This window comes from Mastigoproctus giganteus, chromosome 4 (genome assembly GCF_048544385.1).
Source record: "Mastigoproctus giganteus isolate SK-2022 chromosome 4, ASM4854438v1, whole genome shotgun sequence".
Lineage (NCBI taxonomy): Eukaryota > Metazoa > Arthropoda > Arachnida > Uropygi > Thelyphonidae > Mastigoproctus > Mastigoproctus giganteus.
The window spans coordinates 200,031,041-200,103,129 of NC_143578.1; the positions used below are offsets into that span (position 1 = coordinate 200,031,041).

Sequence of the window (72,089 nt, forward strand, 5' to 3'; positions counted from 1 at the left end):
AAGGTGATCACCCAGACTGAGTACACTCATAGACACGACCAGGTAGCCAGGATAATACATCAGAAGCTAGCGAGGAAATACCAGTTGACCAAAGAAAGTGTACCACACTACAAGTACGAACCCCAGGCAGTACTAGAGACCCGAACCCACAAGCTGTACTGGGACCGCGCCATAATAACGGATAAGACCATCCTGCACAACAGACCGGACATAATCCTTGTGGACAAGATCGAAAAGGCTGCCTACCTGATTGACATAACACTAGCAATGCTAAGAAAACCCAAGAGAAAAAAATTAGGAAGTACACGAACCTGAGACATGAGATTAAGGAGATGTGGCATATGCAAGAAGTATCAACCATCCCAATCATCGTGTCAACAACCGGTATGGTACCAAAGACTCTACATAGCAGCCTAGTAGCAATAGGTCTCCTAGAGAACACCTAAAAGGAACTCCATAAAGTCGCAGTCCTGAACACCTGTGGGATAGTCAGAGATTTCCTCGACCGACAGTAACATCAGACATTACAACCACCGTGTGTACTTGGTAGCAGCACCCGTCACGGAGTGGAATCCCCCAATCAGGGAGAAATAATATGAGCAGCAACAACAATAATAATAATAATAATAATAGTAACGACCTTCCCGATCATCGTGTCCACCACAGGTATGATGCAAAAGACCCTACATAACAGCCTAGCAGCAATAGGTCTCCCAGCGAACACCTACAAGGAACTCCAGAATGTCGCAATCCTGAACACCTGTAGGATTGTGAGAGTTCCTCGACCAACAGTAACATCAGACATAACAACAACCACCCTGTGTACTTGGTAGCAATACCTGTCACGAGGTGGAACCCCCAATCAGGGAGAAATAATATAATAATAATAATATTTTGGTATATGCTTTTGGCTTTAAGGTAGACTCGGCACTTGGGGTTCTTGATTGAATGCGTGTGTTCCATTTTCATTGCCTTATAGTTAGCGCAGGTGGCTTCCTTGTCTTTGTGTGGACAGTCTTTAAAGGCGTGTCCCTTTGTTCAGTGTCCACATGTGGGAACCGTCTGGGTGCAGACACATGTAGTGTGTGTCCGAACTTGCAGCATCTAAAGCATTTTGGAACCACCACTCGCTCCCGAAAGCGGTAACTGCCCACTCAATATACACCCTTGTATATATCCTATATATCCTTTAAGACCTTCCATGCTTCCGGTATAAGCTCCACACTCCAGTTGTTGTTTATTCCTCCTCTCGCCTTATATGAAACTTATGGGTTATTACTTCGTGTGTTTCCTTGTCCGGTATTTCACTTTGCAGATTCCTGAGGTAGAGCTCTTCGGCCAGCTGGGCGGCTGTGACTTCTGGGTTGACGTCATAGATTATTATTGACGGTCCCTTCCTTTTGGGCGGCTGGGCCGTTAATCCGAGGTCGTCTATCTTAGGGTTTTTAATGATACTTTGTATTTCTTGTCTAGTTTCGGTTTTAATTACCAGTCCTACGTCTCTCATCTTCCTTATTCCTTTTATTCTTGTATTTTAAGGTCCTCCCTCATATTACTAATTATTTTTGTTTTTAATTCCTCACTAGAAGGGATCTTGCCTCTCTCCTTTGGTCGGAGTATCACCAGGTTTCGTGTTGGTAACAGTGTTTCCCTCTTCTGGTGCGTCTCTGTGGTCGGTTGGGTTTCCGTTGCTATTGGAACGCTCTGGCGTTTGTTTTGTCCCGCATTCTTTATATGGTTGTAGCCGTGCGTTAGCTTTCTGGCTTTCTACATACGTGTCATGGAGGATCGTCTCCATTGTGGGAAATATGATCACTATTTGCGACCTCAGTCCTGTGGATATCCGATTGGGACTGTCCTTAAAGATATGTTCTAGGGCCGTTTTCAATATGAGGGTTTTCTCATAGACTGTACCCTCGGGCAGAGTGTGGTCCAGGGGCGGCTCCTGCTGTTTATCCCATTTATATCCCTTTGGGGTGCAGCTGTTCCAGTTGTTCTCTTGCTTCCGCTTGCGAGCGAGGTTCCCTTTCTGATTTAGGGACCGTTTGTTTGCGGTTTTTTCTCTTGTTTTGGGTGGTCCCTAAGCGGGCGTCCTCAGTCTCGTCAGGTGGTCTATGATGACCGGATCATCGTTTTGAACTTGCGTATGGAAACCCTTGAATTTATTAGGTCTCCCTTCCATTTTTGCGAATTCCGAATAATCGGGAGGAATCGGATTATCTGGAACGATTTAGTATGTTCAACTAGATCTGTTCAAAAGATGACAGTTGATATCCACCACAAGTCCGTTGGTGCACAATCCCGTTGGTGCACAATATCCGTTGGTGCACAATCCCGTTCTCCTAGGGGAATTTTTTCCCCTAGGAGAACGGGATTGCTTCTCCAAGAGGTTTCTGGAGGCGACTAATTCAATGGTGGCTTCCAAAAGTCTTGTCCGTATGACAAGACTTTTGGAAGTATTGTTCTGGGATGCTCCAGAAAATGGTTCTGACATCACCGTATTAGTTTATATTGGTGGGGGACGTCACTGTTATACATATTTCTCTCATATAATACGCTCGATTTGGACACAATTTGATGGGGCACAGTAGCTGTTTGGTGTACACTCGTTGGGGGTACCTCCCAGTTAAGGTGTCAGGTAGAAAGCTGGCCGCCGCGTTATATCGGCATCCTCTCTATAGCCCTATTATCAGCCACATGGTGACCATGCGGTTTGGCAACAAAGGATACAGATAATAACGCTTCAACCAGACTAAATTCCCAAGTAAAAGGCAAAAATGTTCTCACCAGCGAGTTCCTCTATTGTTTATATTCCTGTATGGCACTTTCCTTGGTTTAAAAAGCACTTAGAATACATATTTACGACTAAAATTCACGGAGCTAAATAACATCCCACGCGACCGTACAGTAAGGGGGCCATGTTGGCGATCTTCACGTCAAGTTGTGAGCAGACACATTATCGCTGGCATTGAATAATTAAAGGGAAGGTAGACCAACAGCAGCAGAAGAAAAGGGCACGTTGAGACACACGAATGGAATCATAAACCAAGAAACAAACCTCGCCACGTTGTTCTTCGTCCTTAAGAACCTTGTTATGCAGAAAATTGAAGCTGTAGCACAAGTTAAAATCATTAATATATACTGAAATTAACGGAGCGTTAATTAGCACGTGCACACTCCTCTGCGGGATACAGGCTTCCTTGCGTAGAGTCCACTTGAATTGAGTCTTCTTTACTCAGTCCGGTTGCAAATGTTTTCACCTGTGGCCGCTGCAATCTCAAGAGACAGTTGATTGATGATAGGGCATCGCAGGGTTCTGTCTTGCTGTTAGAGCCAGATAGTTGTGTGTTCTGGTTGACGTAGCCCTCGGGCTACCTTGACCGGCTCTTATAACGGTTCCTGTTTCCTGAAACTGCTTCCATTAAAAAAAATAAAATAAAATAACCGATTATATTAGGGACACCGGGAAAGTAACTTTTGAATTACGAAAAAACCCCAGTTTTTCTGGGGGAAAAACATCTTATCTATGCTTGAGACCGACTAATTCAGCCACGGAGTGGTAAAAGCCCATAAAGGTTCCTCATTGTGATTCGAACCGGGGCCTTTTCCACTACGTAGGAGGAGGACAGTGACGATACCACTGTGCTACACGGGCAGACAAACTGCATCCATAAAGTGTAAAGTATTTGATGTCTAACGGGACCAGGGGTTTTTCCTCATTGTGTACCCACAGAACTCTGTGAAAGCCAGAGATTTTTTTTAAAAAAATTGTGTGTGTGGTTGTGTCGTGTTACGTTGTTCCTCTGACCTTTTAGCCTTTGGGTCTCTAGTGAGACCCCCCCCCGTTGCCCACACTTCGCCCCGAGGAGGCAGATCAGGCATAGAGGGATAGCAGTAAAAGTAGGTACTGTGGCAGGCCCTGCCACCTAATTTCCTAAGATTTCAGTGGCAAGGGCATATATATATATATATAAAACAAAAACCGTAGTCAATCAATCATTAATAACAAAGTCACAGTCAGTTAACAGCCAGATGGGCAATTTCAGGAGCACATGAACTTTCATTATAAAATTGAGTTGTAGGTCGAACACTTGTAAAGTCGCAAACATTCGAAGGCGCAATAATTGCAGAAAGAATTGCCAGCGTTATATTGAAGGCTGCCTTATCAAAATCCTGAAGGGCGTGATGACTGGTGGCATTTGATACAAAATTGGATTCCAGTCCTGATGAAAACATGTTTATGTAAGGGGCGGGTCCTAGAACGTCAGTTCATCTCAGCCTCGTATCTCTGTGAAGAACAGTATCACTACAAATAATAATAATTTATGTATCCCTATTTTATGTTACACTTTTTTGGGAGATAACAGCAAAAAGGGAGGGAGAAGACATAAGCCAATGGCTTTTTAGGGGATGTTCCCTTAAAAAAAATTATGAATATACAAATATACAATTGAAAAATGGTACAGTTCTGAAATTGTACAGGTAATGTTCAACAGAAAATACATAAATAAATTGGAGTTTTTTTTGTACATTTCTTTACAGAAGACTTCAAAAAGCATCACTACTTATAACATCATTGTGAACATTTTTACAATTAAATGAGGAGAGAAAAGAAATAATGATGAGAAACATGCACAGAAATTTACAAACTATTTGCCAACTGCTTCCTTTAACATTTGGACATTATTTCCATGTTGGTGTTTTTAAAATCCAGGAGTTGAGTGGAAGGTGATTTGAATCAGACATCCCTGGTGATGTGTTCAATTAGTAGCTTCTTGAATTGATTTAGTGAAGTGACATTTTTGATTTTTGCAGGAAGTTTGTTCCAGGTTTTAGCACCTCTGTATTTTATACTTTTCTGACCTATGGCTTTTCTGAAAAGCGGAATCTTCAGGTTGGCTTCATTTCTTAGATTGTATGATATTTCTTCTTCTTCTGTGGTTAAGAAAAAGTATCTGAAGAGAGGGGGAAAGTCTGCTGTCTTCATAGCATTGTAAACAAGGATCACCTCAGCTTTCTGCAATAGCTGGTAGATGCTTAGGAGTCTCACTTCTTTGTATCTCGAACTAACCGATGCGTTCCAGGGAAGGCCCAAAATTGAACGAACGCATCGATGAGAATGGAGTTGATTCTCGCGAGGTTTTCTTGGCTGGTGGTACCCCATGAGATGATTCCATAGGTGAGGTGCGACTGAATTAAAGAAAGGAGTACTTATCTGAGAAGAGAAGGAGACACGCAGGCAGAGGCCCTGGCGAGTATTCCCGCTAGTGACGAAGTTTTCTTTCGTAGAGTTATCATTTGTTTTGCCCAACTTAGCTTATCATCCAGCCAGATTCCGAGAAACTTGGTTTCATTCACCCTTTCAAGTTGTTTTTCTTTGTATGTTACGTCTAAATCAATATTTAGTGTTTTGTTTTTGTTTCTAAACACCATATATTTCGATTTTTCTGGATTCAGTATAAGCTGATTCTTTTGAAGCCAATTATGCATCACAGAAAGCAAGGCAGAGATTTTGAGTTGGAGCACATTAGGGTCTTTATCTGTGATTAGGATGGAAATATCATCGGCATACGCTACTAGGTGAGAAGATGGAAGAAGAGAGAAATTCATCGATGTAAAGAACAAATAGGATAGGTCCAAGAAGTGAGCCTTGAGGTACTCCCCTGGAGAAATAACAGATGTCAGAGTATGATTGATTTGTTCTTACGACACACGGCCGATCGGTAAGGTAGTTTTCAAGGAGAAGGTTAATTTTCCCTCTCAAGCCAAGGTTATTGAGTTTGTTAAGTAGAATAGTATGGTTTATGCAATCAAAAACTTTAGATAAGTCAAGAAACAGTGCTATAGCATAATGACCCTTTTCAAAACTATCAATGATCCTTGAGAAGAAGTCAACAATTGCAAGATCAGTGGATCTTTTAGAGATGTTGTTGATGAATGAGCTGATTTTCTTCAAGAAAACCCATGAGTCTGCTATGAAGAATTTTTTCGAGTAATTTTGCAAAACTGAAAGTAGAGCTATTGGTCGAAAGTTGTTGATGGAGTTACAACGGTTTCCCTTTCGAACAGGAATGATTTGCTTTTTTGAATTGAGAAGAGAATTTACCAGATTGAAAGGAGAGATTGAATGTATACTTCAGTGGCATACGAATTGGGCTAAGGACCTTTTTCAGCAGAGACGGAGATATTTCATGAAAGCCAGGGGCTCTCTTTTCTTTCAATTGATTCCCTGCTTCTAAAATCTCTTGATCGGAGAGAGGAACGAGAAAAAAAAAGAGTTTCTGACTGAGTACTTGGCAGATTCTCTCATTTCATTGTCTCTGAAGTCAAGTTAGTCTTGAAAGAGGTTATTCACACTTAAATCAAAGTGGATACAGAAGGCAGTAGCTTTTATCTCGTCATCTGAAATGAGTACCTCGTTTTCAACTACATCTAAAGAACTATAGTATTTTCTTTTCTCTGACCGAATGCAGTCAGTGACTTTGTTTCTGTACGTTGTGTATTTAATTTTATCTGCCTCAATTCCTGTTGCTCTAGCAATTTTTGCCAAGTTGTCTCTTTTCTTTAACATGTTACAAATCTTGTTTGAGATGAACGGGCATATTTTCTCTCTTGTCCTGGTGGCCTTTTTATTCCCTGGGCTCCTGATATATGACACGTATTTTTCATAGCTATTTAGGATATGCTTAAAAAAGCAGTTCGTTGCAATTTCAGGATCACTTGTAGCAAGCACTCCATCCCACGTTGACTGCTGCAGGTCGTGAAAAAGCTGATTGAGAGAGTCTGGAGTGACAGATTTGAAAGTGTGCATGATCTCTGCTTCATTTATTTCATTTTCGATTACCATTAAGATGGGACGATGATCGGAAATAGTTGTATCAAGTATTGCATACGTGAGAGAGAGCATTCCCCAATTGCGAAGTCAAGAAGGGAATTGTGGGACCCTCCCATTCTAGTCGGGATATCTCCATCAGTAAGAACAGAGAAATCATTTGAAGTAATGACATCTAGGAGGTCTTGCACCTGAGAGGATGAGCTTTGAAGAATGTTAATATTAAAGTCACCAATCAGCAGAAGGCTTAGGAATTTGCTTGTGAAATGAGATATTGTCAAGAGTTAAAAGGAAACTATTAACTGAACCTGAGGGAGCTCAGTATAGACACCCGATCACCAAAGAGGAAATGCGGATAAAAGTGAGTTCACAAGCTTGATCAGGCAGATTTGAGATAGGAAAGGTAGAGCATCGCAGATGACTATGAACATAAATAGCAACTCCACCACCTTTTGAATCACCTCTGCAACTTTGAAAAAGAAAGTAGTCTGGAATTTGGATTGAAACCTCAGGAGAGAACCAGGTTTCAGTAAAAACCATCAGGTCTGAATGCAGATTCCATGATGTCAGTTGAGCGAGGATTTCATTGTGTTTTACAAGACTGCGTGCGTTCATATAGAATACAGTAATTGCATCTTTTGATGCTGCAGTAAGGCATAAGTTGTTGGCGTAATTGTTGGCAAGTGACAGGGTAGAAAGATGTTTTCACAAGAGTTAGTGTCATTGAAATTCTGGTAGGCTGAAGAGACAGATGAATCATTTGTAGACGTTATTTCATGTTGAGATTTCTGGATATCTGAAAAACGCACGGATTGTCAATCATGCTTACTTGTTTCGATAGCTAAGTCACTAGCTGGTAACCTAGGGCCAGGGAGGGTCATCCGTAGAAAGGGCGAATGATAGTTCCCGATGGACCATATATGTGTGTATTCTGTTGTAATGTTTTGCCAGAAGCATCAGTCACCTGGACAGATGATTTTGGGTACTCGTTCATACCACGGGAAGGTCGGACAGTTCCAGTAGATGGGACACCTATGGTCTCAGAGTATGAGACAACAAAATAATAATAATAAATAAAATTTTAAAAAAAATTCCTTCTCTGGGGCCCTCTCCAGAGGTAAAATAATAATAATAAAAACCGAAAGGAAGAGAAAAAAACTGAAAGGGGAAAAAGAGATAGTGGAAGAAATTATAGCCTTGGCGTGTAGCACACTTCGTATAATCAAAAGAAAAAACAACAACCTTGTTTATACTCCGGCACTACCACCAAGTGGAGTTTACAATAAATCAATCAATACAAATGTTAATCGTATTTAGCAGTCACGGGCTTGAACCTCGGACTACTCAAAGAGCATGTGTTACTGCACTCGACTACGGCCTCAGTCTTCCACACTGGGTTGAAATTCTGTGTTTCAATCCGCCAATGACTCTCGGAACTTTTAGACTTATTTCACTTTTTGGCTGAGTTAGTCGGTCTCAGGCGTAGTAGCAGGGTTTTTCTCCCGGTGAAACTGGGATTTTTCTTCCAGCAAACAGGCAGATCGATTAGAGAACGCGCAGCTTACAGACGCAATACAAAAAACGTAAATTTCCAGGTGACCCTAATACACTGGTGTGCAAAATTTAAGGACCAGTCAGGTTTTAACCTGTAGCTTCTCATAGGAATGGCGTGGATATGGGAACAGCATATCAAGCAACCTCGTGAGGTACAGAAATGATGACGGAAACACCGACACAACATCGGAAACAAAACAGTACAGAGGGGCTTTATTCAAAAATGGGAACACAGCACTGGCTGCCATGATACAGATGCATCACTGCCAAAGATGGAACGAAGGGAAGAGGTGGTCCTCAGTAGGAGATATGGCCACCACTGTCAATGAAGGCTTTGCATCGCCTGTCCATACTTAGAACAATGTTGTTGATAAGTTCTTGCGGTAACATTGTCCATTCCTCTATCAGCGCCATCTTCAGCTGGTGAAAATATTCTGGTGTGTGTGAACGTGCCGCTAGAACGTGCCGAACGTCTCCCCAAAGCGTCCCATATGTGTTCGATGGGATTTAGCTCGGTGGAACGGGCAGGCCCAACCATAAGAACAATGTCTTCACTTTTCAAAAGCATATCATAGCTGCAGTGCGATGGGGTGTGGCGTTATCATCCATAAACACGAACTCGGGGCCAATGGCACCTCGGAACACACACACATGGGGAAGGATGATTACCTCGATACAGTAGCGTGCACCGGTTACAGTACCGCCTTCCAGTATCTAGAGTTGTGTACATCCATCCGAGATAACGCCTCCCCAGATGAGAACACCTCGACCACCATATCGATCCCTTTCAGTGATGCTATGTGCCAAACTCTCGCCAGATTAGCTGACGTCCAGAATCGCTGCTGAAACTGAATCTACTCTCATCACTAAAGAGTACCTTGAGTAAAGATTTTTATGGTTGTAACCTTTAGAAATAGTGTTGATCCTTAAGTTTTGCACACCAGTAGTTTATTGCAGGATTCACCTTATGTTTGCAATATTCTATGCGAATGTATTGACTCCTGCTTTTAATTCATTCCTTTCATTCGTTCTCCTGAATTTCCTGATTGTTTCGATGCAATTAGCGGAAACTTCCGCTAGTGGTGTTTTCTTTCCTGATGGTCCAATTGGCATTTTTCAGCTGCGAAATATCTGCTTTAACATTGCGTAATCTTTTGGATCCAGTAAGATATTAAGATTCTATGCCAGTAAGGGGGTGTATGTATAAAGCCACTGGACTGCTAATAAGACCTAGCTCACAATAATTGGCGTAATGGTTTTTTACATACCAAAAGGCACCTGAGAAATGAACTGCCCAAAATACTGATTAGTTTCTTACCAATCAGTAACCAAAACGTTGTCACCTTTCTCTAATAAGAGAGGCTCTGTCCTTGTTTCACAATAAATGCTGCTAAACAAGGACAGAGCCCCTATTATTATAGAAGGGTTACAACAATGTTATCCTTTGATAACTGACCCAGTCCAAGCATGAGAGTTTAAACCGATATAGTTTGGACTTTATGCAATTTCTTTTTATATATTGGAGATACCAAATGAACATATTTTGCAGCCAATCATTTTTATGCCCAGTTCACAGTGCCACCATAACATCTCTGCTCAAATAGTAAGGTTCTGCATAATTTGCGTTTGTTTTCGAAAGGTCAGATTTATAACCTTCACCAAACCATGTCAAAAACCTAAGTTCGAACAACGCCTGTAAGACAAACAGTTTATTTAGCCTTGCATTATAATCGGTGGGGTCGAGTTGCTAGAAGGTCACTATTCAAGGAGTGAAGCGATATTTCCTTTGTAAAGCGTGTCTAACAAGGAGAGTGCGCCTTCCTGTCGCCTCCGATGAATTTTAGGATATAATACTATTTAAATCAAGAAAAATGAGCAAGCCTGTATTTGAAAAACTCCCAAAAAATAGAGAGAGAAAGTTTGCATTTCTCCTTATTAATGCTTAAGTTTTACTGTTATCAGCTCTATGGCTTACGGAGTAAGGTAAAAGCATCCAAATCCATCGTACGCGGTTTCAGAGTATTTTTATATTTTGGTTTTTAATTTTTTTTTTCCTTCGTTCATAATACACTGCTCAACAAATGTAACAGAACACGCAGAAAACGTGGTGTAACGTGCAGTTTGCGATGAAGCGGGACAAAATTGGGTGTGGTGGTGTACCATACAATAGCGATAAAATGTAGAGACAGCAAGAAACATTTGTAGGGCTTGTATAAGAATTACCAAAAGGTCACATTACAGAAGTCGATATAAGATGCTTTAAAGTATGATCCCCTCCAACGGCTAAGCAGGCCTGTGACCGAGGAGTTGGCTGGCGACGTATGCTGCTGTTGATCATTATTCCGCCCCACACGAGAACACCGCCTCCATCGTAAGTGAGAGAGAGAGAATCTTTTATTACCCTTCACGGCCATAAAGCCAGGGGCTTACAGTTTCCCAAACTTGGGAAAATTGAACAATTATTTACAAAAAGGTAATTTTACAAAGAAAACATATTATAATACAAAGGAGAGAACTCCTTACGAGAGTTAAATCTGCTTGAGCTGGCTTAACATCGAGATAAGAGCACCAGCTCAATCAGACAGGAACAGGTGCAAGGTATACATCAGTCATTGCTGATAAGTGTCCCTTTCTCTAATTTTTGAGGGATGGTACCGCATTCCTCACTGTTTACAGATGGAATAACGTCTAGAATCTGTTTATAGGCTAAAACGGACTAGAACAGAACTTTACCCATTTGTCAGGGCTTCGAGTCACATGTTCATGGAACTAGTTCCAAGAAGTTCTGCAGTGGTTTGGGGTTAATGGGATTCAAGTTTGTGTATAATTTGTAGTTTTTGGCTATCTCCAGGGCATGAGCCAAAGCCGACAAGTGACAATGTGGGTGTGTAGTGTATACGTTGTTCTGCTGAATGCTGGCACTTGGCATCTTCGCAGCCAGGGGTGCAGCGGACCCCTGGTCCCCAGCCCAAGCCACATGGAGGCCCACCAGGGACTCCAAACTAAAAGTGATTGTACTGGGGCTTCCACGGATTATCTGGAAATTCCAAGGTAAATTATGAAAAGAAATGGGATAGTGAGAGAGGTAACGAAAGGAGTGGAGGATGGGAAAGTATTAGAAAAGATGGGAGATGAAAGAGAAAGGCATCTCCAGGAAAAAGGAACAACTAGTAATAATGAGAATAGAATGGAATAAAAGAGAGCTAGTAGACTATAAACTAAAAACCACACAATACTCAATTTATAGATATATTACATAGGTGCAATATGGCCTAAGTTGCCGATGCCTTGAAAACCCAACAGCCGGTTGGTGCTTAATTTTTTTCGCAAAAACATTTTACCTCACTTTTTAAACAGCCCTTGTAGGAATCTGTTCTTTCATAACAAGAAATGGCAACAAATATTTGAGAGTGAAACTGTAGTTCAAATGAATAACATGCACACTACACTTTTCATCCAGACTAGATTTTTTTTTTTTTTCCCTTTAATTAAAACCCCCAAACACTAGCGGTATTAGAACCTATAATACTTAGTACCGTGCATGGGTTGAAAGTTAAGATGACTGTTGGATATTATACTTTAATTCCTGGAGATTGTAATTTTTGGTAAATACCTATGAAAAGGGGTTGCTCCAGAAAATGGAAATTGAAGGAATAAATGAGGAAGCACAAAAGTTGGTTCTGTGAGCTGAATTTGAAAGCAAATTCAGAAGAACAGTGCCCATTGAAATATCTATAGAAAAGGCGTGCAGCAGAAACGTCTGAGACAGAGTGGAGAGACTGTTAGAGATGTGTTATTAATCAACCTAACTGCTCTCCTTTGAAGGAATCTAGAAGACTAAGAGGTTTCATTGTGGGTGTAAGACACTACCCTGTCGAGGCCAGAGATTTAAAAGTGTATGGATATTGGATATGTGTAGTTTTAAGTTCTGTTATTCATTCATCTGGCCATTTAGCCGTTGGGTCTCATCGTTGCCCGTTGCCTAGTGGAGACTGACCAGGTACCCAGTAGCTGTATATTTTATTCTGGCAGGCCCTGCCACTTAGTTTCCTAAGATTTCAGTGGCTAGGGCCTATTTAAAAAAAAAAAAACACCACTATCGTGTAGTGAACGTTAGAATTAAAAAGGCCAGAAGTTTGTTGAATATGAGATTAAATTTAGTTTGTGGGCCATACGCTAGCGTATAGGTGGAGTGAGGCAAGGCTGAAGACTGAGGAGTGAAAGGTAGAAATATGGGGACGATAGGGAAGGAGACTCCTCGTAGTCAGTGAGGCATACCTCTACCTCACCAGGCGAAGTGAAGGGGTGGCATGGGAGGGAGGAAATAAAGCCCGTTTCCTCCCCCTGCCAGGGAGCGCCTTGCTGACAGAATACCATTTGGTATTCTGTTAGCAAGGCTCTACCCTCAAGACTTCCCCTCCCCTCTTGCTGACAGAATGCCAATTGTCATACTGTCAGCAAGAGGGGGGAGGGTCTCGTTTGGTTGATAGGTCAATTCCGGTAGTAGGGTCTCTCATGGGACAGTGTCCCGTCCAGCTTGTTCTCTATCCTCGGTTGGTGCACCTGTCAATTTCATTTAGGTCACAGGTTTGTTGGTGGAAATGAGCAGGGTTACTTGGTCCCAGTGATGAGTCAAGTCACTGTAGGAAGTAAACAATGACTATTCCTAGGCAAGATAGGTAGTCTTGCATTTTTCATCCTGGGTGTGGTATCCGAGTAGATGTTTTGGATTATTATTTGGGTGGTCGTTTTTCACTCCTGGTGCACTGCATTTAACGCTCTACTCGAGAAAAGTTCTTGAGCGAGATTGGATAGGGCTCTTAATGGGCAGCAGGGCTGCACGGTTCGAGGTCCTCCACATTGAAGTCCTTTCGGGACGGAGTCCCCTTCTAGGTTGTTCTAATTTATTGCTCGAGTTCAGGTTTTCTACTGTGGAGTTATAGCTAAGTCAACTTTCAGCGTTCTGAAATTAATCTGTCTAGTTTGAGAGTCACGTTCCAGAGCGTACTTTGCAATACACCTTCAAAAGTAAACTTTGCGGTGGTAGGTAGATCTATTTATAGTGTCCAGAGATAAAATGAGGTCAAAAAGAGGAGACAGCAGGCCCGTGTCCAGTCGGTCCATATTCAGTGGTCGAATTAGATGTCTAGTTCAGTAGTGAAGTGTCCGGCGAGTCGTTTACATGAGCTATCACAGCAGAGCAGACATTGCTAGAGGCTATGGTTGCAAGAATGTTCGACGCCTTTGAAACAGTTCCTGGACATAATGTTCCAGGGCCCTGTAGCCTTCATTATCCAGTATATGATGTTCCCGGTCTTTGGGCGAGAATTGCAGGGTTGTGATAAACTGACAGCGTAAGTTGTAAAACAGGGGACAGAAATATATAAATTTCAAGCTCGTCGCAGTGGCAAAAAACTGCTTCCGTAGTGCCGAGACGGTACTGCGTGACACAAACCAATTGTCACCTTTGGCTGCGACTGCCCGCCTTCAATTTGCCCAACGATGACATGCCGTTCCGAGTACTGGAGACGTGGCTGTACCAGTGGGCAAGTCAAAAATTGGAAATGAAGTGGTGTTAGCAACTCGTTTTTATAAGCATGAATAATTTTCATAATGTGCGACTCTGTAAACTGGTTGATTGATTTCTATGGATACTCGGAATTTGCATACCAGGATGTTTGTTATATCAAATAATCATCTTCGGTGACACTATTCACCATAAAATATTCCTGAAAAACATTTGTTCTATTAATTTGTTTCGAGAAGTGTAGTTTAACATTGATTACTCGTAAGAAGATTTCAACAGTTACTCAGCAGACTATTTCAAAACTTATTCCTGTAGCCCCTAAGTATCAACTTAGAAGCTACAGGAATGCAAATACAGCACTTAATCTTTAATGCAAACGGGCTGCTAGAACTCGTGGGGTTCTGTGAATGATATATAAATCACTTTGCGAGTAGGGACAAAGATAATAGTCCGATTGGGCTACATCTTGGAAACGTCGTTTTGGGAAATAAATGTTTTGGAAAGGGTGCAGAGAACAGCAACAAGATTAGTTGGAAGCACAAAAAGACGTTCTTATCAAGGACGACTTTGATACTATAAATTACAGTCTCTGAAAACTAGTCATCTTCATGAGGATCTATTGAAATATAAGGCTCTAAACATGTTTAGTAAACTAAACAATGATGACATTTGTACTCCTCAGATGAAAAGTTGAGAAATTAATTGGAAAAAGGGTTATGTTGGATAGCTGCGCGAAAATTTGCATTCGGCCAGCGAGTAATCCACTTTTGGAATAAAATTTAGTATCGTGGAAGTGGGTAGTTTGAATAGACTTAAAGAATGTTCGGAAAAATTATCGTAAGGAATTTTTTTTTTTTTTTTTGCTGGTACTACAGATGTTCCCCTTGCATCATTTTCCCAGTGCTAATACTAATATTAAAGTGACTAAAATTTAATACACTCAGGCAAAAAAAGCAACTTCATGCTGGGCACTTCGATTATAATTATTTTCGGAATTAGCTGCAGTTTTAGAACTTAACTTTCTTTCAATCAATTGTGCAATGTGAAAATTACTTTGACAGCGATTTCCTAGCAAGACTATTTTTAATTGCATACACAACAATATCGTCGGATCTGTTTTATCGATTTTTAGTTCTTTTAATGTAGAGGGAGGGAGCTTGGCTACAGCTCCCTCCAACTTGAAAATTTAATACTGGGTGGGAAGAAGAATATTCTTTTTTCTTATTACGAGCAGCAGAAAGTTAGTTTCCTTTTGAGGTCCGGATTTAGACATGGTTTCCTAAGCCAAAACATGTGAAGAGGCGGCTCCAAATATCTAATTATAAATTTAACTTTAGAAAATGAAATACTGTAGTTCACTCCGAATCGAAAGTCCTACGCAATTGATCGTGTCCGAATCCACCTCTGCCCGTTCCTTTTACTGTAAAAGGATTTTTTTTTTTTTTTTTTTATGAACTAACTTATTTTATTTATTCAGACCATATCATAGTGAAATATATTTTTCAATTATTACACAAGTCACCGAACTACAAAATAACTTTATTCACAATCCATATATAAAATGTACAAGGCAAAAACATCTCGCTGTTTATGAACTTGCACTAACAACAGCACCACTGGATCAACTGCCAAATTAATAGAACACCGAAAAGATGCCTTAATTTTTTTTATTTTTTGCAGAATTCCCATGGCTAGTTCATATAGTTTTGTAACACGAGACATTATACCTATGGAAAAGAAAAGTTGCACTCGTAATTGGGAGTTTATCATTAGTGCTGAAACTGCAGTTATTAGTTACTGCTACGATTGACATTATATACAGCTCGCTGTATTATCTTAAATCTTTAGTACAGAATTTCATTTCCAGCAAGGTAATGTTCACTTCCAGCAGTGAAATAACAATGATGTGAGGGCGCACGCAGTTATTAGTTCCAACAATTAAGTTACATTGACTGGTTAACAACTTGCAACAATAACTCGGCTTTACGAAGAAAGCCTATCTGAATTTCTTTTGGTGACAGTGCCCGAGAGATGCATCTGAACGTGATCAACACTATCACCAATATTACTCTCCTACAAACAGTTTCGCGCACACACGCTTCTGTTGCAATAGTTAACAAATAACGTTTGATGATATGGCGATATCTTCATACATTTTCAGTCTCTCTTACCTACAGTCGGCCTGGATACCGATCCATTGGAGTAGTCATTGTACACGCCCTTCATCCTGTGATAGCGTGCTGAGTGTTTGTTAGCATTGTAAGCCTTTCTATAGAAGTTATAGAACATGGCTAGGAACAGAATTGCATGAAAGATGAGGATGTAGACAAACACCGGCTGAAATCCACAGTCATAGAACAGAGGAATACTGGCATGTATGATTGCTATAACGAATTGAATCTGTAAAAAAACAAAAGAACTTAAACATCCAAGCTATGGAGGAAAATAATTAATTACATAGAAAATTAATAAGTCTTCGATAATGTATAAAAAATAAGCTTCTTTCGACTAAAACTGCTAATCACGAAAAACAGTTGCAGTACGTGCATTTTTAAACTATATTTTATGAAAGACGTTCATAATGAAATAGTAACGTTATTTAAAACAGAAAAACAAACATTCTGTAGAATGTAAACAAATACAAAAGTAGCAAAAAAATTCAATCAAATTATTTTCTTATCTGCAGTTTCTGCTTATCTTTGCAAAACCCAACAATAAATCGCCCATCATCTTCGATGGCCTGTTCCCTTATAGTTATATCTGGTAGGACTTACCATGTTCATCATCAACAGCACAAAAGTTAGAGTGAAATTAAATCCAGATGCGAATGTAATATTTTAATGGACATCCGGAAATCAAGCCTAAGTTTTCTGAAACAGTTCTTTGATCACCAGTTGTTTATAATTTTATTAACTAAAATCTTATTAATTAATGATTTAAAAAAAAAAAAAAAGACTGTCCTGCAGCTAACTCTTTCTTTAAACCCACCTTTGGTTTCAACTAGGGCTTGCAAACCGGTTTTATAAACCGGTTAAACCCGGTTTTCATATTGAGTTGTTAAAACCGAAACCGAGCTTCTAAAACCGGATTTGAATATTTTTTTTAGTTAGCCCTCGCGAATATAGTTTTTTTGTTACGCACATTTTCTTTTGTTTGTTCGTTTGTCTGGATCGTTCAACTGCTTTATGTTTTAAACATGTTTTTTTATTTTATTTTAAGGTACGAATCTCATGGGCAAGTGGCCCAAATCTAGGAGGGGTACCTTTTTATCTTCCCACCTGTATCATGGCACGATGCAGGTGTACACATTTACGACTGAGTGAGTCGGAGCGATAGCGTAAAAGAAAATGCTCAACATTTCTCCTTTCCATCTATCTTGTTCGCCAGGCAAATTATGGAACGCGCCTTATTGATGGTTACCCACTAGAAACAGATTCGCTGAATATTGCATCAAATTCCGATCGTAGAAAGTTTTTTTGCTTCTTTATTCCAATTAAATTTGCGATCAAATGTTCTCCAAAAAGCAGCTTCACTAAGAAAGTGAAGTTATAAAACTAAGAAAGAACTCATTCAGCATTTCAAAAATGCATTGGTTTTGGGTGCACGGTATTCATTGACTCTAGACGAATATACAAAATAAAAAAAAGGTATATGAATATAAATATGCATTCAAAAGACAATCATTGGTCGTTAGGTCTTATTGAGATTAATGGTTCACTTGATAGCAGAAGAACTGAGCAAATTGTGAATGGACACTTGAAGGAATTTGTTTAGAACTTGGATGAGGATATTGTTGCCTGCACCACCGATGGAGCAGCAATGATGATTAAGTTTGGCAAGTAAATTGCGCCTAATCATCAACAATGTATAGCCCATTGTATACATCTGTCAGTTATAGATGTACTTTATGAAAAAGCAATCAATTATGGTGCCACAGTCTCTGAGGCTTCCAAAGACAATGAAGAAAAAGAAAATAATGAAGAAAGTAGTGATGAAGTTGAAGAAAGACAGCAAGGCATGCTTTATCAAACCGACTTTACCGATGAGCTCATTTATTTCTTCAATCCAATGGCCAATATTGCACAAACTATTAACAAAGTCAGAAAAATTTGCAAGCTTTTTCGAAAATCGCCTACAAAAATGACATATTACAAAATTTTGTTAAAGCAAAATTTAATAGGAAAGAATATAAACTTATATTAGATTGCAAGACTAGATAGGATAGCACATTCTGTATGATTGAGAGATTTTTGAAATTGAAAAATTGCATTCCAAATGCTCTATGTGCAGTACTGTCAACTGAAGCCGTGTTTGACGATGACTGGAAAACACTTGAATTGCTACGTGAAAGTTTGCGACCAGTTGAAATGATTCTGAAGGCTATAACCTCAGAAGATAGACTTACTTAAAGCAGAGTCTTCAATAGAATTTTTGCTTGCTAAGCTTGATACAGCAGAAAACCCATTTGCTTTAAAGTTTCACCAAAGCCTTTTGCAGCGTTACAGTGCAAGACGAAATTGCCCAACTGTGGCTTTGCTGAGCTATCTACACAACCCCAAAAAGTTTAGGAAAGAAGATTCAGGTTCAAGAACTTTTGATTTTCCAAGTAAGCAAGTTTGGAAAAAGCACCCTGAAGAGATTTATCAGAGATTATTTGCAAAACATTCCGAAGGAGTCTTAGCGTTGAATGAAGAAACTGAAAATAAACGAACTGTTCTTTTAGAAGAAAACAAAGACTCGTCTAGTTCCGATGTTGGAGATACACTCATGCGAGAGTATGATAGTAATAGAGAGATTAACTGAAGAGCCTTCAAAATATCCGAGTGAATTGGAAATCAGCAAAGAATTTAAAATTTTGGAGGCAACTAGCAATAGAAGTGAAAAGCTGGAGAAAGTTTATAGAGCACTGCTGACCATTGAACCAACAAGTGTCCAATCTGAGAGAGTGTTTTCGATCACTGGTCTCTTTAACACAAAAATAAGGTCAAGTCTATCAGGAAAAATGCTTAATTTACTGTGTTTTTTTTTTAAGGATCATTTTCAGAAGAAAGCTGAGCAATAATAGTAAAGTATTTATTTTTAAATATTTTACTATTTGTAAAGTATTTTACAAATACTTTAAGCTGTTTTTTTCACATTATTTTTATTTATTAATTATTATTATAGGACTTTTTTTTGTTAACTATACGAGAAGATAGTTTTTATTCAAAGGATTTGACTACAATTTGTAATTTTGTATAATCTCAAGCCGGTTACTTTTTTGGAGCATTTTAATTTTTATGTTTTTTACTATAAGAGGTGATAGATTTTGTTTAAAAGATTTGATTACGATTTGTACAATCTACCCAAGATAAAATAAATACCTGTGTTATAAGCTTTCACTTATTTTCCCTAAGTCTGAGAAAATCGGTTTTAAGAGTAAACTTCGGTTAAACTCGGTTTTGAAATTTCTCGGTTTTATGCAAGCCCTAGTTTCAACGGAGGAAGAGTAGCAACTGAGGATTCACTAACTGCATATTATTTGATATTACTTTCACAGAAATGAAATCTTCTCATGCTAGCCGGCTCGACCATCTCATAAATAGATGAAACAAATAATATTTTTAAATCAACCCTTGACAAAATAAAAGCATCATGACAGTAACAGGCAACTGCCAGCGATATTCCCAACATTTTATTGCATTCAATTTTTTGGGGCATAGAAGTTATTTGGTTGTAAACTAAAGTACAAGTATTGAAAGACTTGCTTTTCCATTATATAGTAAAACTTCCTTTAAGCTTCAGATTAATCAACTGTCGGTGGTTATTCAGCTTCGTTTTAAATCCTACTTCAATCAGAAGGGTATGCGTAAATACATACATAAAGGAATCGTACCATAAAATGTGAACAATTTCTTTTCAAATACGTACATTCTTGCACCATCAGCTAGTAAATTCCATTATCGATGCCTTTGTTTCATACGTTTTGCGCCTGTTGCTTTGGTAGATTCAGTTAGGTTGCTTTGTTCAAAGAAGTGTGGTTTGCTAATCTGTAGAATGATGAGCTACCGCCACATTATTGTAGAAGATGAAGCATTTCCATTAAAAACTTACTTGCTTCTGCCTTATAGCCGATATCATTCAGGAGGAGATGAGGCTAAGAAAATTTAATTATCAATTGTCTAGAAGTAGAGTAGTAGAAATGCGTTTATCATTGTAACTGCTCGATCGCGAGCATTTCTTAGGCCTTTAGGGATACAGCCCCAAACAAAGTGGTGCTTACTGCGTGCTGCCTTCACAATATGTTACGTAAGAAAAGCGAAATACCTGCCGAAATAGAACCTTTACCACCTAATGCCGCCCTACAGAATTTAGATTTTCTTCGAAGAAATGCTACACGTGAAGCTTCAAAGTTCGAGACGCATTTAAAGAATATTTCTTATCTTTCGCTGGTTCGATACTGTGGCAGCAAGCAACAGTTCGTCGTGGAAGAATAATACAAAATTAAAAACAAAAACCACGTACCCAGTTTTTTTTTTTTTTACATTTAAACATTAAATTCACAATTTCCTATTATAGTACAAGAATATATGCATATGTATGTCATTCACATTAACTTGAAGGCGTTTATTTATTAATTATAATCCTAAAGATGTATATAGCCAATATAAAATATAAACTCAAATTTATGTCATTTTGAAATCTCTTATTTCTTGCCGCGTATGTTGATCTCGGTAATTTGGCGACATTATATAGCACCTCGTGCAATCTCACTTTTTCTATTAGCATTTCTTCCATTTCCTCTGCTCACGCTATCACACCACACGAAATTTCTCTTCGAACAGAAAATGTGAGCTCCTGAAAACGTGAGTCAACCTAAAATATCTAGTTCTGTGGAGTACAGAGAATGACAGTGTCTCCTACCAATAAAAACTAAATGGGAAATATGGCTCTCACAAACTTGACGTTTGACATGTTTTCATATTTACGTGAATTCACGTGACGTGATAATAATGTTTCTAACTTAAGGCACAAGTGCTGCCCAAAAATAATAGGAACTCCTCCCAGAAGTGAACAAACAACCAAGATAAATAACACGAAAAAAAAAAAAAAATAATAAATAAATAAAATAAATAAATTGGGAAATAGCTGTAATAGCTTGATCACGGGACATCACATCTGCTACTGTGAAAATAGCCATTCTAAAAGCTCACATTGCTGTCATGGCCTGCATATTAGCAGCAAAGTGACCATGTATTTTTCGATGCACGCGATGAAATATGTTGAACAAAACACGTGCTTAAGTATGGTTGCACCCTGTAACCAAGAAACAACTTAAACAATTTAACCCGACTGAAAGGCAGTTCAAATTTCACTGTCGATCGGAACTAATGAATGGGCTTAAACATTATCCAAAATAAGCTATTAACTCGCAGTAAATATAGTTGATGTGTTGTGAGTATATCCCGCTTTATCTATAGTATTTCAAGGCCTCCTTGCTTCCCTGTGCAGACATTTAAGTTAAACCCCAAGTATTCCTTGTCTTCTTCAGCAATAATTTTATACGCTTTTCATTTATACCTTTAGAAAGCTACCATTTTTGTTCTTTAGATGGAGAAATCAAGTCAGGGATAGTTCTGGACCTCTAACACCTTTTGCCGATTATACTCTTATTACACAAATTACCCACATCGTTGCAGTGATTGTTCTAAAATCTGGATATTTTTGTGCCGAGCGCATTGCCCATTTATAGACATCCATACGTCGATCATCCTCTCAAAACACTTGAATTTCAGTTTGTGGTGCCACATTTCTAGATGTGGCGAGTTTTGGATTGTAACATTCCAATTTCCATAGATATGAGGCGAGAGATTTGTTCGAGCTGAGTACAAGCCTTCAAAACAAATATTGAAATTCATTTTGCCAACAGCCTGACAGCAAAGGTGTCCATCGTGCCCATCTTGACTTGATGAATGTTGGAGAATGCTATTAGTTTATTTGTGAGGTCTGTAGACGAGTAATTCATGAAAAATTCAAAAAACAAATATTCAAAAATTGCTTATTTAAAAAAGAAAAAAAGTATTGCACTTTAAACCATTTGCAGCATTAAATGTTAATGCACACTGCGAAAATAAGTAGATTTAGTGAAATAGTGTATAGCCATCTCCTTTTCCTATTGCTACACGTTACCTACCATTTGGAACTGGGTGAGATATTTCTTCCACCATAAGTATTTGTGCATGGCTGGTCCCAGAGCTGCCAGGCAATAGTAGGAATACATGATGGTGTGTATAAAACAGTTGATGAAAGGAAAGAATGCGTTGTGACCACCTAGCAAGGGAACAAAGTGAAGTAAATAAAAGACTGTTCCAATATTTAATATAGTTAGGAAATACGCAGCATTCTTTTAATAATAGTAGATACTGTTCCTACTATTATTAATATAATATTCCTAATTATATAATTAGCTTAATTTACTATGAAAGAGTAGCCACTGTAACAAGACTTATAAACATTGAAAATCTCCCCGGCAAATTCAGATCATTGTATAAGTTATTTTTTTTTTTAAATTTAAAATACAGAGACACGAAAATACTTACCTGGTCCAAACTTAAGCCCAACCCAAACACCCCAAGCCACAAGGGAGTGGTGCACTACATGAAGAGTACTTATATGATCGAACTTCTTTCTCAAAACGAAGAAGATCTGAATGGAGAGAAAGTTTTCGTGAGATATCTCAAATGGAAACATGGCATAAATTTACTTAAATTATATTAATGTTTTAAAATTAGCAGCCATACAAGTGACACGTGTGTGTATGTGTGTCCAATGGTCCCCCACAAAAGTCCATACAAGTGATAGTAATATTTGATTTATTCTTTGCAAAAATCACTAGTGCAGATTGTGAATTAAATACTAATTAAGCCATAATACAATATTCACGTGATGAAAGTCGTATTATGGCATTGCACGCCAGCTGGAAGAAAACCCCATGCATATTAAGTGCTGATGACTTATCCCTCTTTTTTCTACACTCTTATTCCACTTGTGCTTTTGCTTGAAAATTTGCTCATATCCATTCAGTTCCTAAATAGGTCGCCATCTTTATGAATTTCTAAAGATGGTCCAATTGCAGGTTACCTCCCTTTTTCTAAAGCAATAAAATATCCGTCAATTGCCAGCTTTTATGCGATCTTCCTTCTTTGTGATTATTGATCATCAATGTGGATTCCGTCACTGTTGATTCATCGATGATGTTGGCTTATGTTATTAACTGTGGAAAAATTCGATGGAAAAGTTTGGCAAAACTTCTGACATTTTCTAAGGCTTTTGATCGTGTTTGGCATACAGATATTTTAAACAAGCTCCCATCTCATAAATGGCAGTGTTTTTTGCAATTTCGTATTCAGTTTTCCCTCTGACTGCTCACTGCATGTAGTGGTAGATAGCTTTCTCTCTTCCAACGTCTCTGTTACTGCTGGTGTTCCCAAGGGTCTTTTCCATTTTGTGTATTAAGGACCTTTTGCTGACTCAAAATCTTATCCATAATTCTACTGATGAGAGCTCACTGCATTCCACCTTCCAGTTTGAAAAACTTTGCTCTGCGCAAACAAAATCAACTACTCAAATAACTACCACTTATTATATTACAAGTATTGCTTCCGCTGCATTAAAATAGAAAAAGCGTTGTTTTTTTTTCCATCGCTCTGTGTTACTTTCTTTCTAAACAACTACTCATTCTGTATTAATCCGAAATCAGCCGTACAATGAAATATTGTTCCACGTTTGGAGTGGTGCCCCATAACCTCTCACGCTTCTAGGCTCCATTCAAAAGAGTAGTCTAACTAGCCATCTCTTGCAAAGTCGCTCCAGTCTGACTTGTTTCTGCTGCATGCCTTTTCCATAGATACTTCTATGGGCATTTATAATCGCCAATCTCTCAAACCAGTCCGAAGACATGCCGCAACCATTCAGCATCCATTCACGGTCCAACTCCAAAAATCACAAAATAAACTTTCCCGCTTTTTTATTTATCCGTTCTACCTTCCTTCGCACGTAATTTCCGAAAATTACAATCTATTGATATTGGATTCTAATGTAAACAAATATCTTCTGTCTTCTCAACCTTCGACCAATTCACAGTACTAAAAACTATAGGTTGTTTTCGTTAAAAAAAAAAACAAAAAAAAAAACAGGGAACTCCAGATACTATAATTTTAAGGTTATCGATTTTACTTCAGATTTCTGAAAAGCTGAAGAACAGGAGTTATTTTAAATTCTACTTCATCTTATATTTTTTAAGCATTCGCATATATACGTATAGCACCTATCGTCTGCACCATGTTCATCCGTCTGCTCGCTCACTCGACTCCTAGCGAACGATTTTCATTAAAATTTTATATTCCGCTATTGCAGAAAAGCTTGTCCAGCCATCCCAAATTTCATTAAAATCGGACAAATAGAAATCCGTAAATTATTTCTTTTTATCATACATGTCATATAGGCTATCCACATACCATACATTGTGGTTTAATCACTTGATATTGCTTGTTGCCCTTGCTGAGTGGAAGAAAGAGTATGGCAGGTGCGAAGAAAAATAAAAAAAACATTCTCAGTTCGCACATATCACAAAAGTGGCAGCTTTTTGATAAGCTATTTTCCCCCACCTCTCTAATCAGTTTACTAAATAATCATTTACAATTTATTATATTAATCACAGCAGGAGTGCGAAATAATTGTAATCTTTCAAGTTTTATTAAAATCTTGGAGGAAATGTATAGGAGATTACATAAATGTTTTAATATATTTCCTCCAGAAATTCTGGAAGAAATAATTGACACATTTGAGTAAATATTAGTTTTGAGGTATATGCAGTGATTAGCATAGGCATTTGATGCAAGAAAGCAAGCTTATGCAGCATCAGCCAAAAATAAAAAATAAATAAAAATAAATAAAAAAAATAACCACTTCCACTTCACCCCTCTGTTCGTTCGAAATACCTGTCCAGCTGAGCCTTAAACTTATTTAGGCTATCAACTTCCACGATAAGGGATGGAAGTCTGTGGAAGGTGATATCAAAGCAAATAATTCCATATATTAGTTATTAGCAACAAGATAATTAATTTATATTAACTGGTAAAGTGTATTTAGTGTCAAACTTATTAACTGGTAACAAGATAATTTACTTTTCACTTCTGCTAATCACATTAAAAGAAAAAAATTCAGTTAATTTATTAAATAAAAATCAAATGCGCGCCTGAAATGTAAAGCACTGCGTACGTTCCTTAACTTGTTTATATTCCTTAGGAAAATTTAAATCGACTTACCGTATCGGAGAACTCTGCAATTTTCAGTAGCAAATACCACCATCCTAACCTGACCAACTAAAAAGAAAGGTAAAATATTCTTTTATATATTACTATTATAGTATTTTAGGTATTATTTAGTAATTGACTTTTTAAATCTACGACTGTCTAGAAACTAACATCCGGTAATACAGTGCATTGTTTCTAAATATTTGTATATTAATTCAATTCATCCTTTGATAAATCATATTGTACCCGGAACTGGGAATTACATTATAACGAATTTAAAAATGCAAGCACTCAATTCATGGTTATGTCTGTGATCTGCTGACCCACTATCCCTATTGTGGGTCCAGTTTAAAGGAGACTGTCGCATTATGGCTTGGAAACTTTTCGATATAATGTAGGTCAATGCTCCACATGAACTGATTTCAGCAGTGGTTGAAAATTTTTCAGAAATGCTTTGCCTTCTTACTATTTATATAGTGCATTAGCATCGAGGGTCATATTGCACTGTCTTGTGAACAAATCAGTTCAAGGAAGCTCCTCACCTCTATATTTCAAATAATTGTACAATATTTGAATTGTACACAAAAAAGAAATAATTGTACACAAAAAAGAAACATTCAACTAAAAGCTTTTGTAGATATTGAAAATTGTTCATATATTAGATATTGAACTTTGTTTTCGTTCGTAAAAAATATACATTTGTTAAAAAAAAAATCTGAGAATATATGATAGATAGAAATCACTGATTTTTGTTGTTAATTTTGCGTACAAATTAAACAATATTCTTCCAGTTCTAAGGCAAAGTTGACAGTTTAAATAAGTTCAAGAAAGAACTAGATAAACTATTAGAGAATGCATAGGTGAAAATGGGAAGAGTCTTTTTTTGCTGATTTTTTTTTTTTATTCCAAAAGGCGAAACTACCGCATTTTTGTCTCCTGGGCGCTTATTCAGCTGGATATTATAGATTGTGTGCGCGCGTGTGTGTGTCAGCATTTTAAGCGAAAGTGCGCTGCGTGTATTATGTCAATACAGTTCTGTTCGTAGATCTACCTGCATGTTGTGCAGGCAAGTTCGAATTCATTCACTTTATTACAACACTCCTGATATTACTGTAGACTCAGTTTAGACTGTTTCTTCTGTAGTTTACTATGCAATAACCCCGAGTCTAACGACATATAAGATCTTAATGCAAAGATGCCGTGAGATAGCTCAATATTATTATATTATAGCTGTAATTTTGCCCTGACAAAACAGGAGGGATTTCCACGATTATAGTCTTGTTGAAAATTTCTCCTAGCGTTGCCTGTCTGTTGAAAGGAATTAGCTGCTCGGTTTCGGCACTACCACAGTGAAAGGAGTTTAGAAAGAACTGGCTATTGAAAAAGAATACTATCGTTAACGGAATCTCCCAAAGTTCTTATTCGGAATGTGTGCAAAGTTCGTCTGCACACAAACTTAAAATGTTTAACCGTAGAAGCAGATTGCAGGACTTGTACTACCAACCAGAAATTTATAACGCCGCACTTAATTAAGCAAAAAGTTGAATAACTTAGGTGATTTAAACTTATTTAAAGATCCAGCAGAACGCCTTGGTTCTAGGTTACAACCGTGGAAGTTGAAGCAGGAACTAAAATCACAGTATATCGAAAACTTCGAAGTGTTTTTAAAATATTTCGTTATGAAAGATGGTATGTATTTCTGTAAAGATATTAGTGGTCTTTTGAATGAAGTGGTCATTGAACACAGTCATAATGGACGTTATATATTTATCAATGCCTCAAAATTAAGGTGGTGTTGTTTTTTTCTCTTGCTGCACAGTAGTGCATTTCCATCAGTTCTACTTCATGCTGTTTGCTTGAAAGAAGTGAAAAAAAAAAAAACCGTACGAAAGTATGTGATTTGGATTACTCTGATTAAGATAGTTGGATATCAGTGGTCTATAGGGAGGTTTCACAAAATGCTGTAGCTTATATTTCTGGGACAGTCGCGCCATAGAAAAACGTTGTGTTGTGCAGCAATGGAAAACGAGAGGAATTTTTACCAGGAAGAAGTTATAAAATATGCCCACTAGTTGAACCAAAACACACACACACACACCACTTCTTCTATATTTTAACATAAGGTTTGGATTAATGAAGAATCTTGTTTAAGACTCTGGATAAGTTAAATCGAGAAACACTATTACCTAAGGAAGGTGTTTCTCACTTTAATAGATGTAAAACTGAAAGAAGGAATTTTCATTGAGCCTCAAAATAAAGGAATTCCTCAAAGATGTATTTGAAACAAAGTTACGGATACTGAACTAGCAGCTTGGCGATCGTTTAAAGCAGTTATGCAGATTTCTTCGAAGAAGGAACGATGATAATTATGAATCTCTGGTGTCAACTTTACTGCAGTGTTAAAGATATGGGAGATGCAAGTGATAAGTAAGGGGAACACTTTCATCAGGACATATCTACGATGGAAAGCGTTACCAAGGTCGCCGGTTTATACTGCTAGTTTAAGAAGGAAAGCAGAATGTACCGTAAAAAAACTAAAAACTAAGCGGCAACATTTCTAAGGAAATAGAATGGATACAAGGTGTGGCTATTAAAGAACGAGATTGCTTGCTGAGCCACTGCACACCACCTGTGAAACAAAAAAGGTACGGCAGTTGACCTTGAACCTTTTACGTAGTTGTCTGCCAAGTCATGTTCCAACACCTCATTCGCTCTGCAGCGAGACAGATTTTCAGCACCTTGTGTTTTTACAGGTTGTCGGACAAATGGCAGGCAAAAGAATCGAACAAAGAATCAACCTCAAATTTAACAAAAACTAAAGAAAACATCAACTGAAAATTATGATTTGTTACATCAAATTTATAAGGAAGATACTGTGTCAAGTAGCTCGCTTATTTGAATGGCATTAAAGACTTTTCGAAAGAAGAGAGAATGTGGAAGACGATGAACGACCAAGCCCTTCACAGTATCCATGAAAGATCATGAAAATGTGGACCAGGTAAGGACATCGATTAGAAGTGATCGTCGTTTAAGCATTAGAATGGTTGCGTCAGAACTCATTACATATGTACAAAGAAACAGTCAGACAAAATTAACTGAAAATTTAGGCACGAGAAAATGTGTGCCGAGATGGTGCCAGAAATTTTGAATGAAGATCAGTCATAAGACTGAGTTTGTGACGGTGTTTTTAAAAACAATGGAAGATAAAACAATCCCCCTGACGGAGAAAGACAAGAATATCAAAAATAAAAACCATGCTTCTTGGTCCCCCCCCCCCAACATTAATAAAGGAATTAATATGGCCGAATATATCTCACAAAATCACTGTAAACAAACATATTACATTGAAGTTCTGATAAAGCTTCGGCATAAATTGGAATTGTGGAAGGATGGTTAGATGTACCAGCACACAACGCTCTCTATGTTCATCAGTTTCTGGGCAAAAATGAAATCCCAGTCTGTGAACACGCACCATACTCGCCAGACCTATCCCCTTATGACTTTTTCTTCCTTAAACTTAGAAGGCTATTTAAGGGAACCCATTTTCAGTCCATTGAAACCATTCAGAAAAAGTGTTAAAAAGGTTTTACAAGACTTCCAGAAATGTTTCTCTGCTTGGGAGAAATGTGGAACAGTGCAAGCCAAGACAATTATTTTAAATGGGATAAGCTTGTAAGGTATGAAATATTTCGTTATATTTATTTTATCGCAAGTCTCATTATTTTATAACCACACCTAGTATAGTACGTTGTGTGATTCAAGTATTTAAAATGCACGACTCATTTTTATTTAACCAAGCAATTTCAGTATATCTTTCAATGGAAAGGTGATAAAAGGTATGATTTGGTATTTTTGGAATCTGCCGATCAATTTTTTTTTTAAAATCTGCAACGTTTGCTTCGGAGATACCATTTTATTTTTATTATTTTTTTTTTTGTTGGCCAGTGTGTAATTTAGAATCTGTACATCAACTGAAATAATTAAAGGGAAGTAGTTTAAAGGGCATTATATCCAGATATTATAATAACACTGTAAAAGGAAAGCAAATGTGAAAGAATAACATATATAAAAAGCAAAGTATAATGCAATGTGACGTAGTTGGATTCTTAGCTTCTAACTGTTAGATTGCATTATGCAGTTTTCCCCCCGAATACAGCCACTAGGGAGATAGAGACCCCAGTGGCTATATCTGGAAATTGAACTGATAAAGTCAATTTACAGAAAGAAATTGGATGTGTATATCTTAACAATTTAAAAGAGAAGTACGATATTTTGTTGCTCCTAGTGTCTTATTTCGTTACTTACCAGCATATTTTCAGGATCTGTACCATAATTCACAGGCTCACATAACCAGCTGAATTTTCCGACTAAGTATGTCTTACTTCCTCCCTGAAAGTAAAAAAATACTAAAGTTTAGTTTGATCTTATATAACATATGCATACAGACATTTAATCAAAGTAACTCGAATGAAATTATTGCTAAAAATCGGGAAAAAAAATTATAGCAGATCGCGAAACAGATATGTTTGTCCGAACTACACCGTTGAAAGCCGAGGAGTGTAATTTTTTTTTCAAGTTGGAGGCAGATTAAAAATTCTGCATATACTCTGCCACAGCTATATTAGGCAGGAACTAAGGAATAGAGACTACAAGAATATTAGATATTTTGAAGCATTGCGTGGATTTGGACACGCGACGTTCGAACTCTATTTGAACATTGACCACTGCCACGAAGAGTGCTAATATTGAAAATACATTCCTATGAACAGAGCGCTTGTTCTTTTTCAACATAAAAGCAAACTCATTATCGTGGTTCTGCAAAGTGTCAGCAGTGGGCGTGACAATCTGCAAGTTCAATCAACTTACCATATACATACGGAAAGGTTTTATAATAAATTGGATCATCCTTCTAATAATGCAGCAAAGGTTCGTGTATGCGCAAGCTACTACAATTTGGCATCTGAACCAGGTCCTCCTTTCAGACGCTAAATTCGCATACTGCAGTTTGAGTACCCCGCCGGCATCTTGAAATCAGGACTATTGTATTCTGTCGTCCTGGCTATAGAATAAACGTTTTTTGGCCCCTTTAAGTTTAAAAAACACGAGGACATTACCCTCTTCGAACATCCATTTACGACCTTTGCCTGCGGACTCCCTGCCAACGAACCGTCTAAATCGAGGGCACCAGCTGTTACGGTGAAAAGGCAATCATTGGAATAGTTATCTGTGTCTACTTCATGAAGATAGGCCAAAATTCTGTTTGGAAATAATATTTACTGTATTCCGAGTCCTACTTTGAGTTTACTCATTTTCATAGTGTTCCGACAAACCAGGACATGCATGTTTAATATTTATACAGGAAGTGTGGCTGCATTTTTTATTTTCATTGTTGACTAGCGTGTACGAATTTAGCCCAAACTGTTTACAGATGATTTCTGTAACGCTCAGTCTTTGTAGTGTTTAACAAATCTCACCCACAAACTATTTACAAATAATTGTTCTTAACCGGTATGGAAGATTTTAAATAAATCCGAGTATGCTTATAACGAAGTAACCAGTAACGGTATAAACTGCGTATTAGAGTATGCTCCGAGATGCCTTATTTATGGTTTGCATTTCACAATTTGACTTAGCTAGGGCTTATGGTGTTTGGCTATAGTGATTCTTAGCATTATTAGTCAACCTCACGCTTTTCAATAGGTTACCAGTGATTAGTTGTGCTAGACTTAATACTTGTGTATACAGAGGTTTCTTGGTTAAGAAAATTTGCAGAGGCAAATAAGGTTATGAGGCGGGAGTATAATACACGTAATTTAGAGAGACTGGTTGGTTAGATAAAAGCCATTGTTTCCGGGAGAAACAGTAATTTGAAATAGCAGTTTCATTGGTACAATATAAGAACTAGTGTCAGATATTCTTATTGCTCTTTAATGCGATAAATCCATAGTTTTTAAAATGTTAAGGTGTTATCTGAACAGAAAAACTGTTTTATTTCAGTTATATTTGAAATATTGGCTTTGAAGTCGAAATGACGCAAACTTTTACCAAAATATAATTTGGCATACTTACATAGAAAAAAAAGAAGGCACTAAGAATAACCATGGCAATATTGTAGGCAACAATTATCCTGCTTATGTCAAAGGGTTTTCTTTCTTTCATCCAAGCTGGACCGAGGACTTTGACAAAATACAGATAGGAGAAGATGACAGACAACATCGGGAAAGGACTACCCATCAGTGGCCATTCTGCAGATCTGGGATCTGTTAAAGAACAAAAGTATGCGCTTAATGTACAGAAGCTCTTCCACACCCATTTCCTCTCTTCCGACACCCTATGGTAAACAGTTTAAACGGAATAAACTCAGAATTAACTTCAATTATTATATAATGTTTTATTTATACTCTGCGACAGCCCCATAGGGCCAGACAAGAATATTACCAATCTTCTGAGTTAAAGAAGATTTGGCCGCCCCTTGCAGTCTGCGAATCCCAAGTCTCTTACAGATCTTATTTACAAATAATGAAGCCGCGTTTTATGAGTTACAGATGGAATGGTAATTAAAACTTAAGGTTTAGGGACCATTGCTACTTCAGGACAATGCCGCATGTTAGGATATATCTTTATGACATGTTGCCTAATTTCTACTCGCATTCGTGAGTAGAAATTATGCAACGAAACGTAACGAAGAACAAATACTGTGAATTCCATCCGAAATACTAATTTGGTATTCCGCCTTACTAATTTAAAGCCAAAAGCAAAGTTTATTCGGCGTCCGCTGCAACTTATTTTATTTTGTGTTTGCGCTCCCATTCGTCTCGTTTAACTGCTCTGTTATTCGTTCTTCAATTCTTAGCTTATCAAAGCTGACTCGCCTTCTGACTTTAGCATCCGTCCATCCCTCAAATCGTTGTTTCAGTTACTTCCAAAGTGCTAGAGCTTACAAAGTGTTCGGTTCAAATTGTCGTTCAAAGCATTCATTGAGGATTTTTTTCGTGCTTACATTTGAGGTTTTGTGCAAAATTATTGCTACCTGTACTGGACCTTTGGTGATCACCTAGTTATAAGCATTTAGTTGATAAGGGAAAGTGAACAGGTAAAGTTTTTTTTTTTTCGCAGGCATATTATATTTCAAACTAATTGCCATCAGCTTTATTCCCGCGTTTTGATTTAATTCCACTTTGATCTATCACTCCGTAAAATGTGCCACAGTGTTTTTTCTAATCATAATAATTAGTGATGCTATTGATTCCTCACAATTTTTGGTTAATCTTTTTGAAGTACCGCGATCGAATGCATATCGGCCTATGATATTCCATTTGTCGGTACAGTTACTCATAACTCAAACTGTAGATCCATTTACCACACCAAAAACTGTGCAATGTGCTAGTCCTCTTATTATTAAGAAGACCGTGACATTTTTGCATTTTGGACAGATGCAAAAAAAAAAAAAAGTCAGCTTCCTTGCATCATTGTGCCATTATAATACTAAAATCTCCAATTCCTGATACTCCACTGCCGCATTGGGCTTATTTTCACTTAATATAAAATACTCTGCTTTCGTTATGTAAATAGTCTGTGATTCGGCCATTATCTAGACTCTGTACCCACCACACAACTGAATACTCATCCCGTTCTGCGTGTATTTTATTAAAAAAGACAATATTTCGTTTATCACATGGATTCGAACGCATTTCAAACGTAACTTTACGTTTATGCTGCCCACTTCGCTACCAGTATAGCAAAAAATGTGTGAAATTAGTAAGTTGAACATAATCTCATCTGTGTTTAGCTGCCCGCATAAATTTACTAACTAGAGGAAAATTTTCTTAAAAAGGTGAATTAGTAATGAACAGCTTTACAGCTGTTCATTACTAATTCACCTTTTACTACAGTTGTGGTTACAAAAATAAAAGTGCATCATTCTTGAGTTAGTTTCTGTAGGTGGTGCACCATAAACCTTTATGAACTCAGGAAAATCGGATTTTACGTAATCTCTCCTGAAGCTCAGAGCCAATTTTAAAATTAAATGAGGACGTGTTTCTTAAGCGAATAGCTATGGGGCACTTAAGGCTCAATGAATAATTTATTCAGATAAGAAAGAGACCACTCCTTACATATTTCCTTTCTTAAATATTTTTGTAATATTTCATTGTGAAATAGTCAGAGGCTGAGTGTTATTAATGAGTGAAATTCTTACTTTTATCTTTTCTCATTTTATTAATGCCTGACTGATTAAGAGAGGAAGTTGTTAGTTGAAGCGTCGCTAAGTGTCGTTGTGCATTACAGAAGAGAAAGAAGGAGAGTGGGAAATAAGCTTGGAATGGCCAGCAAGTTCACGTGCTCTATCAATTTGGCAAAGGTGGTGCAATAAAGCTCCCCCTTTCCCAGACAAATGGGTATAGGACGGCGGCTGCCACTCATCAAATCGAAGATGCTTCCTGAAAGAAGCTGCCACCTATTTTTTTCCCCCAGCGTTAGACTACCTGCAGGCGGGTATGTGACCTCTGCTGTTTTGCTTCCGGAATCGGAGAGAACTGCAGTCCGTCGGCGGTCGAGAAGATGAAGGGAAAACCCCATGCGTTTCGTCGTTTTCCCCTACGGCACAAGGTTGCTTCAGAAAGCAGCGATAAGCAGGTTAATTAGATAGCAGTCGTTAGAAAATTTTTCCGTCCGGAAGTAACCAAGCCTTCAGAAATAACGAATGTCTGCTTTCAATGGCCAAGTGACGTCATTGAGGTAGTTAAGCTAGGATTCCCGCGATGTATGACCGATTCTTCAGTTTCTTACTGAGCATTTATTTATTATTTTTTTTATTAGACTCATTGACACAACCTTGCGTGTGAACTATGACTCATTACGAAACTTCCTTTAAGTGTTCTGAACTTAAGACTAGAAATAAGCATGTACCGTATTTAATCGTGATGTCGATTTAACCTATTGCAGGCTTCATTTGCCTCTCATATTGTTCAGGGCCGAATCAAAGAATGCGCTGAGATGTAATGCACATGTGTAGTACAAAAAGGAGCACTTATGATAATGACGTAATGTTTGATGTTTTAATACTTTCTAAGTGACCTAAAAGTAAATTTCGCAATCAAAATTAAATATCAAGACAGTAAGTAATCTTATTATACTAGCAAATAGAGCCTGTTCAAACCAACGGGGCTTTTATATCCTTTCTCTCCAACTTCAGTCCTCATCCCACAGCCACTGAACTGTTGCTTTATTTCACTATTCAGGTTTTCCGGATTTTATTTTCATCGTGCCCTATCCTCACTGACTTCACTTTCATCTCCTCTAATATTAAACGTCATTTATTTTTGATCTTTTTCTGAATCCCGGTCTTCATTCTTACCCTGCAACTACTTACCTCACTCAATCTGCTCAAATACGCACTCTACGTCTTCCTGGGTATGTCTTTGTAAAGGGCGGCTCCTAGAACGTCAGTTCAACTCCGCCTTGCATCTCTGTGAAGAACACTACCACTTCAAATGGGCCAGTGTGAATGACGTAGGTTTGTGTGTATTATGTGCGTTCTGTGGTTGTCTGGCCGCTTGGCTACCCAGAAGCATCACTCACCTGGATAGATGATTCTGGGCAGCTTGTGTACCATCGGGCACATTCTTATTTTGTGAAGGCATACTGGATTAGGGTTTCAACATGCATACCAGTGATCATATACCGCTGTTACACAATGGTTGAGAAATGCTGTTGTAGACCAGGGGTTCCCAATCCGTGGTTCACCAGAAAAATTTAGTAATGGTCTTTATTTTATTATTTCTCCCTCTCACTTTGTGGTTTGGCGGTCTTATTTTTTCGTGTACCAGAAAGGTGGATATAATGTTATTTGAAAAATTACTAGTAACACTAATCGTAATAGTACTATCCAGGCTTGGCAATATTGCACCTGCATTTAGCCACTGTTCGCGAATTCAAAGACATTTAGTATATGATATGATAACCCATATAGTTTAATTAAGACAAACGATTAATTAATGTACTTAGCGTTATCCGGGATGTCAAAGGAAACAATGATGAAAGGTAGCTCTATTTTGAAGTTGCTCCATTTTTCTTTTTGAAAACCAAAAACGACAGGTATTAGAACACAGTACTGTTTATACTGAAAGGACAGAATTCATGGGATAACTGGTTCCTGGGCAACGCGACGCTGTCACCTCTCTCGCTAGTGGACGAACCCACCGCTTGGCAGGCATATAGGTACACTGCATTCACGTAGACGGTAATTCGATGTCAGTATGGATAAACGTCTGAGTTAAAAAGTATGAGATAAAAGCCTTTGGAAGAGGGATGATAGTGGGTGTCCGACGCATAGGTCACTATCGCAGAGGTGGTACAGAAATTGCCGTTGGACAGTATCAGGAGTGTATCGGGAATACGCCATTTTCGGAATAACATCTCATCGTGGATAGCGCTGTGGGCGGAGAAAGGGGGTGGATGAGCGTGGCCGTCGGTCTCACATTGCTTCAGCCGACAGTGGCATAAATCATTGCCGACTTCAACGAGGGAGTGCCAGAAACGTCTCCACTAAAACCATCAGGCAAATATTAGTCGCAGTAGCGTATGGGAGCCACCAACCCACCAGAGTCCCATTGCTAACACCACGACACAGGACTCTACGCCTCAATTGGGCGTAAGAACAACGGCACTGGACCTTGGATGACTGGAGATTGGTATCCTGGTCCGATGAGTCCCGTTTTCAGTTATTTAGAGCGGACAGGAGGGTGTGTATCCAGCTGAAACCGCACGAAGCCATGCACCAGTCATGTCAACAAGGAACGGTTCAGACAATGGTCTCGGGCGTGTTCAACTGGCACACATTGGGACCTCTGATACATCTAGACGCATCTCTGAACTGTCTAGGTTACGTGTCCATCCTTACAAACCATTTGCATCCGTTCATGGTCATCGTGCACCCACAGGGCAATGGACTCTTCCAGCAGGACAATGCGCCACCCCCACAGAGCAGTGGCGACTACAACATGGTTCGAAGAGCATTCCACAGATTTTACCACCAAGGAATGGCCTACCCATTCGCCGGACATGAACCATGCGAAGCACCTTTGGGATGCAGTGGAAAGGTCCTTTCGAACTTTGGATCCTTCACCCGGAAATGCAGTTCAAATGTACATTGAGAAATTGATTTGTTCGAGGAAGGTTCCTACTTTTTAGTATATCTTGTTATTTACACGTAGCAAATATTATATATTTATTCTATATAGAAGTTAAAACATTGTTAAATGTGATAACTTTATTATTGTATATTTGCTTCTTTCATATCTGGGCAAACCATGAAAAGACAGATCATATTTGAATTGGCATACTTACTCAAATTCCTAAAGATACGCAGAACCTTTTTAGAAGTTATAGTCAATATTAAAATAAGTTTTAAACGTAGTTTGGTCGGTGTAGAATAGGATAAATAATCCCAATATTTAACAATTACAGCAGCGCTTCCCATCGTAACTGATGTGTTGAAAGGTATTACACAGTTACCTTCTTGTAGCCGTCGCTTATACGTGACAAAATGAACACCTGCCTTTGTTTTCAGTACAACTAAGATTTAGGCAGTTGGAGAGTAGTACTCTGGAATACCATTGGATTCCTCTTCAGCAGCTGAAACCTTAGTTTTAGTCTGGCTTGTACTGCATGAAACAGTTATATCGATTAAATCCTCGAGTTCTACTGTATAAAATAAAATTGTTTATACGCGTTTTTTTTGTGTGTGTAAACATGTAAATTAAATAAATACCAAGTGAAATATACTCTTACTACAATCGGACAGTGCTGTTTCGGGTAAGAAGATGTGTATGTACAGTACCTGTCTAAGGTGGCTCTCAGATTTAACTCTGAACTCCACCTGATATCATTTTGATGAACTACGGAACTTCTGTAAAACGTTCCTGACCAAAGTGTAAATGTTTGTTTGTAAAAGTGTAAGTGTGTATTGTTTGTGTCAGGCCTCTTTGCCACCCATTCAGCGGCATGTGGAGTCGGGCCTGCGTCCAGTCACTGTTTCAAATGCACAAATCCCGCATCCAATGGAAGGAACGCTAGTCCAGTGGATGCCAACAATCCCGTACCCGGGTTGCCCAAGCCTGGAGACCAGCAAAAAAAAAAAAAAAAAAAACGCTAACTGTTCCTGTGTATTAACTGTCTTTTAGTAAAAACAAACAAACTGCTGGAAAATATTAAAATTCAAACTATTCAAAACTTATTCAATTGGGAGTCATCATTTAAAATTATTACTTTAAGTAACTCATTTCGTATCTCGTTTTTTTAAACTAAAGTCGAAAAGAATGTCTCATCGGCCCCGCTAACTTTTTTTTTTGAAAACCCCAAACACGAGGTATTAGAACCTATAATACCTAGTAGGTGGAGGTTGAGAAGATGAAAGAAGAAATTTGTTGACATTAGACTTGAACTTCTGTAGACTAATTTTCAGGAAATACGTATGAAGGAAGGTCATTTCAGAAAACGGAAGTTGAATGACTTAATGATGAAGAAGAAAATTTGATTCTGTGAGTTAAGTTGGGCAGTAAAAGTATTTTGACTGATTGCGGACCGCTTTGAAAAAGCTGGACTTATAGAAGCCAATTCAGAAGAACAGTGCCCGTGGGAGTATCTATGGAAAATGCATGCAGCAGAAATAGAACGTCTACAAGACAGAGTGGAGAGACTCTGTTAAATATGAGTCATTAATTAACTAACTGCCCTCTTTTGAACGGAATCTAGAAGCCTGAATGAGAATTTGGGGTACTGTCCCAGATGTGGGAACAATATTCCATGGCAGGGCAGATTTGCGATTTGTACAGAGTAAACAGGTGTTTGGAAGAAAAGTAACACCGAGAGCGAAAGAGAAAACCAAGTTTTTTAGATGCAGAGGAAGCTATAATCGTAATGTGCTTATGCGAAGAGAGATTAAGAAGTCATGGTAATCCCATTGGCGTAGCCAGGGTAGGGTTAGCAGGTATACTGTTTCCCCCCGGACACCGAAATTTGGCATTGTGGCGCTTTTTAGGCAATTGGCGCTTTTTTTTTTTTTTTTTATGTACCTGCTGACAAAAAAAAAAATCCTGGCTAAGCTACTAGTAATCCCCAATAGAAATATATTACCTTGCCTAGAAATCAGAGTGTCATTGAAGATAAGCATAGCAGCAGAAGAATCTTTTTACGCGATATAAGACAGGACTGAGTTTCAGAAGGGTTGAAATCAACTAAGTTATCTTTGCCCCACTGGAGAATTACCTGGAGATCAGCATTAAAGGAAGTTGTTTAGAAGACCTTAATGACGAACACGGTCAAAAAGCCTTTGAAATGTCAAGAGCAGCTGCTTGACTTTCAAACTATTCTATTGAATTTGACCATAGATTGGGTAACATAAGTCAGAATATCAACTAGTGGATCGACACTGACGATCGTTGATCAGATGGAAAGTTTCTAGGTAGTTAAGAGGTTGTCAGGTCGGAGAAATCAATTGGCGGTTAATTGATTTCTCCGTTAGTTTAGAAAGAGAAGTAATTGCAATGGGACGATAATTGGATGGGAGGGATTTATCAGCTTTTTCAGGAACCAGCTGGATATGAGCAAATTTGCAAGCAGAAGGAAAGACACCTTTGGAATGAGAAAGTGAAAAAAGGCGATACAGAAGAATCAAGTTCTGGATCACAGGTTTTGAGAACAAGTTTTTTTTTTTTTTTTTTTTTTGATTTGGTAGTTATTGGCGCATCGGCTTCTGTGGCCATATTGCACCTCCCAAGGTTTTTGCAGTACTTTGATCCAAGCCCGAGGCGGGAATCGAACCCGCGACCTTTGGGTTGCCGGGCAGGTACTTTACCCACTCGGCTAGCCCGGTCGGCTTGAGAACAAGTGAAAAAAAATACCATCAGCACCTGGAGCAGCTTTTTTAGCATCAAGATTTGTCAAAATCCATCTGACATCCTTTTGACGGAAGACCACAGGCAGCATTGAATGGAGCGTACTGAGAATGGTGGGAAGTAGTTTACCAAGATCACGAGTTGGAAGAAAAATAGGATAATCATTTTCTAAACCCGGCTGAAATAATTTGTATTTTAGAGAGCCATGTCCTGGACTCGGCTGAGAACAAACTGAAGAAAATCAATTAAGTGACCGATGCAATATTTTTAGAGTTTGCATATATTTAGTATAACAGGCATCTTATTTGCTCATCGCAGTGATTCCCAAAGCTTGGATATGAACCGTTATCGCCTTGCATCGTTTGGTCGATGAAATAGGTCGAATATTAGGAAACATGTTACTGTCAACGGTTAAAGTAACCTCGATTGGTAGTTTTGCTTCCTTCGTAGACAACTTAACCACCTTTCTCGAGTTGCGAGAACTCAGTGACCTTCACTTAATTCTTTGTAGCAGGAACACTTCACATTTGTACCGCGTTACAGCAGTTTAGTGACCCTGACCTTGTAGTGAACAGGGAAACACTGAACTAGTGAAAAAAAAAAGCTTCTGGTACGGTCGTTGAATCAATGGACGACCCAATTATGAGTGCAAGGACGAACTGGTAAGCTGTTACAGACGGAAGTTATGTGATACACGAAACTTGTACTAAATTGGAGACAATCGTGAGTCAATTAACCCCGATTTGTAATAGGCAACAAATTATGATGTTATAGAAGCGCTTACGTTAAGATGATCGAAACATTAGTACATCCTTATAATAATCGGGCATATCGCCAAGTCAGAATTTTTAGTATTAAATCGCGCACTATCTGGTACTTCTGTTTATTCCCATAGTTAGCGATATGAAATTTGTGCATGTACTTTGATTTTTTAGTTTCTTGCCAGATAATGTAGTTCGCCGATTACAAAAAACTTTTTCAGAAAGTCGAGAAACCTTTGAAATGACGTGTTAAAAAATGGCAATTAGGAATGAAGCCCAAGTGAGAAGCTCGCATTGTGTAGACTTCCTGCACCCAGATCGCCCATCCGAGAAGCGTCTCCTGGAAAACTTGACCCACTAACCGCTGGTAGTAGGCGTGTCGAGAAGGAAAAGGTAGGCGATGAGGTCGCTGGCGAAGTACACTGAAAAAGGAAGAGGGAAAAATTCAAGGAATCTTAACGCACGGCTGAACTTTTCATTACTGATATATCAAGTGAAACGATGGTCGTAAGTTATGCGTTGTCGTGGCAACTTTGTGATAGCAATGCATGGAAGCCGATGTTGAGAACTCAGATGACTGAAGGTGATTTATGTGTGGGGGGGGAATGAAGCGGCGCTATTGAGCATGGAGAGCTTCCTATCAAGGAAGTTACTTTATTTTAAGTTGAAATTAACCGTAACTAGAAACTTAAAACATTCTACTGGTGTCACAGAAGTTTAATGAAGGCAACACAAGCTATACGTGTTGTGTGTTTTGATTGTGGGCATTAATGGATATAGATTCGTGGAACGTGAATGAAAATGACCCGGTACTCAAACTATTGTTTTGTCACGATATATGAAACTGTACTCAGGACTTTCACTCGGGTAAAAAGTGAGTTTCCCCCTAGAATGTAATTAGTGGTAGACGTGAACATTTGACTGCGAGGAAATGTTTGTTTTCATGGCATTGTGTTGTTAAGTTAGAAATGTAATATCACAAATGCTTTATTTTACTGAGTTGCCATTCATATTCAAATGAGGTTTGCTATTGTAAGCGCATGGTTTGTCGGAAAGACAACCTCTTAGGAAAGAGGTTCGAGGACGTTAAAGTATGCTGTTCTAAGTTTTATACGAAAAAAAAAAAATAATAAATAAATAACTCATCACATCTACCTTCTAAATCAGTGGAAAAAAGCGTATCAGGTAGTCAACATCAATTGAACTCCGAACTAACCTTCCTTATACTATAGAGAAATTAAGATAGTGTGATTTGAATGGCCTGAATTTTAATCTATTTCACAATATAGTAATAAATAAACTTTCTGTATATACCCCGGACGACTACGGAAGGTCAGAGGAGTTCACATGGTATAGAGAGAATACCGTATTTTGTAGTCATGCGGAATTGAACAATGTCATTCAAAATGCGTACAATTTGTTTACCTTCGGGCTTGACCCCCCCCCCCCCCCCTCGGCTAAGTAGAAAACTAAGTACATAAGCGAAGTTCTAGAAGCTAATTTGAGATATTTTAAAGGATAACTGGTTATAATTTGATAACGCCAGATTTTGATACATTCAGTTTGTCTTTTCTTGGGGATGGCCAGTTTCCTCCTGGGAAAAGAGCTGAGCCCAGAGAAGTATAATAGCATGAGCCGTCATGCTTCTCAGTGGCCACAATTCTATTTTATTTTTTGGGAATAAACTCCCACTGTGGAGAGCAATTTACCACAGATGAACTGCAGCAGGCTCTTACCAAAATGAAAGAGAGGAAATGTCCCGGACCAGATCTCATTGAACCCGAAGTCCTTAAAAAGACCGCCCAAATTAACATCCAGTTTCTACTCGACCTCTTCAATAAGTGCTTGTCCCATGGATCTTTCCCAGAAGAATGGAAAAACGCCAATGTAAAACTGATCATAGAAAATCCGTCTAAACCACTCCAACAACCAGAGTCATACCGACCCATTGCCCTTTTATCCATGGTCAGTAAACTGTTTGAACGACTACTCCTAGTACGGCTCCAAGACCATTACACCAAAGCTGGGCTCCAGTCCAACTTCCAGTTTGGATTTCGACCGGGGCGTTGCACAGAAGACGCACTGCAAAGGATCATCTCTGCAGTCTCAACTTCTACCTCCAAATACTACCTACTAATAGCAATAGATTTCGCAGGAGCATTTGACAGGCTCTGGTGGGCAAGTATCCTTCGCAGACTTAGGCAAGCAAATATACCATTAAATTTATACAAATGCATCGAAAACTACTTATCAAATAGGAAAATTACAATCTCCTCAACGTACCGAAGAATTACCAGGTCAATCTACAGAGGTTGCCCCCAGGGTTCAGTCCTTGGTCCTTTTTTGTGGAACATTGTCCTGGATGAGCTCCTTGGACTGGACCTAGGTCCTGTTGGTATACAAGCCTTTGCTGATGATGTGACCATTTCGATTGAGGCTGACAGCAGAGCTTCTCTGGAAGCCAGAGGAAACCAGGCACTTCAAATCCTTCAGAACTGGGCAGCCCTACACAAACTAAGACTCTCACCCCAAAAGACACAATCCATTCTCCTGAAGGGATCACTGCAGCCTACTAGAAACCCCACTATCAAACTTCTAGGCCAAACCGTCAAGCTAGTTTCTACGTTAAAACTACTGGGAATAGTACTTGACTCTAAGCTTCACTTTCTCTCCGCATCTTGCACACCTCCACGCGAAAGTGAGAAACTACACTGCTCTCATCGCACGGGTGAGTCGTCGCGATTGGGGATTGAACCGACGCACCCTTAAGATTCTGTACAAATCAATCTTCCTTCCCTTCATAACGTATGGATCAGGGGTCTGGTTTCACAGGGCAACTCTTTACAACAACAAACGTAAACTGGGAACCATCCAGCGCACCATCCTTCTTACTATTACAAGGGCATGCTGCACAGTTAGCAACCCAGCCCTTCAGGTTCTTGCGGGCGTCCTTCCGCTTGATCTGGAGGTTATTCGAAGGGGCCTCCACTACTGTCTATCCAGGGGTATACCAGCAACTATCCTTGGACACTCCATCAATAACCTGAATGAAATCAGGCAGGAAAAGAAAAAAATTGCCATCCTACTACTTCAGACCTGGCAGGACAGATGGACTGCTACCGACAAGGGCCCAATCACCAAGAAATTTATACCTTATGTGAATGCCGTATTTCCTAAATCTCCAACTTGGTTTTCTCCTGGTCTTCATACCACCTACCTCATCACTGGACACGGATCAATAAACCATAAATTAACATCCACGGGAATCATTGACAACCCCTACTGTGCATGTGGTGAAATAGAAGACTGGAACCATCTAGTATATACCTGCCAACACTATGAGGACCTCCGCAGCATCCTGTTTACTCGTATACAAGATAACCCTCAAGGAAACGAACACTTATTCATCACAGAAGAAAACTACTACTATGAGTTTACCAAGTTTGCACAAGCCCTCTTCACAAGACGGAGCACCCTATTGCCAACACAAAATAGGAACAACCCAAACATCTGATCCTAACCTAACTGGCCAACCGATCTTAACCTGGATAGGATCAACTGACGTATGGACCATCTCATTCCTCAGTGGCAAATTGCACACAGCTCTCTTGCTGCCTTATTTATTGTCCTTCCCGGGTTCCCCTTTCAACTGATGGCGCTTATTGCTCCATTGATAACCTGGAGGATACCTTCGCCTACATCCTCCATATTTCTAGCTATACCCTCCTTTCTTGCGTACACTCTGTACTTCCCCAACTCTACCTTTTTTTTTTTTTTTTTTTTTTTGTCTCCGTCCAGGAAGCTCTGGCGACCCTGGCGGAGACAAGCCAGAGAATAATGGGCAGACTGGCTACCTCCTAGTGGTGTGTGCGGGCAACGTGGAGTCCCACTAGGGGCCCTGCGGCCAAATGCCAGGACACACAACAGAACCTAACGCAATATGTCATATACAACACACAACACTTTTCTGGCATTTACAGTAGTACTGTATTCCTTCACAGCGAACATATGGCGCAGATGTGGGAAACCACAGGTGGCGCCTGACCCTAATACTATGCACACTATGTGGAGAGATTTCATTAATCTACTGAAAGGACACGATAGGTTAAGCATTGGAGAAAGACGATTTAAAGGCGAAATACAAGTAATTAATCCTTACATTACGTAAACAGAGGTGGTTACCCGAGTGGTATCACGCGCTAGTGCCATTGATGACGTTATGCCACAACAGATTGCTTTCGATATAAATGTGTAGGACCTACCTTAGTAGGCTTTAATCAATCAACGTAAAGTGTTAAAATTTTAGACACGTTTTACGTGTTTCATATTTTTGTTCTACAGCTGGTGTTAGAAGCGCAGTTTTTCTTATAACCCATCCTGCGGATATCGAAATGGGTCATTTTAGGAGTTTGAGGGGGGGGGGGGTATATTCAGAGACCATTTTTGTAGTTAGAGTCGCGTTTTTTTGGGATCATTGTGGGATTTGTAGTGAGTTAGGTACACCACTGTATGGTCAACTGTTACATACTGAATACGCAACTTTTGCATTTCTACCGTATTATGCTTATTTTTATATAATCGCTTCTCGGCCTTTTGGCTAAGATCAAAGTGTATTTTTATACAAGTATAGCAGTTATAACTGCTAGAGTTCCCAGCAGTGAGTAGAGGAACTACACTGAAATTGTAATATCAGTTAATTTCATAACGAAATAAATGCTGTTAAGATTATTACTAAATATAATACCACGTGAAATAATAATTTATTAAGCTATTCGCCTAAACCAGTGGTGCGCAAACTATGGGGCGCGGGATAAATTAAAGGGGTTGCAGCAATTTTTAAATAAAATTAGCTTTGTGTACATAAAAGCTAAGAAACCTGTTTTAAAAGTTACTTTTTCAATACTGTAGGTGTAGAGACCTTACTACTCAAACGAAATCTGAGATACGAATGAACCCTATTGCCACTATTTTTTAGGGTGGTTTCATGTGTGATGCAGGTGGCTTTCCTACTTATTGTCCTTGTGGGTAGGTAATAACACCTTAATTTGCTCACTTGCTATGGACACAGAAAGCAACTGACTAGTGACTTCTCAGTATTACTCGATTGCTGAACCGTAATCCCTTTAGCTCTTAATTTGTGCTTCATACAACAAAAAAATTCTGAAATTGCTCGAAGGCCAGAGGTGCGAATATGCAGTTGCAGTAAATAGCAAGTCGGTTGCACGCACGCTTTCTTCTGCTTTGTAACTCGGTGCTTTTACGTCAACTTGATGTGTTTTTCATTCTTCTGCTACTTTTTATATTATCATTGTTTTTAAGAAGAAAAATTTTATTTTACCATGGACAATTGGGTAGTCAGAACAAAACAGTCGAGGAGTGACGACAATAATGTTGCTACAAATACTTCAGAAGCAGAAAGGGTAAGAAAATTTGGACACTAACGTTATTTCAAGTGTAGTGCAACCACCAATTTCTGTTAGAGAGTCACCATATTCCAAATGCAAAATAATAGAAACTTTACGACTTTAGTGTTGTTGATGATGAGCAACGTCCTTTGTGCGTGACATGTTACGAAAAACTTGAAATCGCATACTATTGCTGGATCTCTTGTCCTCCCTGCTGTTTTACCTGAATTCAGGTAAAAATGATTTCAATTACGCATGGAGAAAACTACAGCAACAATTTAAATAAAAAAAAGTAAAGTGCAGCCATTATCAACCCACTGCAGGATGGAAGCCTCCTCAGCAATTCATGCTGAGGGAAATGGACCATAATCTGCACGCTGGTCCAGTGTGGGTTGGCAGATCGACCGTATTCAGCAGTTAGGGGTTGAACCCCGGTCTACTCGAAGAGCGTGTGCTACTGCACTCCCGCTCCTGCCCACTCGGCTACGGAGGCCACAATTTAAATACTATTCCTCTATCCAGAGACCAGTCTCGCAGTATATTGCAGTTATCGTGGAGAACATAAAATTCAGTTTATTAAATCGATTGAGAGAAGTCCAATTTTTGAAATACAGTTAGATGAATCCACAGATATTTAAAACCTTGCTCAACTTATTGAGCATGTGACTGCTACGAGGGAGATATTTTAGAGAATTTTCTATTTTACAAAGCTTTGGAGATTAAGTTATAAATATTTTCTTTCAAACGAATAGTCTAACATGGAATAACTGTCTTGCGATTTGTACTGATGGTGGGCTGCATTAACAGGGTAGAATAAAGGTTTAAAAGGCAAAGTAAAAGAAATTGCTCCAAATATAGTTTTGAATCATTGCATTTTACAGTACATGGGAAGCATTAGTAGCAAAGGAATGCAAACTGATTTTCACGAAGCTTTGAAAGATGCGCTAAGTGTAATCAACTTTATTAAAAAAATAGAAGCTTATATAGCAGACTTTTCACAATTCTTTGTAATGAAATGGGATGAAACGCTTCTTTTATATACGAAAGTGAGGTGATTGTCCAGTTTTAAAGTGTTGCGACGTCTTTTTGTCATCAAACATGAAGTTTTATTGTTTTTATCGGATAAAAATGAGAACTTTGCTCAATTGTTTACAAATCAGAAATGGCTTGGAAAACAGTTTCCTTGCTGATATATTTGAAAAACTTAATGGTTTAATACTCAGTGATAAAATAGAAAACTTTCAAAGGGAAGCTTAATCTTTGGAAAACTGAATTTGAGCATAATAATACTAAATGTTCCCATGCTTTTCTCATTTTGTTATAATACTGACATTTTACAATTCAGGAATATCATTGCCACGCACCTAACAATGCTAATTAAGAATTTTTCAAAACGATTTAACGTATCTCCAGGAGAGAAAAAAAAAACAAGAGCTTTCCAGACTTGATCCAGAAGATATGAGATTAGTAATTTCAAACATTGCTCAAAATATGGACCAAATATTATCGGTTATCCAGGCTCGTCCTTGTTTTGTAATTGTTCACTTTTTATTGTTTTGTAATCTTATTTGAAGAATAAGAATTTCATGTTTTTACTGTATTCAATAAAAATATTAAACAATTATTTTAATGTGCAAATTAAAAAGGAAACAATTTTTTTATTCCTTTCCCAGTACTCGAATAAAATTTTCTCCTACATAATTTATAAAATGCCATTTTTCTTCTCTAAAAATCTAGTCGTCCTTCCTCGGGATTTACACATTAAGAGGTCGCGTCAAGTTTATATTTAATAAAGGGGTCGCGAGCGAAATAAGTTTGTGCCCCACTGCCCTAAACTACTATACATTAAGTTAACGTTTCAGGTATCTTACCGATACCCATCATCAGACCGTTCTGCTGATAGACTCCCCTTGCCGACGCTTCCAGAAACCTGATGTGCATGGTGGGAACATTGGCAAGAGAAGTGTCAGCAGCACGGTCTGATGATGGGTATCGGTAAGATACCTGAAACGTTACCTTAATGTATAGTAGTTTAGGCGAATTGCTTAATAAAATATATTAAGAATTTCACTTGGTATAAGAGTGGTATTATATTTAGTAATAATACTAATGGGAAAACAACCACGTAACGTCCTTCCCTTACTATATTAGAAATAAATGCTGCTTCTACCGAAGAAACAGTAAAAATAGGTATAGTTTATTAAAAAAAAAATTAAGTACACGGACGTTGATAGAAAAAGTGTATTTTGTCTATCAACGTCCAATAAACCTCTTTATTAACTTGAGAAAGTGAATAAGAGGCTCATCGCCTTGAAAGAGTCTTCGTGCTTATTTTATCACTTTATTCTAATGCATGTTTTTTCGCGTTTATTCTATTTATATTAAAAGTATTTATTTTATTATATGTATATAATTTCGGTTTTAATTTGTATACAGTGTATTTTATATTGTCCAACGTCCGTGTACTTTATTAAAAATAAAGTTTACTTACTTTGACCGTGTTCAGTCGGTAGAAGCAATATTTACTTATTGCTTCTACCGACTAGTGAGTAGCTAGTGATATCTACTCACTTTCATAACTATTCCTGGTCCGAAAGCCTCCTATAAATTTACACATTTTAAGTTTAGATGGTCGTGAATTCTTGCACAGTGGTCAAGACAGATATTTCGCGATCCTTCACACTTAATCAGCGATTGATGCAACTTGAGCACCCTTTTTGATGCCACACAGTTGCTGTTGAAGACTGTTAGGGGAAAACAATACGAAGTTCACGAATATGTCAATGAGGGAACAGTAATAATCCTAACAAGAACATTAGTAAAAACTTGCTTTTCTTGTATTTTTTATGATAATTATTATTCTTTATGGTATGCCCATTAAAATTAATTATATAAATTATTTTTACAGATTTAAAATTCACTACTCACCTTCTTTTGACATGAGAGCATTGTACAAGTGAACTGTTATATTGATAACGTTCGCCATAGTTTTACTTTACAGCAACCTGCAAAGAGGTAAGATTTATACGAAATATTTATTGCATCCCAATTTAAACGGGCTTTAAATCTGAATGCAAAAAATAAATAAAATAAATATATATAATAAAATAATAATAGATTTTAATGACACTGGTGTTGACATATGGGTGCCAGGAAGGGACAGGTTTGTAGATTTTTGCTGTAGTTTGACAATCATCACGGTATACTATTCTTGCTCTTTCTCAAAATCGATTCGGTGAAACATGTACTTCAGTTTGCACAGAGGTTCCAGATACAGCACCAAATAAAACTAGGCATGCGACTCTTGCCTAGCCACCAAAACAGTTTCCTCCTAATATAGACGTTTCAGTCAATATTAGTTTTGGGTACAGAATGGAGGTTTAAGGTTCATACTGAGGAACGGAATTCATAATGTCGTAAACACAATCTTGCCTACATTATTACGAAAAACCAATTTCTTTTTACTGTTAGAAAAAAGTTTAATATTGCTTCTCAGGAAAGCAGCTAAGTTTAATAAATTTGTTAACATTGCTTTTAAATGAGCGTTTTAGTTCTAATGAGAGCCTTAGGCAATTTGTGTTAATTTATTTTTTATATCTGTGTTTGATTTAGTTAACAATCCAGTATTTGAGTTTCATTTTATGTAAAGAACACTTCTAATTAAAGTGGCGAAATTACCATATACTTCCAGGTCCGCCACCGCAAGGCCGCCCCCGCTCACCCAAGAAAAAGGGTCAGGCGGTCGGACTGTTGAGGTTCAGATCACGTGGGACCGCCGGACTTTTTGCGGAGGTAGAATTTATAGTTTCGTCACAAAGGTAGATATAGTCCTCTAAACTAAAATGGACTTCAGCTTCACTGAAAAAAACTGTAGCCATCGTTGAGTAAACTTTGTATAACGTCTAAAGCATTTGATAATTCAGTGAAATTCACTCTATAGTGCAGAGATTCCCAAATTTTCTCGGTTCACGGCGCCCCCAGGCCAAAAGAAATGCCTAACAGTTCCTTTTATTAAGTAGTTAGGTCCAAACAACTTAATAATTGGCCTTTGGTATTGAACTCCTTCCACTGGACGACAAATTGGTTACTTGATAACAGAACCAGGCACGGCTCCTTGTGCTTAGGAATGGGCACCAGGCAGTGATCGACCGCGTGTTGATCGCCAATTGGTGGCAAAAAGGCCTGAAACAACAATCCTACACACACACAACGTATTCAGGCCTATAGACAGTGTTACATTTTCAACACAGATTTTCCAAGGTGGAGTTCGACTAAACGTCTAGGTGTCACCCCAAACGTACATACGTGTGTGCGCGCACGCGCATATGCTCACACAGTATGTCTTATTGCTTTTATAGCCTATAAGTGAAACTATATAATTGAAAGAGTTTCTTACACAGAATGCGACGATCGTAAATAGAAAATGTTAAAAATGTAATAAAAATGTAAGTAATAAAATAAAAAAAACACAACTTAATAAATAATATTGAAACTGAACTACCTCGATCTAGTAGTTAACGCAGCGTTCGACAGATGTTGAGTATCGCTGTGTTTCCCCCAAAAATTTAAAATATCCCGCGGCGTGCTAGGGCGCCGCGGTGCACCTTAATGTTTGGGAACCGCTGCTCTAGTGAACTACTTCTAAATGAGAAGATAAAAACGACAATTAACTGCTAAAGAGGTAAAACCGTTACTCTAGGCCAACGGAAATCTCATTTTCAGCTTCAAAATGATAGTAATGGGGACTTTCCAGATGTACCTTTTATTTGTCCCTAAAAATAAAAAACTGCAAGTTAAAATTGTACAGTTTTACGAGGTGTTCAGTATGCAAACTTACTTTGCTGATTGCATACAGCAAGACTTCAGAGATGACGGATTTTTCTATGGATTCCTTGATGGGAGAGTATATAAGGTTGAGGGGATGAAAGTACACACTACTATCCTTTTAGTGAAGCGAGAAGTTGCTTAAATCAGTCATTCTTGAATCACTGATGACTACTCGTTGTCTGGTTTATTGCTCTTAAATGCAACTAACTATAAACGCATAAGTTCTGCGCTCAGTATAATTATTTTACTCCATAGTGTGCAGCTTTTATTAGCCTTTAACCCTTTAAGACCAGCCAGTTGATATGGCTTACTCCTAGTAAGCATGAAGAGGAAACTAACGTTAGTGCAAGGTCCGTTGTTACCGATTGCGTGTAGGATGTGGGACAAGAAACCGAAGGTGATCCGGAATGAATTGTGTATAAGAGGGTCACCGACCACCACGAGTTGAGAACCAACCCTTGTTCTCTCCTCCCTCCCCTTTCCCTTGACGGCCTTTTTAAAAGTCGGTGCACCTTCTAATGTTCCCAGAGTGTTCTAATCGAGAACTATTTTCCATGCTTCTGCAGCTATATGGATCAACAAACTAGCTCAGAGGTAGCCTTCTTTTAATTCCGTTCATGACATAGAAACTTTGTATCCAGGTTAATTCACTGCACAGTGAAAGAAGTATAATCAAAGTAAAAGACACGGGAGGAAAACCCAGAAGAAAAATATTCAGGTGAAGAGTCTTTATCAGCTGACCGCTACCTTTTCACCTAGATATAGGAGGCGTTGAAGTCGAGGCTACTAGGTCATTCTCTTGTTAGCAAAACCTTGAACAGGAATAGACAACCCCAAACCAATTTGTCAAACAGTTTAGAAGTGAGAATCGGTAGGTCATTAACAGCATCATGCAAGGTAAAAGCGAGGATCCGGTGAGGTGCCTTTTGATTAAGCAGATTTGTTATTAGTTCTCTGATTTATAAATTGAAATTTATCTGTAAATTGAATGACCTGCGTCTACCGATCACCGTATACAAGCAACTTTGTGCCATAGGCGCATTTATAGCCTGTTGCTGATGAGCCAGTAAAATTCCAACTACGTCTTGGACCATATTCTATCCCTATTAATCTTTAGTCATAACAAACGAATTTTTGGAACGCAACATGTCATCATAGCATATTATGAAAGAGCCATCCAATTTCTTGTCCTGCACGGTAAAGGCAAGGATTTGCCTTTGCCCAAGCACATAAATTGATGCATCGACCCGATGCCTCTGCTTGAGATCTGCTAACAGCGTCCCCAATTTAAGAAGCCTTTAAGAATCCGTCTCCAATGGGATTTGAACCTGGATCCTCTAAAGGGATGAGAAGCTGGGGCCACATTATAATGTGAAGTACTGAACTTCATAAGATGTATTGCAATTACAAGAGTGATAGGAAATAAGTTAACAAATCTAAATTTAATTTTAAAAAAAAATCAAACATAATAAAATGTTACAATATCCATAACTGCGTTTCTTTAACAGTGCTGCACTTTAAATTCTCAATTACATCAGTACTCGCGTAATGCTAATTCTCATACGTATACTGTACGTTATGAACATTTAGGAGTTGCAGATATTAAGAGACTAAGCGCGTGTCACACCCAAAGCCCTTTCCGCACTCGAGCATCCTGGAGTGACGTTTACACGAAATGTAAAAGGAATGCTCAAGGGTGGACGGTGTTTAACGTCATTCGCCCCTGTTCAGTTCGGGCTTCGTCTATCAGCATTAGTGTCAGTTTTTAAAGAAACAAAAGAGGTTGTTACTTAACACTACGCGCATCAGTAACGACTGCTGCCAATTTTCAGTAAAAAACTTGAAACATTCTTGACAGGTGTAGGTTTTTTTTTTTTTTTTTCCTCCAAGTAAAATTTCTTTAGGTGCGCTCCAGGCAATTTTCAGATGGAGCAACTTGCTCGGACTGACAAAAATTGCAACGAAACTGCGACCATTGCCATAAGTAAACGCGTTACAGGCACTCTAAACAGCCAACTATCGTGCTAGGCTAAGTTCCATAATTCTCTTAAGATCACCAAAGCTAAGCAGCATTTGGCCCAGATAGTAATTGGGAATACATGGTGTAGTTAACTCCCTTTTAATAGGTAAGGTTATTAATAAAGTGTAAAACTGTGCTTTATATCTTTACTTTTATAACCTGTGGATAATATTCCTGCTAGTTTCGCTTATTAGAATCGCCGTTAATAGAATTAAAATTCAATTCGTAAACGTGATCAAAATGACCGGCGCTTACTTCATATCATATAGTGAACGGTATTTTGTTATGGGGTGTCCACTGTAGTGTGCGTTGTAAGGAGTATAGAGCACGTATACGTGCAATACATCCCCCTCCATTGAGTACAAAGAGATCTAGGCTATTCCGTAAGAAATTACAGCGTGCGTTGGAGTTGAACAAAGAAGCCGGAGAAGGTCGATCCACATCTTCAGAGCCTTAACATCTCCCCAGAAATGTTAGAAGTGAATTTGGAAGGAGTCATGGAGGTTGATACTGCAAATAAAACGAAGAAGAGTCCTCGAACCCAGCCGTAAACGAAAAGCGAATAAGCCAAAACTGATTGCCAACACGTAATACACAGCTGAAGCAGCAACAGGATTTTAAGAAACACAGAAGCATCCACTCAGTTTAAACTTAGTTCGTGGATAATGATTTCGGTTCAGTGTGTTCCGTTTGTTTGGTTCAAGAACGATGTGAAGATTGTAACAGCTCGAGATCGCGCTCTTCAAACAGCATTTCCAAATGAGGATGCAAGCCAGATGTCGGCCTGTAACAGCTGTCGTGGCTCTATCGAAGTCAAATGGTTTTAAGTATCATCCGATGCCACATCACTTGCCGAAACTAGATTTGGTAACGGAACGTCTCATATGTCCGAGATCCCCATTCGTGTAGATTCATCGCCTGCGGCATCCTCGGTCAAGTGATGTTCCGCTGTGCGTGCTCACTTTTTTTAATATTATATATTGTAGATTAAATAATTAAGATGGAGTGGAGAAATGAAATAACTTAATTTCAGTTAACTATAAAAAGCTGCACTAGCTGCTTATAAGGATGTCATATTTTGACCACTGCTTACGAAAACTAATGGGTCACAAGGAATAATCCTTTCCTTCGAATGCTTGCGATGTTGATACGCTTCATTCCTGACCCTCGTAATGTAATACATAACACAAAAAAACTTGAGCATTTCACCGTTCATTACGGCGAAATGCTCAAGTGTTTGCGTAATTCAAACTGAGTGCTTTGTTATTCGTGCGGTTGCTGAAACCAAAACGACATCACTTACGTAAGAGGTCGCAGAAAAGCGAGTTTGAGGTGGGGGGGGGGGACAACGATCCGAAAAAAAAAAAAAATGGATGAAATACTAATACGGAAATGACCTCTCAACAGGACATCGGCCAGAATTGGCCAACACTTACCTTAATACATGTAAGAAGGTATGGCAAAGTGGAAACGGCAGGCAACCGTGGACAGTATTATTTACTAATCCTGCTGTTAGCGAGAACTTCGAATTTCTTCTACTGGCCGTTTCCTGACAGGATTCAGACGAGTCGGCACCTTCTAGAATCATAAAAATGTATTCAAAATCCCTACCGGAAATTATACAATTCTAAAATATAATTTTTAAATTAGTGATTATATGATGCTTATAAATGTAATAAGTCAGACTTGGACGTAATACATCTACATTCAAAATTAAACACAGCAGAAAAACTGCAATCGTTACTTATACGACTGTGTCTGGCCTCATTGAGGAACATCGGGTTCTACTTAATGCATCAACTTCCATAGTAATACAAAGTTATCGTTTTTATTATTATTCACGCATCGAAAAAAACTGTAGCCACTGACAAGAAATTAATTTTAGGATTTTCAGAGTATTTTACTAGGAATGTTAAAAGTGGATGTCTGTAAACTTTGGGAAAGAAATTCTCATACGAAGTTACTGCCCTAGTCAAAAGAGCTTTGAGAGCAGCGGACATTAATATAGCTATCGAATGCTTTTTATTCAACTACAGTCCTTCACCGCAACCCCATCTTCTGTGAAGGAAATTCTGTGGTGGAGAAGTGCTTTTCCAGCAGTGCAAATAGGCCTATCAACCTATAAATGAAAAGGGGGAAAATTTTTTTTATACTCGTGGATCACCACACGGTCAGGCGAATTCACATGACAGAAGAATACAATAAACAGCACCATCTTCAGTAGTTATGTTGGCTAGAACCATAGTCACTCAAACCAAGCGTACTGATGCGACCTTGCGCTTGAATACTGGCTATGACAGCCCATAGAGGGGCATTAAGAAATATGCTTACGCAAAAACAACTGATTGAGAAGTCAAAATCCACAAGATCACAATGAAATAAGCCTAAGGATGTCATGGGAAAAATCTTCCGAACAGAAAAAGAATAAAACGCTTTCAGTTAGCAATGCTAAATGCCTTAGCAACTAGGTTATATTGTGTATGTAAACTACGTGTATTTTGTGTGTTATCTGTTCAACAAGATGGAAAAGAGTTTCCGGGTGGGAGGGACATCAGCGTAATCTTTAATAAAGAACGCATTAACTTTGCTACGGCGTGAAATAAACACCCACTTCACATACCAGTACATGGTTTTTAAATTATTGCCACGAAAGACCTCGGTCAGACAATACACAGCTCTAAAGACAATGCACAGTGTGTTTAGAGCCGTGTTATGAGGCATGCACCAGTGGTCAAGCCAATTTCGACTTTGAAAAATGGTTAAGACAGGGATATTGTTATTCATTTATATTTAAATGTCATGTTTGAGGAATGTGTCCGCACTTTACTTTTTATTCAAAGCAGGGTTAGTGAAGACACTACCACGTGAAATATTTCGTTTATTGGAATGAGAGGACGATAAACCAATTAAACACTTCACGTGGTAATGTATCTTTACTAAACCTAGTTGATAGTAATTCCAATTAAGTGTCCTTCAAGTTTAATTTCCTTACTTTTTTAAAATGCTGTCCTCAGATCAGTCGCTCTACCTTTAGTTCAAATTGCATTTTCAGATGAAATAGGTGTTGATCTTTTTTATGAAGTTATCAAAAAACTCCGTCCACACTTGTTCCGATTTACTTTATAATTTGAGCTTTCCATAAGTTGCGAAAGAAAGTTTTTAAATTCACGGTAGAATTCAATGCGTCTTATTAAATCGGCGATTTCCTAGAGCACGCTGAAAGCCTATCTATACACCTCTGGACACAATGCACGATAAACACCAAATGTCGCTACATATGAACCAACGCGCTATGACCAAAGCAGTCAGTGAACTTAGAATACTCCTTCCCCCCCCCCCTTCAAAAACCAACTAACATCTTTCATAACAACTAACATCTTTCATAGCCACTTTTCTCGGACTGGCCTATCTGGGAAGATTGAATTGTTACTCTTGAATTTCACCTGTTGTGACCATTTTATGTCCAGATAAATAACCGTATATTACAGGGGTGAGAAATTCAGTAAGCGGTTGAAGGTCATCTGTTAGCTTCCCGCTCTCATCCGTATACCTTTCACCCACTTAAGTAGTACATTGAGTTTCTACATTATGGAAGATCAATGTAGAAACACTAACATTGCAAGTGATTTAACTTTAACTTCATATTGCTCCAGATTTCACAACATTGCATATTACTGAATTGTTTATTTCTGTTCTTTTATTCGTAGTCGGTACCACGAATTACGTAAGCAGCGAGTTTCTTAGACCAAGAATTGTCAATAAGAAATGGGGAGAATTGTAGCGTGAATGCTTCGCAGAATAGCCTTGACCTGCCTAAAGAATTTCTCTCTACTATAGCAAACAGACGATAGTTGTCCATAGAACTTCGCACACATTTTATAATGTGTGCGAAGAATTTGTTTGATCAAGCAAGTGTAGGATACTTATTCATGAATCTGGCATATACCAGTGATGAATTCTGGGGACACAGCGTGCAGAGGAAAATGTACAGTCCCCTATATTTATTTTATTAACAACACTAATTCTACTATGCACGCATCTCTATTATTATATTAGGCTGCTCCTATTACAGATGGAGAAGAATACCAGTTTGGATAGTTTGTGCATACCATTATTATTAGAAATAATCAGTTTTCTGCATCATTTATTCCCTAACATTTCTCTTTCACTGCTGGTTATCGATTAAGTAGACATTTTCAGCGACATCTTGGGCATGCCGACACGAGTGCGTCTAGTTTTAATCCGACAATTGTTCTTGGGTTCCATTTACCGGAAGAATGTTTCTCTCGGTATCTTTACAAAAGAGGAAATGGTTCATCCAGATTTAATGAAGCCACCCAAACGTGCAGTTATTAAAAATTAGTTTCACCAATAAAAAAAAAAAAAACATGTTTTTAGCGAATTATAAAAATCGTTAAACTCTGAACCAACTTTTAATGAACTCTAAGCGAAGTGAGGGACAGAAAGTAACAGACATACAAATTCCAATTTGATAAGAGAATTACTGTATGTAACAGAAATCTGCAGAACTAATAATGCTTATCTGGGCATCAAGGAAAATAACATCCAGATCGTAGTGAAAACAGCGCAGCTCACATTACGTTAGCATCCCCTTGAACGTTGTATCCACGTATAGCACGCGACTAATGCGTTATTCATTAAGCATGTTGGACATACCTTACGCATAATTAATAGATTTGATAATAGAGAGCTATTAAGCGCTTGATAATTCCTATATTCTATTATATTATGAAACAACAGGGATTACCTTTATTTTAGATATAGGAAGCTTCTTTTCCAACCAACTCTCCTGGTCCAGGCGCGTTGGACCAGGAGTTGGTTGGAAAAGAAGCTTCCTATATCTAAAATAAAGGTAATTATGTTTCATAATTAATATTAAGTATTAAAGCGATGTAAGCATTGCTTCAAATTACCAAGCAGTTACTACATCAAAAGTTAGCAGAAGGCTTACTGTTATACTTATAATGGCACGTATAAATAAATAAGTATACGTATGAATAAGAGATTGTGAGTTCCCATTTTTTTTTTTTTTTTTCCTGTAATTAACCGGCGAGATATGACTTAACCTTGCAGATAACACTATAATGTTCTTAAAAATAACTTGAGCATAACGATGGACAAAGAATTTTAGCATAACGAAGGACAAAGAACTTTACATTTACGAAGAAACATAGAACTTCTTATGGCGGGCTAGCGTGACCAAACCTTGGTTCATAGTAATTGCTTAAAGATATTTGAGATTTGGTAGTTATCTCGAAATTTCATAACTGATGTCCAATAAAGTGAATATTAATGTTAATTAAATAATATCGATTTTATTTCCATACCTGTAATATTCACGATGAGCCCCTGCTATTGGTTTATATCCTCTTTTCTCTCGCGTTACTGTCACCTTTAAGAGGGAGGGTTTCGAAAGTCAGTAATTCTCTGAGAACCACCCGAATCGAATCTCTTGTGCGGAACTAACTTTTCTCGGAACTAACCTGACAAGGCTAGAAATCCCGCTTTTAAGTATCTGCCCCAAGGGGGAAGGGGAACGATAGGAAAACTTATTGTGAACGATCCCCAATTGGTAAAATTCAACGCATGCGCATTTAAAATAAAGACGAGTGCAGAAGGTAAAAAAACCCACATCGAGTTTGCCGAACTAACTTATACTGCTTTATTTGACTCATGACAGATGCATCCCAAAAGGGCTTTGCTGCCTGTCTACACCGATTGGTTGCATGTTAACACACGTGACGTGTCCTGACGTCACGGCTCACACGCTACGATGATGTGAACTTTCACAAATCAGGACGAGTAAAGAGAGGTACTGACCTTGATGCAGTGCCGTGTTACACATCAATAAAACACTACTATTCAGAGAGAGAGAGGGGAAATTACAACGGCTGTCAGCAAGCAGAGGATGTTAGCGTAATACTCACCACATGCTTGAATACGAGAAAACGGAAGGACACAAAAAATAAGTAGTTACACTAAATTGTCAACTTGCCACTAGATGGCGGTACATTCCATGAATGTATATCGACCAGTTCATTCCTAAAATGACCTATATGTTATATCAAGAACTAAGATTTAAAACGTTGTAAATAAATAAAGAATATAATTATAAGGCCGGTCCATAAGTAATTCCGCTTCTCCATGAAAGAATAAAAACAACAGATACAAAGTTAAAATTCATATTATCTATTAAACAAGCACTGAGAAGCAGGTATACATATTCTGTGTTGTGTTGTTAACCTTGTTTATTAATATGTTTTTGCCATCGTTCTTTCTAGCTCACATATGCACTGCGATAAAAGGATGAACCCTGCTGTTGACAGGTGGCTTCAAAAGCAGCCGTCTTTTTCAGCTCCTCATCACTCAGTGTTTTCACAAAAAGATATCTCTTTGTTTGTCCAAATAGGACAAAAAAATCAGTCCGAAGTTCATAAAGCATGAGACAAAACTCCTCCACCCTAGGTCCGCAATTTTCATCAGAGTCATGTGGGCAGTACGACCTGGCATTATCATGCCTTTGTGATTTGGTGTTATGTGAGACCCTTTCTTTTTTGTTGTATAGCCCTATTAAACTTATCAAGTGTTTGGCAAAGTTTTTCTTTATTTATAGCCTAACTTTTCGGAAAAAACCCAACCAAAATCTGGCCTTCTCTCTTCCAGTCATAAATTTTTTTTGATGATCTGGCAATTCAAGGTTTTTTTTTTTTTTCTTTACTGGAGATGATGGACGTCTGCATTTCGTAGAATGGCGTTTAGAATAAGAATAGAAGATCGGGATCTCATCACTTGTTATCAAGCCTTTAAAATCTTTGAAAGTTCGAACACCCGCAATAGGCCTTGGCATATAGAATTTCATTTCTCTTGTTTAACAGCTTGGATACCCATTTGCAGCATATTTTCCTATAATCTAATGTGTCTAAAATGGTACACTTCTCTATGGACACCCTAGTGCTTGCATCATTGCATATGTCGTTATTATCCTATCTTTTTGAACCATTTCATCCACAATCTTAGTGTTTTCTTCAATGAGACTTTGGCCTTCCGCTTCTTGACTAGTCATAAATGTCAGTGACTCCTCTTTTAAACCATGCAAGGCACCATATAAGAACATTGCTTATGTCCATAATGTCTTATTGGTATACTTTCCTCCATTTTTATTAATTAGGAGATTTGAGTTTTCTCCTGACTTTAAAAGGAACACTGTCACCGACGGTTGTCAGAAACGGACAACAGTTTGGCTGCTCATAGCTTCCAATCTCTAGAGAGATACTTTTATTTTAGTATGTTTATGTCTTAATATCTAAATAGCAATGTATAAAACTTCATGATGCTAACTCGATTTAAAAAAAATTGTCACCCACCAAAGAGGCATTACTTATGGACCGACCCTATAACTGAAAAAACAGTAGTTACGTTGCCTTTTATGAAATAAATTTTCTGTTTATGCTAGAGGACGACCTCCAGTTCAGAGGAATTCAATTCACCAGATAGAGATAATACAAGGAACAGCGCCGTATTTGGTAATCAGACGGGTCCGAACTACAATCCCTCAAAGCACGTGTATTTATATACTCTTGTGCTGACCACTCGGCTACGGCAGCCTGCGAAACGGCAACGTTAATATAATTAAAAGGAAGAAAACTTTCCTCCTTTAAATCGAAAAAATTAGAATAAAAATTAAAGTTACATTATAATATATTTACACTACTTTGTTGACTCTTGTCGTTCTGGACTGAAGATTATTTAATATGCTGAATACAACGCAAATTTAGGGCTAAAGCCTTAGATTGCAAAGTAAGTTTACTTACGTACAAATTAGAGTAATTAAATCATTTCTGTAGTCAGCCAACTACTAAGTAGTTAAAAATTGGCATCATTTAACTAAATCTCATATTGTGAATAACTTCACAACGAATTACTATGATATTGCACTACCTCGAATAAGTAAAGCTTCACCATAGGAGAAGAGTACTGTTACTTATTCTCGGCGGATACCACCACCCATACGGCACCGTTTCGATGCAACACTACGGCATCTGCCCGCCCACCGATTAGGAGCCATTAAACTCCGAAACGGTGCCGTATGGGTGGTGGTATCCGCCGAGAAGAAGTAACAATACTTTTCTCCTATGGTGAAGAGTATTGTTACTTATTCGAGGTAGTGCAGTATCATGGTAACTCGTGAAGTATTCACAATAAGAGATTTACTTAAATGATGCCAATTTTTAATTACTTAGTAGTTGGCTACGTACAGAAATGATGTAATTACACTAACTTGTACGTACGTTGACTACGAAAAGAAATTGCGATGTTTCAAAATACAACTGAGGGAGGGCGGGGGGAGTGCTGTTACTGCTACCGTGAACTAATCAGATGTAATTCCTAAACGAAATAAATAAAGAACCAGAAATACTTCATTTAGCCTTTAAACAACAGTTAATTTTACTCGCGGGTTGAGGTGTGGGTTCAGATTCGGTCGGAAACCGAAGAAATTTTAAAAGTCTATTCAGCCAGGACTGTAGTTAACCAATATTAGGAGGAAGGTGTAGGGATTTCTTATCTGACCTATTTTGACACTTTCAGCCTCCACAACATACACGTCTGCCCATGTGCACAGACTTGAGTAGACATAATATACGGTAAACACGCCATAATATTAACTGTGATTTATTTTAACCAAAGTAGATTTGAATGGTTTCTATCGCCGAAAACCAGCATGCTGGGTTTCAGATACTGCAGTTTGATCTTAGATTGGATTACAATCGATTTTATTTATTTATTGCCATTAAAATTTTAGTACTTCAATACGGACAACAGTAATAAATACAAAAGTGATAAAAAAAATTTAAAAATTAGCATTTCTTTTTTTTTCTTTTTTTTTTTATATATATAGTCCAGGTAACATTGGGTCAAAAGAGCTCACAAAATACACTACGTGATACCATATTTCTTGGTATCACATGTATTCGAGCGCGCGGCATGCGTAATTCTGTACTTTCACGATGATGGAAGGTAGGGAACCAATGTAGTGAACGGATGAATGCCAAAAACAGGTTTAAATGTGTGCAGATAAAGCAGAGACAGAAATAAGCGGAATGAGTTGCCGCAAGGCGCTTACAGTATTTCAAAGTTTTCAATCGGATGTCATATTAGCAATTTGTTATTGCTCTCACGCTGAATGGTTGCTACATATCCGGCTTTCCGAACCTGCGGCTTCCTCCAGACATTAGTTTTAGGGGCTTCCCAACTTAAATAAAATGAACAGATTCAAGTTTTTGCGGCAATTTTGTCAGATTTCTCTGAGTTAGATTAATTTTAGGTTAAGTTAAAGTTCGTTGTCATCCAATTGCTATTGGAGTACATAACGACTACCAGTTGACATTTGCGTATACACAGTGCATTCTTCTTTCTGTGCTCAACAAAGGTGTGAAAAACCACCTGAGGGAGAAATTGAAGAGACCGACAACAATGGAGTTTATACCAAATAAGAACTCAACCCGTGCTAAAGGGAAGAGTAGAATGATGATGATGAAAAACTACAGCAATTGCATGTACACTGGTACTTATCTAATGCATCGACAGTTAGTTCGCTTACAACAGTTAGTTACACTTAAAGTGTTTGATGTATTGTGTGCCCATATTAGAAATATCGAAACAATCAGCTCTTACTGAGCACCGTGGACAAAAATACTCTTGCGTAAAAAAGGCGTAACTGAAGTCAAAAACATTAAGCGTATTGTTTATTTTGCATTCCCTTGAGAAACCTTACTTTTGCTAACGACGCTGCTCACAAACACTACGTTGTACTATCAACGAAAGCCAGACATTGTTTGCAGTGGTACCTCCTGACCCACTGGACAGGTAAAATACCGTAGGTCCCATAGAAATACGAGTCGCGTTACACAGCCTTTAGATCAGACGGTTCGAGTGTGGATGTGAGAATGGCAGGGGGGGGATGTCGTCTGCCGCAGCGTGTTGTGCCCACAGTGAAGTTTAAGGGGACAAGAGTGTGGGGTTGTTTATCGTGGTTCAAACTCGGTAATAAAAAAATCGCTGAACTACGCAGCTGCTTAATTCAGTTAAACAATAGTGTACCAAGTTTGATGGTTTATGAAGAACTCGAAGTATCGAATGAAGGAAAAGGTGACTGTATCAGATACACTGTAACTGAGAAACGTAAATTGCTTAGGGATCTTTTATTTAGACGATTGTGTTTTCCGCGGCAGATCTCACGCCACGTTTTATTCGGCAGCTCAATTATTAAGGTGAGCTGAACGAGCGCGTTTCATACAGCTGACGCGCTGCCTGGCGCGTCCGCTGACACAATGCAACATTACAACCGCGCACGCGCCTATTTGTTTTCAAGATACACGAGGCGGACTACATGCGAGCGGTTGACCCACTGCAGTTCTCCTCCAGTACTCGTTAGATTGAGTCTTTTTATTCGTATTTCCTTTTGTTTTTTTTAATTGATTAATATGTTCGACATTGTAAAATCTATTAATCAAGTTGAAAACCGTCCAGTTCTGTGTGATACCAGATCGTAGGAATATAGTAATACAGATGTGAAGGCAGTTTTTTTGGAGAGAAATTTCTCAAGCCATACATGAAAACTGGGATAATTTGTCCACATAAGAAAGAAAAACACTTGTTGTCGGCCTAGTTGACGACATAGAATGAACCTACCAACGGCGGTGTCTTTTTGATTTATTTATTAAATAAACGCAAAGTGCAGATAGGCCGCAGAACTGGGTGGTGACCATTTCTGATGTTCAGACAAGACTGATCAGAGGACTTCATAACTGGGTTGTCACTATTGCAACACCTGGGTACCTGCCCACCCACCGAAGAGAAGCCAACGAGCTTTGAAACGGTGCCGTCTGGGTGGTGGTGGTGGTATCCGCTGAGAATAAATAACAGTAGTCTTCTCCACTGGTGAAGTGTTATTTATTCGAGGTAGTACAATACTATGGTAACTCGTTGTGAAGGTATTCACAATATGAGATATAACCAAAACGATGCCAATTTACTTAATTAATTTAACTACTTTGTTAGATGGCTACGTTAAAATGATGCTTTTGCACTAACCTACATGTTAGTCATTCTACCTCGTAGCATGAGGCCTTTGCCCTTAAATATTTTATTTCCTATCATAATTGCGTTCTAGTGGAAACCAAATACAGCTTTTTCGGGAAGCGCAGAATTATGGGTCCTATCGCACGCGATTCCTCTTTGGCTGGTAGCTACATAGGAAGTCATAAAGGGAGAATTTTAGGGCCACATCTCAGCAATAGAATACAAGTGTAACACTGTGTTTTTCATATGGGGGTTAATGATTGGGTTCCTCAGAGCAGCCTTTTCCTATACACTGTACTTTTTGTCCAAGGCAAATTCATGGATGTCTCCATCTAGTAGCTGTATATACTCCAACATTTTTTTTTTTTTTTTTTTTGTGTGTGTGTGTGTGTGGACAGAAGCCAATCCAAGAGTTTCAGCCTGTTAGGAATGGGCAGCCAGACTGGTTGGATCTGAGATTTCAGACAGGGATTCTCCTGTTACTGTGGTCCCAGAAGTTACTGGGTTCGGAAATAATATCTTTTATCATCTTTACGGAGAAACTGGTCTCTTTTTATGTTGGAAAGCGTTCGATGCTAAGGGTTGTTAGGAGTCCAGATGGCAGCATAAATTTACTTAAAAAGCTTTAGATGGGACATAGTCATGGATGATCTGACTTCTGCGACATATAGTAATGATAAGTAAACATGAGTATATATATATCTCTAATTAATGGAGTGGTCCCCTTACATGATCGAGTTTCTGTTTCAACATCCACCATAGTTGGAAAAATTTAGTTTCGAGATGATCTACATGCTGAAGAAATGAAATGACAGCTTGTAGTCTAAAAATGTTCCTAAATCGGTATGTTCTTTGACGGTAGAGATACTGGACTCTCTTATCATAGCCTCATAAGGACGAAGTTATCCTTTAACGAAGAAGTCAAATGTTATGATTTGGCTCTGCTGATTCAGAGGTCAAATCATTGAAAGGTAAGCTTCTAGGTCTCGAATTTTGTTTTGAATCCTGGTATTGATGAAGTCGAATTGTCAGGCGCGAGAGTGCATAAATACATATGCTTTGAGTGACCTCGTTTCAAGCCCTTGACAGCTAAATACGGTGCTGTTTATTGTATTCTCCCTATCTTGTGAACGTCTCTAACCGTGTGGTTGTCCCGGAGTATAAACACAAAATTTATTTATTTTATCTTCAGATCTGATGCTGGTGAATAGCTTAATGACCGCCGTAGCCTAGTGGTCAGGTACGCGGGTGCATAAGTACACGTGCCTTGAGTGACCGGGGTTCAAGCCCGTGACTGCTGAATACGGTGCTGTTTCTTGTATTCTGTGTATCTTGTAAACTCCTCTGACCGTTTGGTCGTCCCAGAGTATAAACAGAAAATTTATTTATTTTATTTTATCATACTTAACGATATGATATAGAGGGTATCCATCAGTAGACCCAAAATACACTCTGGTTCCAGTCAAATTTTTTTAAACTGATAAATCACAAGTCCTTCGAATTGAGGTTCGTCAAATCGAGGGTTTACTATATACTCTTTTTTTTTTTTTTTTTTTCCCGTTTAGTTACAAGATGTTTCTTCTAATTGCTTCCTTAATTGTACTACTTCCTTTATCTCTTCTGTCCATTATGCTGTTTTCATTCTAGCCTACTTTTGATTTATCAATATCTCGTCTACAATGTGATGGGTAACCGTCTTAAAAACTTACAACACTCCTCAAGTGTTGTAAGTTTTTAAGTTTTTATGCAATGCAAACATTTCTAGTGTGTGTGTGTTTTTTTTTTTTTGTTGTTTTATTTTTATCTTTACGTTTTTTTTTTTTTTTTTTTTTGGCTTTTTCTTACTATGTCCATTGTAAGCAGATCACTATTTCTAATTCTCTTCTGTCTCTATAGTCTCGTAACGTCTATTATATAGTCGATTATAGATTCCTCATTCCTCTCATGTTCATCTGTAGTGTACTTGCATATTTTCCTTAGTGGCAATTTAGTATTTATTATAAATAGGTCATTTTATAAACAAAGACGTATCAATTTGATTTTAAATTTCCCAAAATGATAACTTCTGTTACTTCGTCTATTACACATTTAGGTTGTTCAAAAAACTATTCGTGTTCAGCATTCTCGTTCTCATTTTATACATATGCTACAACAATAAGGCACCATTCTGTATTTTTCGTATTTTATATTATAATCATGTTTTTCGTATTTTATATTATAATCATGGATTGTTACTTAATAAATTTCCAACCGTTATAATATAGTCGACTATAGATTTCCTCATTCCTCTCATGTTCGACTACAGTGTACTTGCATATTTCCTTTAATAAAAATTTAGAATTTATTACATTAAGATCGTTTTATGTATAAAGACGTATCAGTTTGATTTTAAATCTCCCCAAAAGGATAACTTCTGTTAGTTCTATTATATTTTGGAGTTGTTCAAAAAACTATTTATAGTCAGCATTCTTATTTGGTCCACATGCCAAAACAACAAGCACCGTTCTGTCTTTTTGTCGTCGTTTATATTACAATATTAATCTGAGCTAGAGGAAGAATCCATCAGCATTCAGCTTGCTCAACCCATTCAAGGCCTTATACACTTCAATCATATCACCTCGCAGTTGCCTTTTTTGGGGGTTTCGTTAATAAATTTCCAACGTTTTATAAACTTCATTTGCTCTTTGTTCACCAGCTAATGTGTTCTTAGTATCCCACTGTTTAGCAGCATAAATTCATCCTGCAGTATTTCACGTCCACTTTCCCTTCTTTTGTTTCAGTTACACCAAATAAATGTTAGTCCTCCTTCATTTACCACTTCTATTTCTTTTCCGAATATTCACAAATTTACCAAGATGTTGTCCGAAATTTCACCCAACATTATCTTATTGTTCCTTTTAATCGTATACTTTAAGATATGTGCGTAAGGATTTGGCTGGAAGTATATTCTGTTATAGTAGTGCAGGGAGAGGATATGCCTCCCTGCCACTTCCTTTCTCAACAGGGCTTTGGACTGGTTATTGGGAAGTTAATGTTGATACTATAAAAATATTAGTCTACCTGTGCATACTAATATTTTTATAGTTAAACTGCAGACCTTGCTATATGCATAAAAAAAGAAACAGTTGCTTATTGAAGTAAATAAAATACACTGCTCGACAAAATTAACAGAACACGTAGAAATGGTGGTGTAACAAGTGCAGCTTGCGATGAAGCGGGACAAAATTTCGTATGGTGGCATACCATACAATCATGATGAAATGAGGAGACAGCAAGAAACTTAGAACAGGTGTAAAGGACATTTATAGGGACTATATAAAAATTACCAAAAAGGTCACATTAGAGAAGTCGACTCAAGATGCTGAAAATATGATCACATGACATCAGTATGGCGTATGATCCCCTACTGCTAAACAGGCCTGACAGCGGCGAACCATGCGGGATATAAGGGTATCTAAAAAATTCTGTGGCAACAAATCCAATTCTTCCACTAGCGCAGACCATAGCTCACTAAATCACCGACGAGTTCGCTATTAGCATAAATTGCAACGCTCAAGGGCGTTCCACGACGGCCACGGCAGTCGTTAGATATCTGCAGTTTCAAGATATTCTTTCCTCCACCACTTGAACTCTATATGCAGTGGTGTTGTGCATGAAAATAAAATCCTGGGCCAACCGCAACCCTTAAAAGTTGCATATAGGATTCGAAGATCTGTTCTCGGTACCTCTGCGCAGTTACGGTAACCCTATCAAAAACATGAAGAAGGGTGTGGCCGTTGCTCATTATTCAACCCCACACGAGAACACTATCTCCACCGTAAGTGTCCCTTTCTCTGACGTTGAAGGGGATGGTACCGTGTTCCTCGTTTTCACCAGATGAAATAACGTATAGAGTTTGTTTGTAGGCTAAAATGGGACTCATCAGAGAACAGAACTGCTGTACTCCATTTGTCAGAGCTCCAAGTCACATGTTCATGGCACCAGTTTCGATGAGCTCTACGGTAGTTTAGGATAATGGGGTACAAACCACTGGCTTCCTTACGTTGTTGTGGTAGGATTTTAAGAGCATCGGTAACTAAGGCCATATTGCTCTATGTATATTGTCTGTAAATTGCGGGTGTTCCGAGGTTCGACTCTGTTTTCTGGACGAAAAATCCGAGTTTAAAAAACCATGCTACTCTCGCTTGAGACCGATTAACTCAGCCACGTTGTGAAAAAGGCCCATAAAAATTCCACAATCATCGACGAGACTCGAACTCAGGTCTTTTCCACCTGATGTGGGGAGGACGGCGATTCTATCAACTGTACTACTCACGAGGAAGTCTTCCTTGCGTACAGCCCACTTGAACTGAACCTTCTTAACACAGTCCGTTTGGGAATATTTTCACCTGTGGCCGAGCAACTTCAAGAGACAGTTGATGACAGAACATCGTAGGGTTCTATCTTGCTGTTAGAGCCAGCTAGCGGTCTGTTCTGGTTGACGCAGCCCTCCGGTGACCTTTCTCAGCTCTTCTTGTAATGGTTCCTGTCTCCTGAAACTGCTTCCATAGTGCCTAGATGACACTGCGTGACACATTAAGCCAACATGCACCTCCGCCTGCCACTGCCCTGCTTCAAGTCGTCCAATGTCCCGCCATCTCAAAGACACAACGATGACTTGCCATCCTGAATACTTGAGATGTGGTTCAAGAGCATTGAGCAAGCCAAAAAACGGAAACGAAGTGATGTGGTCACAATCCGTGTTTTTATAGGCATGAATAATTTGCATAATGTACTGCTCTGTGAGGTGGTAGATCGATTTTTATTGGATACTCGGAATTTGCATGCCAGGATGCCTATTATATCAAATATACGCCTTCGGCGGGACTGTTCACAATAAAATATTCACGAAAAATATTTTATTCTGTTAATTTTGTCGAGTAATGTAGACAAATGGACTAAAATAATGGATCGAATCTCTGAATTTCTAATGCAGCCCACTTTTAAATAAAACGTAAAATGCCCACTGGTACAATAATCTTAAATTTGAATGGAAGGGGGGGGGGGGACCACAAACATTTAATTTGTAGCATCTAATTCCTTAGTATCTTTTAAACTACAAATTGAGCTTCTTATATAATATACAACCAGTAAAAACACAAAAATTACATACATCCTGAAAAAACTACATCCCAAAGCAGTATCCTCTCTGTCCCATGGTGGTGTGGAATAATCGTCAGACACTGATACATTTACACTGTTCATTCAAAATATTATGACTACATATGTAATAGTGGACATACCCACTATTACATATGTGGTCCGCCCTACTACCACTAGACGGCAGCAGCACGGTGGAAAGAACGTTGCAGGAGGTATAATGTAACATGAACTAGGATTACCGAACTTTGTATGAGGTATGATCTGTCTTGTTACCAGAATTACGTTCCATAGCTCTGCGATAGTCCGTGGCGGAGGATCCAAAAAGCCGGAACTGTCGATCCATTTAATCCTAGAGACATTTTATGGAATTCATATCCGACGAATTCGGCAGCCAGCGTAGCATCTGAAAGTCACATGTTCGGCGAACCACTCTCGAATAACACAGGCAACGTGGTAAGGCACATTTTCCTGTTGGAGCACACCTGTGTGCGCGCGTAGCACAGTGCTATCGTCCCCATACTCCCCACAACCAGTGGAAAAGGCGCGGGTTCGAATTCCTTCGATGACGCGAGCAACTTTAGTGGGCTTTTTTCACTCTGTGGCTGAGTTAGTCGGTCTCAGACGTAGGTAGCAATTTCGTTCAGCTAAACAGGCAAATCGACCAGAGAGCACACGCAATTTACAGACATAATATATAAAACGAGTACAGTATATGTTAAGAAATTTCGGGTGGCCCTAATATAATAATTTGAATTTTTCTGGAACACACCTGTGCCACAATGGTAGTTTTTAGCATTCAGAGTGGCATCTAGTAATATGAGGGCTGCATATGATTTCCAGGAAAATATCCCCCATGCCAAAACACTGTGTCCACCTGCCTGTTTTGGACTAGGACATCGGAGTGATTCTTCTCTGCAGTTTGTCGTACTCTCCATCCACCGTTCACATGACATAGCAGGAAACATAATTAATCTTTTTTCCAGTCGTCAGGGTTACAATGACACTGTTCAGATGAAAACTTTAGGGGTCGTTGGTGATGGCTGGCCATAAGCATGAATTGACCGCGCGTCTACTCTCGGAGAAGGACATACAGATGTAGTGTTTAGTGGATCGTGGTATTGGAAACACCGTTGGTCGCTCTCTGGTAAAAGTCCGCCGTTCCACCGTTTTCCGTCTATCGGCTCGCACAATGTGGAACCGCCTACTTTTATCACGATGATCGATGAGACGTGTGCGTTCACTGTTGGCTCCGCTCTAACTTCAATCCAAAAAACCAGGAGCACTACTTGTTGGACAGCGACAAAGAGTACAAGGCCTTTTTGCAATACTGCCAGGAGCTTTTCACAAGAAGATCCCGACCACTGGAACAAAGACAACATCCACCTGACTAAGACCAGAAAGTTTGAGACTAACCCTCTAGCCAGACATCTCAAGAACCCCCTGAGCTACAAACTGCACATGACTGTCTCCATGGACAGGACGTTTGTCCCATGAGTGACCAACTCTCTTGACGTCCTAAACTGGACTTAACCGGACCTGACGTTGTGAGAACAGATTTGACATCCTCCCAGCGAGTGTGATTGCAGCTGACCCGCTGCTTGCACTGCCATTTTGGCATCCTGCACCTGATGTGCTAGCCTGGCTCACATTGAATTCCCTCTTTCCGTGGCGAGGGTAGGGATCGGGTTCCTTTCCCCTCCCCACCACTTCCCTCTGGTGGGGCTTGTTCCTACTGCCCTTTTTTTGGGATCGCCTTCCCTATCGTCCCCATACTTCTGTCTGTCCCCCCAGTCTTCAGTCTTCCCCTACTCTAACCTGACCGACAGTTGTAATACCCTAATTAAATTGTAAATTCTAAAACGCAAAATTCTTTAACTAAGTTCACCTTGACCTAAATTGCTTGGCTTAACCTTCAACGCCCCCCCATTTTTTTTTTTTTTTTTCGACTCTTGCCACTGAAATCTTCGGAAATTAGATGACAGGCCGTGTCAGAGTACTATCACAATCTATTGCGTGCCTGACCTGCCTCTTCGTGGCAGGTCAGGCACAGTATGGGCCACAGTGAGTCCCACCAGCTGCCCAACGGCTAACTGGTCAGAGATACAACGGTACAAAACGCTACACGACACTCCTCTCTTCATACACTTTTCAATCTCTGGCCTCCACAGAGTACTGCGTCAGAAGAACAAAGTATACAACGCGGAGATTGGTGAAACACCTGGTGCCGTCAAGACAACTAACACACTTTACACTTGTTGGCTCGGCTACTACTGCTCTGTCCACCATATGTGGAACATTTTAAGTGCAACACTCCTTGAACAGCTCATAACGTTCGCACTTTCCGTAATACTATCAACCTTTAACCAGCACCTGACAATCATCTCTTTTTCGAAATCCGTCAGATCACGTCCCTTGCCCATGTCGAACATGCACTTTGTATGGACTACATACCATGAATTTGCACTCCTGGAAACTTGGTTTTTCGTCCAGCAAACAGAAAATCGACCAGAACATACTCAATTCAAAGACATTATACGTCTTTAAATAAAGACGTAATAAAGCATTAGTCGCTGATGCTCCTGAAACCCTACAACAACAACGAATTTTCAGTATCATATTTACCGTTCTGCCGATTGTTAAAACATGGGGATCATCAATTATCGTCTTGACTGGACAAAAACCAAACCAAACTAGTATATTAGGGATACCCAGTAATTTCTTATATATACCCATATGTATTGTGTCTGTAAATTGTGTTTTCTGGAAGAAAACCTTGCTATCTACGTCTGAGACCGACTAACTCAGACACGGAGTAAAAAAAAAAGCATTAAACCATTAAAGTTCCTCGCGTCATCGATGGGATTCGAATTCGGGCCTTTTCCACCCGGTGTGGGGAGGACGATGGCGACACCACTGTGCTATCCGCGCAGACCGTCTTGACTGGACATGTTCATCTTTGTCTATATCTTTGTCAAGCCCCTGGCCTCCTAGCTGTGGCGGGCACATTATTGTATCTATAGTGTACAGTAAACATTTTCTCTCTTTCATGTTAATAATCTATCGAATTTTGTGGTGCCTCCAAGGCCGAAGCCTCTTTTTGCGTCTAATGCGTCGAAACTCTTAAAATTTTGAGAACTATAAACTTTGTTAATTTAGTTTTCCAGCAAAGCACAAAGTAATAACAATTTAATTTTAACCAATGTCAAACGTCTTAACATGAAATCCTGCAATTACTACTCAGCCTCTCACCGCTTAGGCAGTGACACAAATCATCAAAATGATGACACTCCCCTCAAGGGGCTTGAGTTTCCGTCCTTTCCTCGAGGAGGCAGGCTCCACTATCCAGCGCCACTCATAAGCCTCTCACGTCTCTTTAACACCTTATTCAAGAATCCCATAAACAGGAGAAACCAACTTTTATTTTAAAAAATTTCCTGTATGGTATCTTCCTGCAGAGCCAGAGTTCTCCTCTCTAATTCACTTCTTAAGTCCAAGTATATATAACATCTAAACATGATATGGTGGTCTGTCTCCATATCACCATAGAATAATTGTCCAGATGGGAGCAGGTTGAATTCGCTAAGCCTAGACCTCAGACCATGCCCTGTAAGCAGGAAACAAGCCCCAAAGAGCAAACTGCAGCCAAGGCCTCGCCTTTAAGTTAACTATATCAATAGAGATAGAGAAGGGCAGAAAGACATAAGTCTGCCTGCCCTTCTCTGAGGTGGCTTG

General features: G+C 38.7%; 1 protein-coding gene across 1 annotated transcript; it reads right to left on the reverse strand.

The window, feature by feature from the left end:
* Window positions 1-15,595: 15,595 nt before the first annotated feature.
* LOC150087320 (very long chain fatty acid elongase AAEL008004-like) lies at window positions 15,596-57,740 on the reverse strand. Its single transcript, XM_090371984.1, has 9 exons — window positions 57,464-57,740; window positions 53,552-53,690; window positions 48,197-48,273; window positions 31,277-31,467; window positions 29,513-29,596; window positions 25,220-25,276; window positions 22,493-22,598; window positions 22,087-22,223; window positions 15,596-16,313 (listed from the first exon to the last, which is right to left on the reverse strand). The coding sequence occupies exons 3-9, from the start codon at window positions 48,252-48,254 to the stop codon at window positions 16,071-16,073; spliced, it is 876 nt and encodes a 291-aa protein (XP_090228110.1). The 5' UTR covers window positions 48,255-48,273; window positions 53,552-53,690; window positions 57,464-57,740; the 3' UTR covers window positions 15,596-16,070.
* Between the last annotated feature and the right edge of the window lie 14,349 nt (window positions 57,741-72,089).

What these genes read in the sequence shown, in the direction of transcription:
- LOC150087320 (XM_090371984.1), bottom strand. Translation starts at nt 48,254, where the DNA reads ATGGCGAACGTTATCAATATAACAGTTCACTTGTACAATGCTCTCATG. An exon ending in TGCTCTCATGTCAAAAGAAG is followed by an intron (nt 31,468 to 48,196) that starts GTGAGTAGTGAA and finishes GTTCTTTAACAG; the next exon opens with ATCCCAGATCTGCAGAATGG. An exon ending in TGGGCTTAAGTTTGGACCAG is followed by an intron (nt 22,224 to 22,492) that starts GTAAGTATTTTC and finishes TTCCCTTGCTAG; the next exon opens with GTGGTCACAACGCATTCTTT.